General features: G+C 39.3%; 1 protein-coding gene across 1 annotated transcript; it reads left to right on the top strand.

Annotated features, from left to right (window-relative positions):
- The first annotated feature begins 25,184 nt into the window (after nucleotides 1-25,184).
- Nucleotides 25,185-50,934, top strand: ERI1 (exoribonuclease 1). The gene is made up of 7 exons (XM_032869971.1): nucleotides 25,185-25,443; nucleotides 29,790-29,968; nucleotides 33,255-33,465; nucleotides 37,039-37,122; nucleotides 38,436-38,545; nucleotides 40,557-40,671; nucleotides 49,820-50,934. The coding sequence occupies exons 1-7, from the start codon at nucleotides 25,336-25,338 to the stop codon at nucleotides 50,060-50,062; spliced, it is 1,050 nt and encodes a 349-aa protein (XP_032725862.1). The 5' UTR covers nucleotides 25,185-25,335; the 3' UTR covers nucleotides 50,063-50,934.
- The last annotated feature ends 21,155 nt before the right edge of the window (nucleotides 50,935-72,089 follow it).

Below are 72,089 nucleotides of genomic sequence, written 5' to 3'. Positions count from 1 at the left end.
CCCCACCACTTTCATACACTCTAATCTTTGTGGCACATGTAGGTTTAGGGATTTTACAGATAGAGGATGAGCCATCTCAGTATTTTCTCCCACTCTAGTTTCACATCTACTGGTCAGAAAATAGAACAAATGTGACCCTTTGCTAGTAACAGTGCCACATAACAGCAAAAAACAGATTATCCCTTATTTCTCCTATCTACACACATTTATCTGTATAATTTAGATAAATGAAATATTAACATTCCAGATGCATCAGGTGAAACCCATTATTTGTCTCTTACTATTAAATCCCTGGATAGCTTGTATTTCTTTTCTTTTTTTTTTAAGATTGATTTATTTATTTATTTGACAGACAGAGATCACAAGTAGGCAGAGAGGCCAGGCAGAGAGAGAGGAGGAAGCAGGCTCCCTGCTGAGCCAAGAGCCCGATGCAGGGCTCCATCCCAGGACCCTGAGATCAAGGTAGAGGCTTAACCCACTCAGCCACCCAGGCGCCCCAGTTTGTATTTCTTGATGCCCATTGTTTGGCTTCTTCCCAGTCATTTCTACTTTTCTATTTGGCTGATACTGAAGAGCCTACTGAAATAGACTAACAAGAACCAAGTGAAATTTCAGTTATAGCACTCTCTACGGACCTATGGTTTTGCTCATACACCAAGCTTCAAAAGAGCAAAGCCCTCTCTGTGTATGGGGTCTGTCAATGGAGCCAATCAAAGTGCCAATGAGTGTCCTCATTCATTCACTTAAAGAACACACTGAGATGAAGTTCCTTTCCCAACATAATCTAATAATACAGCAATATTGAAACCTGAGTAATCAGGACACTACTTCTTCTTCTTCTTCTCCTTCTCCTTCTTTTTTTTTTTTTTTTTTTTTTTTAAGATTTTTAGGGGATGCCTAATGGGTAGGGATCAGGAGATGGAAAATCAGACTCAGTGCTGAGCAGGGAGCCCAACATGTGGTTCCATCGCAGGATCCTGGGATCATGACCTGAGCTGAAGCAGAAGCTTAACCAACCGAGCAACCCAAGCGCCCCTCAAGACATTTTGAAAAGAAAAGAAAAAAATCCTCCCAGAAGTTCAATGATCCAATGTAAAATCACTAGTATTTTATTCTATAAAAAGATTTTCCAATTGTAAATGATCACGGCAAAGGCAAGGGCAAGAGGGAGTGCTTTTTGTGACCGGGACTTTTATATGGAAATGATGAATATTTGGTTAACTTTTGAACCTCTATTATGGTTATTATTTCCCCTAACAGAATTTTAGGAACTTGTATTACTTCCTATTCTCATTTTCTAAAGAAGTTCAGAGGTGCTTGGTAGAACACTGAGGGAAGAGCTTGGCAGATGTCTGAGGGAAGACCTATGCTTTTTTTAAAAAACACCTTTATGAATGAATACTTGGGAAAATTAAAGGGGAACCCTCCCCCACCTCAGGAGTTTATTCTGCTAGAACTATATGAGAAATGCTGAGTGGAACTTTGGTTACCACGGAAGAGATCAGTCATTTCCTGGAGTAGCAGTGTCATCACCAAGAATCTAGTGAGAATAAGAGAATACAAATATTGGCTGATCTAAGAATTTTCAGTTGCAAGTTAGACAGATGACATCACCTTCCAAACTCTCGTTCTGCTCAGGAACCATACAATTTCTCGCACATTTGGTGTAGCTCTAGGGACCAGGGAACTGGGTAACGTTATGGAGAAAAGGAACCAAAAGTCTCTCTTCTGTTGAAGATTCCAGAAAGTAGATTTAAAATAAGTGTTCCATTTGACTTCATTTTCAAATGCACTTTGTTAAAACAAAAACAGAACACCTTCTCTAGAAATTATTTTCACCAAAAGGCTTATTTTGCTACCCACACCCCCCAAAATAATACACACACATGCATGTATATGAAGAGTAAATGCTAGTAGGATACATATAAAAAGGTTAAGAGTGGTTGCCTCTGAGCAGTGGGAATGGGACCAGGGACTGGTGTGAAAGTGGGGTTTTATTTCTCACTTTCTATATTTCATATTTGGAAAATGTTCATCTGAAGTAGGTATCATTTTTATAATGATTAAACTTAAAATACATCACTGTGTACCTGATCTGCTCAAGGAGAGTGTGCCAAAGAGGCATTAGACCAACGTGTGAGCAACATTAGAGCACCCAAGTGTGTTTGGACGCCGAGTCATTAATAATCATGTTCAGGGGAGCCTGGGTGGCTCGGTTGTTGAGTGTCTGCCTTCGACTCGGATCATGGTCCCAGGGTCCTGGGATGGAGCCACGCATAGGGCTCTTTGCTAGGCGGGAAGCCTGCTTCTCCCTTTCCTTCTGCTTGTGTTCCCTCTCTCACTATGTCTTTCTCTGTTAGGTGAATAAGTAAAATCTTAAAAAAAAATCATGTTCAGTTAATAAATATTGGTATCAAGATGACTTTTGATTTGTAATCTCTTAATTACAGTTCCATTAAAAAAGCCAGCAATTGTCAAAAATTGGAAGCAACCAAGATGTCCTTCAATAGATCAATGGATAAACAAACTGCAGAACATCCATTAAATAGAATATTATTCAGTGATAAATCTATTTATTTATTTATTTGGGGGAGAGAGAGAGAGATATTACGAGTGCAGAGGGAGAGGGAAAAGCAGATTCCCAGCTGCACAGGGAGCCTGACTCGGGGCTCAATCTGATCCCAGAACCCTGGGATCATGACCTGAGCCAAAAGCAGTTGCTTAACCAGCTGAGCCACCCAGGTGCTCCCCAATATTATTCAGTGATTTAAAAAAAAATCTATCAAGCCATGAAAAAGCATGGAGGAGATTTTGCATATTGCTAAATGAAAGAAACTGATCTGAAAAGACTATGTACTGTTTAATTCCAATTATATGACATTGCAGAAAAGGCAAAACTAGGGCCACAGTAAGAAGATCGATAGTTGCCAGGGGTTGGGGGAGAAGAGAAAGAGGGAGGGATGAACATGGGGAGCACAGGGGATGTTTAGGGCTGTGCAATTATTCTATGTGATACTATAATGATTGTTACATGATATGCGGTTGTCAAAACCCATAGAACAGTATAATACAAAGAGTGAACCCTAATGTAAACTCTGAGCTCCAGTTAATAACAATGTATCTATATTGATTGGTCAAGTGTAACAAATGTACTACCCTAATGCAAGATGTTAATAATCTGGAAACTGTTGGGAGGGAAGAGGGAGCACATGGGAATTCTTTGTACTTTCTGCTCATTTCTTTCTGCAAAACCAAAGCTACAACTTTTAAGAACTTAATTTTAATAACTTAATTCTGTCTTCCAATATGTAATAATAAAAGCCCAGTAATAACATGATTAAAAAGTAGCATTTCCAAACCAAGTCAGGGCTCTGATGCTCTGAGCCATGTTTTACAAGGGAAGACGCAGGTATGCTTTTCTTTCCGATCTACTTCGCACAGCCGTCTTGGGAGGAGTGCTCCCCCACGCTGTCCTGGCATGGGCATAGTGCATTCTCCTCTGCCTGCACGGCCTAGGCAATTGCTCGCTTTGTGCTCCTAACCAGAGGGAGCCAGAATCCTTCTGGGTCTCACCAGGGTTCATGCAACACGGGTAGCTTCTACCCAGTTGGTGACCTCTGTGGCCACGCAATGGCACCCCACAGCGCCGGGTGCACCTGCCGCCCAGCCCTGCTCATCGCCTATGAGCCAGGAGATGGCCAAGATGCTGAGTTAGCCACTGGGCAATCAGTGCCTCTCTATGAAGGGCGGTCTTGACCAACGAGATTTGAGAGCAGGGGCCACAAACGCTCCCCGAGCATGGCGGGCTGGACCACTGGGAAGGAAGCCCTGCGCGGTGTTGGTTTGTTCTCCTCCACCTCTGGCCCAGCTCGCAGTACAACAGACGCACTTCCACACCACTCTGGACTTTCGATCTGTCATCAGTAAAGCCTGGCTGGTGGTGCTTACAGCCTAAAAATAAACACCCACTTCCCTTGGGGGCAATGGGATTTATTCTATTTAAATTGCACAGATTGTTTTCATTCCTCCGTGTTTGAAGTCTTGAAGGCTGAAATCTGCTTCTCAGCGTTTTGTGTGTATTTGTTTTAGTGATGGAGTCACCCCTGCAACACGGGCTGCTCCTATAGCAACCGCAGCAAAACAAGATCAGGCTTCCACTGGAGTCAGGGAAGGAAACCTCCCGAGAAAGCCAGGCGTCGCAGTCGGGCATGGGTGTGGATCATTCTTCCAGGGCCTCCTCCATTAGGGAGGGCCTGGTGAGCCGGCGTTGAAGAAAAGCCAGTACGACAAAGATGTTTGCATGATGAAGTCCTGCACTACAAATTTAAAAGTATGTCCTTCTTTTGGGGTTAGAACTGTTGGAATACAATGTTAATGCTCTTTCAAACAGTTACATAAAGGGAAAGTATTATACCTTAGCTCACATTCATACAATTGCATGCATCGTTCTTGATATTTTATATATAAAGATACAGACACATTATGCATGTCCAATACATACTATATATTGCATTTGTGGTTATATTTAATACAGAGCATATGATTTAATTATATTTATTTTGAAACTTGATACTTCCCAGTAGATATTGTTTGGAAAACAACTTGCACATTTTACACCTTGAAGTTTATCTTAAGGTCTTATATTAAATACAGAGTTGAGGTTCAAGATTCCTCTAGATCCAGCCCCTAAAAAGCAAGGCTTCATTGCTTTCGAAAGGAAGAGTTCTCAACCCTCTTAGACCCCATACTCACTTTTTATAACAAACATTTTGTAACACCTCCTTAAGTACTTTAAATTGCATTCATAGTTAATATCATTTACCTATCACATAATTTTTTTAAAATGAAGACAATACTCTAAAATATAAAGTAGAGGGCGCCTGGGTGGCTCAGTTGTTTAAGCGACTGCCTTTGGCTCAGGTCATGATACTGGAGTCCCAGAATCAAGTCCTGCATTGGGCTCCCTGCTCAGCGGGGAGTCTGGTTCTCCCTCTGGCCTTCTCACCTCTCATGCTCTTTCTCTCTCAAGTAAATAAATAAAATTCTTAAAAAAAAAAAAATATATATATATATATATATATATGGGAGAAATAAGAGGAAAGTAATAATAATATAATGCAAAGGAACAAAAGGAGAAGACAATGAAGTAGACATAAAGTCCCACATGAAGGTCACAGCTACAAATGAAGGCTAATGCAGATGTTTTCTATTGTCAAGGAAAAGATCCCAAATCTGTGACAGGATTTTCTGAAATGGCAAGTAACTCTTAGTAAAGTAAACAAAGTGAAATGATCTTCTCTCTTTTACATGGTAGTTGCATTCATGGAATTCAGTGTTATTAAAACCACACAAAAGATATGGAGTGTTTCTGTGTAAAATGGAGTTGGGTTCTGGGCTCAGATAATCAAATACAGGGTGTTGGGTTGTTGGATTTCCTTATACAAATACCTGATGGGATATTCAAAAGTTGACAGAATTGTCCCAGGCCAGCAATGCTACCCAAATATTGTGGTAAGTAATCCTCCCTCCCATGTGGATTTCCAAAGCATCCCCTGGGATAACTTCAAAACATTCTACCTTTTAAGCCACTGTTCTGAAAGGCAGACCTCTCACTCCAACAGGAACATAATGTGACTCCAACAGAACATTAATGTATTTTATTCATGGACTTGAGATGGGAGTCAAAGAATGGAAGGCAAAGTTGCCGAAAATCAGACTGCCTTAAAATCACGTGTGGTAACCTAATCACCCTGCTGGTGGGGATTGAAATGACTAGTTTATTCATAAACAAAAAAAGCTAGGTCTCTCCAAAAGTTTTTCTAAGCATTTTATAAATGCAGCTGGCCCCAAGGCCAGGTGATGCCTTTGAAGCTCAACCATGGGGAATAACGCTGTAGCAAATATGGGACCAGTGATGAGCTGAATGAAACGGGGGGAAGGAGATGCACTATTCTCAGCTTCTCCATCTCCAAACAGTTACCTTCTGCAGAAACCATGTCAAGATGCCTTGAGCACAGCATCCCTTCTGCAGGGCTAAGGGCCTTTTGCTTATCTGGAAATAACATAAATCACAGGCTGGTCCTATATGCCATATACCAAATAGCAAGTGGAGATGTGCAGGATAGGAAGACTGGATTGAGAGGAAGGAGGCAAGTCAAACTTTCTCAATTCTGGCTGCACACTGGGATCCCCTGGGAAGAGATTTGGGTGTTCATCCTTGTGGACCTCTTTTTCAGTAAATGCTAGCAACAAATGTTATTGGTTTTATGTCCTTATTTTGCATACTGTTTATTCCCAATGAGATTATTATTATTACCATTTCAACAGCTTTCTCTTTCTGAATTCATGGCTTAGGATACTTATAACACATTTTGTTATAAAATCAAGAACCAGGGCACCTGGCTGGCTCAGCAGGGGGGGGGGGTGGAGCATGTGACTCTTGATCTTGGGGTTGTAAGTTTCAGCTCCATGTTGGGTGTAGAGATTACTTATTAAAATCTAAATTTAAAAAAATTTAAAAAACCTGAAAACCAGTGACTCTACTCTGCTACTCCATCCACTTAACCTCCCACTCATTGAAGCTAAAAGCTGACCGTGTAGTCCCATCCCCTTCTCTGTCTAGTTCACATTCTTTTTTTTTTTTTTTTTTAAGATTTTATTTATTTGGGAGAGAGAGAACGAGAGAGCATGCACAGAGAGGGAGTGAGAGAAACAGACTCCTTGCTGAGCAGGGAGTCTGATGAGGGGCTCCATCCCATGTCCCCTAGATCATTACCCGAGTGGAAGGCAGATGCTCAGCCAACTAACTGAGCCACCCATACACCCCCTCTCTAGCTCACATTCTTCTAACCATAAGTTCAAATTTACCATCACATTTTCAATGCAATGGTGGTCTCCTTTCCTTTTTCCATCTGAATCCATGCGGTTAGCTTAACTTGTTCTACAGTGAATATCTACCCACAGCATTCTCACTTCAGTGGCTGAAAGTAGGACCACAGCATCAATTCTACAAAATCATGAGGTAATTCTAATGTGCAGTCAGAGTGGAGAATACAAACCTGGCAAATGGAAAGAAAAGAGTGAACATTGTCCCTCTTGCCAGTGTGGAGTTTTTACCAAGTAATTTAATATATATGGATGCGTCTACAAAGGAGGTTTGGGCCATGTAGTATGCTTCCTGAAATATTATCTAATTGTAGGACCTTGGGTTGGTTAATTTCTCTAAGACTCAAGGTCTTAGCAAGGAGGTTATAGCACTGCCTGATGCAGGTATGAGGGTTAAATGAGATAAGATGTGTAAATAATACAGCACCATGTGGATAGGGAGTGCTCAATAAATATTTCATCATCATCATCCTAATATCTAATGGAATAAAATTTATTAGATTGAAGATTCATATACAACAGATTTACCTCCGTGAAGAAGTGGACATTTCAAGATGTAAGCAAAAACAAAAACAAAAAATCTTTAAATCATTTCCTTTGAACATAGATGGAGGGGGATTTAATAGATTTTCAGTGTCCACAAATGAATCTGTTCCCAGTCTTCTTTGGCATTCTCAGCCTTGAATCTCTCATTTCTGTCCATTTATGCTCTGTAAATGCCAATCCCAGATGTGCACAGCCAGCGCTTTTTTTGCCCTAAGGGCTCCACAAAGTAGACTAGGACCTTCATGTATAATGCATAGCTTACTGGATTGGTGTAAGGAGATAAGATGATCTGTGGTATTGAGATCGAAAGAACTGGGTGGGAGAGCCAGGCTCCTAATCATTTCTGTCCTTTCTTACACCAGAAAAAGAGAGAGAGAGAGAGAGAGAGAGAGAGAGAGAAGGAGATAACTAGATGGATGACAGACAAACAGGTAGAGGGATTGGTGGATCCGTAGAGAGGCAAGGGAGAAGGAGGGAGGGACAGGGAAAGTGATGGGGAGAGGCTTTTACTCAAAGCCTCTCAAGTGAGAACTGGGCTAAATGATGTGAAGGATTCATTCGGTCTGGGCCAGAGACAAGTTCCAGGGGCTGCCTTTGACTGTGGGATGAGCAGCCTCTTGGATCCCCTTTCCTCTAAGCCCAGTCCAAGTTGCAGTCTCCTGAGCAACCTGATGTACTGAGGCAAATCTAAGGGGTAAAAAAGAGGAACGTCTTCCTTCCTGAGAGCTACATCAGAGTGCCTCTAATCCCCCCTCACTTGCATCAGCAAGCATCTTATCTGCAAGCAACAGAATGGCACCTCACTCATTTAGGAAGGAAGCCCATTACTGGAAGGCTATTTGGGAAAGCCAGTACAATGATGACACCACCGCTACTGCCGCCCATTGCACAGTACTGAGGCAGGCGCGAGACTGTGCACTACCACAGGCATTACTGCTACCGCTTTTGGGGACTTGATGCTGCTCCCTCAGCTGCCACCAACCACTGATAGATGGTTTCACCACCACCCTGCTTCTTGAAGTGCCCCTGGATGGAAAGCTGGGTGGTGTAGTCGGTTAGGTGTCTGACTCCTGGTTTCAGCTTAGATCATGATCTCACGGTCATGATCTTGGGGTGGTGAGACTAAGCCCCATGTCAGGCTCTGTGCTTAGCTCAGAGTCTGCTTGAGAATCTCTCTCCATCTCCATTTGCCCCTCTGGCTACTGCTCTCTCTCTCAAATAAATAAATAAATCTTAAAAAAAAAAAAAAAGGAGGTTAAGCTTTAGTTAAATCCCAGCTCTACCCTTTATTGCTGTACAGCCTTAGGCAAGTTACTTAACTTCTCTGTGTCTTATTTCCACATCTGTAAAATGAGAACAACAGATTTACCTCACTGGGCTGCTGGGAGAACTCAATGTAATAATTCATGGGTGACCAAGATGTTGGATAATTAAGATTCAGGTGATGTAATCAGAAAGAACCTTTATTTTGTTTCTCATTGTCTACTTAAAATTTAGTCAGTGGGAGGTCTCTCTTCAATGAAAAATCCAACAGTTCCCTAATGTTTCTGACTACCCTTGGATAATAAAAAGTTATACATCCCCATTAAATTACAAAACCCAATCTTGTTTTGATGCTTAGGAAGTCATGTTCTATATAATAATATGGAACATGTTATGTTCCGGTTTCCTCCAAGTTCCCCCTAGCTGGGGTCCTCTACCAAGAAACCAGATACTGGGCACAGGTCTCCTCTACTTTTTTTTTTTTTTTTTAAAGATTTTATTTATTTATTTGACAGGGAGAGACATCACAAGTAGGCAGAGAGAGGGGAGAAGCAGGTCCCTGCTGAGCAGAGCAAGGGGAGGTGGGGGGTGAGGGGGCTCGATATCAAGTCTCTGAGATCATGACCTGAGCTGAAGGCGGAGGCTTAACCCACTGAGCCCCAGGCGCCCTTGAATCCTGTTTTGAAAGCCCTTTAGGGTGGTCTGCCTTACAACTTACTTTGATATTTAATATCTATGGTCTTCATGCCTTACTCAAAACTGGGAAAGGAAAAAAACCCATTTTTATATCCTTTATGGGTACATAATGAGCATTTGTAACCATGCTTAGTAAATATTAGCTATTACTACTATTCTGGATGGAAAACAAGAGATGTGGGTAGTTTCAAATAAATGAGTAGAACCAGGACAAAAGAATTAATCATATCTTCTTTTTCTAACAAATAGCCTTGGATAATCAATTTGATATTGTGGAGTATCTTTTCCAGTTTATTTTCAGAGCAGAAGAAATTTTCCTCTATCTGGAATGAATTAACTACAGTTTAACTTAAGCAGAACAATGGACTCGTGACCTCTTAATTCTAGTCAGTGATGCTTTGAAATTGAACCACACTAAGCAAAGGTGTGTGTGGTGGAAACTGTGGCCAGTATGGGCTAAGCAAGTGTATAGGGCTATGGTATATCATGCAATGAAGATGATGGAAAGATTGGGATCCAGCTCCTTTGGCAATACAGGGATTATCACTTTGGCAAATGTAGGAAGGAAATTGGATGGTGCTGACCATACTCTTGGAATCATTCCCTCATGGTTGACTTTTCTAGAGAAAAAGCTTACTGCTTTTTAAAATAGAAATATTCTCATAGATTGGGAAAGACATGAGGTTTTTTTTGTTTTTGTTTTTGTTTTTGGGTTTTTTTTTTTGGTTATATAACTGCAGTTTCTTTTTTTATATTTTCTTTCCCAAAGAATAATAAAAAGCTTACTGGATTTGGAATAGGAGATATAGTTCTAATTGGACCAGTCAGCTGCCAGCTATGAGAGCCTGAGATAAATGTTCTTCAAATCTCTTGGCACTTATTTTCCTCCTCCATCAAGTGGGACCACAGACTTGCCCTAACTCACAGAGCTGGTCTGTTGGGTTTTTTTTTAAGATTTTATTTATTTATTTGACAGACAGAGATCACAAGTAGGTGGGGGTGGGGGGGGGTGGGAGGCGGGGCGGGCAGGCTCCCAGCCGAGCAGAGAGCCCGATGCATGCAGGGTTCAGGGCTCGATCCCAGAACCCTGGTATCATGACCTGAGCCAAAGGCAGAGGTTTTAACCCACTGAGCCACCCAGGCGCCCCTTTCCCAGAGCTGTTTTGAAGGATCTGATTGGCAATATGTATAAAATTACCAACAGTACTATTTCATCGTTACTGAAAGTATTGCTAAGTACATCAAAGGAACAAGTTTTCCTGTTGTGTTTGGATTGAGATTTGCTAAAGATAAATTTTATACTGAAATGGGTGAAATAGAAAGCAAAACCTCAGAGAGCCTGGAGTTTTCGAACTAACAGAAGCACCTACATAAGAATATAATCAGTCAGTTGACATGTGCCTGGTGAGTTCATTTACCGTAGTAAGCAAATTCCAATTTCTTCAATCAATATAATCTACAGAACAAAAAAAATTAATTCAATGTTTTTTATAATAGTGTGGTCATCGCTTATTTTGTGACTGAAAATCACATTTCCAGGAGATTGAATGAGAGCTAGGTTTTTAAAAGTTAAGTATCCCATGGATTATCTTGAGAAAGTTTGTTTCTTCTCAATAAATACAAGTGATAGATCCTGCATTAAGATATAAACTTAAATAGGACAGCTGAGTGAGGAGATAGTAGGGTTCATGGAAATTGAGAGAGCATGGCGGGGATACAGGAATAAGCACACAACTATATAGAGAATAATGGGAACTGGGTTTTTACTGTGGGAGTAAGAGATAACATATATGAGAGGGAGAGGTGAACTCTGAGGTGCTGGGTTAAAACCGGTGGTGTTGATGTGAACTCATAGTTTATATAAATAAAATGGGTAAACACAGAAATAGTTATATAGATTATGTGTATATCGTCTAGCTCTGTTCATGACAGGGCTCATACACTGGAATCCCAGTAGAAATGAGTACATGGTTTCCAAATATTATTCTTCATTGAAATGAACCAGGACTCTAATTTAGAGAAATTGCTGATTCCAGGGCCAGGGCAGGTAAATATACAGAGTACTTGAAACATTTTGCTGCACAGAAAGTTGGGAAACATGCCAAAAAGGACATAGAACTGGCTTAAAGGGAATCCTTTGGGCAAATGTGGGTCAATTTTGGCATTAAAAAGTTGATAGGATAGATTACAACCCCTTGAATAAAATAGGAAGCCACGAGTTCCCACTGACCTCAATAAACAAATACATCGGTTTGGTACAGTCATGGGAAATAGTAACACAGTATGGGTGTTCCTCAAGAAATGAAAAATAGGATTACCAAATAACCAAGCAATCGCACTCCTGGTTATATATCCAAAAGAAAAGAAATCACTATTTTAAGACAAGATCTGAGTGTGTTCTTGTTGGGGTACACATTTATGCCTGTAGAAGTGCTGGAGCAGCTCATCTGAAGCTCGCACTCACTGGCTCAAACATAGACTGAAGGGGAGCGGGGGAGGGGGTGTCCCAGGTGGATCAGTTGGTTAAATATCTACCTTCAGCTCAGGTCATGACCTGGGAGTCCCGGATTGAGCCGCAAGTTGGACTCCCTACTCAGCAAGGACTCTGCTTCTCCTTCTGCCCCTCTCCCTGCTTGTGCACTCATGTGCTCGTGCGCTCTCATAATAAAATCTTTTAAAAGGGGGGGGGCATGAAGAAAGTGAGAGAAAAGGAGTGAAACTGGGAAATCTAGGTGAAGTGGAAGATGCTTCTTTTGCTTGAGCTTATTTGTTTTGATCTCTATCTTTTATGTAATAGACTCTCATCAGATGTCTGGTAATCCTTTGTGGTCTAGTCAAAAGTAAGAGTGAGGGGGTGCCCGGGTGGCTCAGTGGGTTAAAGCCTCTGCCTTTGGCTTGGGTCATGATCCCAGGGTCCTGGAATCGAGCCCCATGTGGGGCTCTCTGCTCAGCGGGGAGCCTGCTTCCCTTCCTCTCTCTCTGCCTGCCTCTCTGCCTACTTGTGATCTCTGTCAAATAAATAAATAAAATCTTAAAAAAAAAAAAAGTAAGAGTGAGTATGTGAGTTTCACTGTAAGGAGTTGTTGGTGGGAAGGCCACTGGGGAAATCCTGATGTCAGTATTTTAAAATATTGTCTTTTTCAATGGCCAGATTCCTCCAGGAAAGAGTCTACTAATCTCCCACCTACAGGGTAAAGGTCTAACTGCTGCCTTCTGGGGACCAAGTTGGGGGAAAGGTCTCTTAATCCCCATCAATGAAAATAAGCATCCAGACTTCTGCCACCATGAAGGAGGGTCTAGAGCTCTAATTTCTTCTCAAACAACTCTAACCTTGGTCTTCCTGATATTAGGTCTTCTCTCCTTTTACCTGCAGTCCTAGACTTGCCGTCGTAACTTAAAGGGTCTAGGAATTGTGCCCTTCGCGGATTTTGCTGTGTAAATATAGTTGGTTTCTCAACTTTCTCATTGACTGCTTGGGATTTTGTTCAGTCACTTACCAGTGATCCATCAGTTTTTCAGCTTCCAAAAATTGTTGCTATTGTTTCCTCTCCTACTTGCTTAATCCTTGTCGGTTTAGGTCTTAAAACAAAACACTTCCTATTTTTAATGTTTGCTCAAGAGGGAAGAAAATTAAATTCACATGTTCAAGTCACCGCTGTAACCTGGAAATTCAATGTGCCTACTCGTTTTCCAAGGTTCAGTTCTTCTGTGAAACATTCTCACTTATTTGCCTTTAGCAGAGTTAATCCTGTCCTTCATTGCACTCAAATATTTTGTGTGGTACAAAACAAATGGATCCTAATCCATTTGTTTACGTATGCCTCTTTCCCCAGAGAAAGTATAAATTGTAAGAGGTTAGGACCCCGTTTTATCAACTGCACCTATCACAACAGTAAGTGCTCCAAAAATGTTTGCAATATTCAGGAATGTATAATTAGATTCCAGAAAGGGTAGTAATGAAATTTTTAAAAAACTTAAACACTTATTCAGATACATGTTCTACCAAACACATTTCAATTCCTCTTTTTTTGATGTCTTCCCAAACTAAAACTGAAAACTCTTAACATCGCCACAGCATACAAGCCGGATAGAGTAAATTTTGGTTTGACCGCCCTCTGGTGGCATTTCAAGAAACTAACTTCTTTCACAGCCTGTGAGTCATCAAGAAAGTAGGATGTTTGGTGCTATTGTTATTAACAACTCAATGGGATGCATGACTCTATTTTCTCAACTGAGCATACATGAATTTTGCAATCAGAGAAAAGCTATAATTTTCAAAATAATATGATGAGTTTCTGATACAATATAAGGATATTAGGAAGTTAACAAAAGTATAAATATGTGTTTTTAGAATATAATGTTTCTGTTGTTTACTATATTTTTATTATTTCTCAATCTGACTCAGTTGAATTATGATAACCCTCAAATGAATTATTTATAATTCAAGTGGTAAGCATGTGAAGTACTTCGTAACAGAAAATCTATTTTATTTTACGTACAAAACACCCAAACTGATTATCTTCTGCTCAATTTCAAAATAAATCTGAAATCTTTACTATGCATGCTTAGGCATGTTTATTTAAACAAAGACATTTGGGGCACCTGGGTGGCTCAGTGAGTTGAGTGTCCAAATCTTGATTTCAGGTTAGGTTGTAGGCTCAGAGTCTCGAGATCGAGCCCCATGCTGGGCTCTACACTCAGCACACAGTCTGTTGGAGATGCCCTCTCCTTCTCCCTCTGCCCCTCCCATGCTCCCTCTCTCTCTCTTTCAAATAAACAAATCAATTCTTAAAAAAAAATAAAGACATATAAAATGTACAAAATAAACTTTCTTGTATGATCTGTTTAACAAAAGTGGCAAAATTTGTACATACCTCCCCTGTCACTGAGTTGTCGTGCAGGTCAGTGCTTGTCAGCAAGTATACACATCCCCATTCTGTGGGTAGAACAGAAGACCCTATTTGCTTTGTACTCAAGATGAGACAGGACATGATTTATACCAGGTCACACAAATGCTTCTAAGTAATTACATGATACTATGCAAGAAGAAAAAGGAACAAGGAATTAATCTATAAATTATATATATAAAAATGTGCATACATATATAAAGTATATGTATGTATAAAATTATATGTTGTTTATGTAATATATAAAGTAATTATAATTTGGGATACCTGGCTGGCTCAGTTGGTAGAGCATGCAACTCTTGATCTAAGGTTTGTGAGTTCAAGCCCCATGTTGGGAGTAGAGATTACTTAAAAATAAAATCTTAAAAAAATAATTATTTGTCTAACAAGTTATATAACTATATGCAATAATATATATTATATCTAAATAACATAGGTAAAATATAATTTATTTATATATACTATATATATGCATACATACATATTTAAACTGAATAAAATTATTTAAACTTTAAATTTTTTCTATAGCAAAGGAGTTCTGTCAAGCAAATATAAGGAAAGTGGGTATTATCAGATGGGAGTCACAGAAGATAAAGATAATAGAGGCAACCCCCACCCCTCCCAGTCCTCCTAAGAGCAGAAACAGCACTTGCACAAGTTTAATCAATCTGGGCCCAGTTTTTCAGTTCCTGCACAGTCAAAATTGGTCATTTTTATGGCCCAGTGACTCTATGTTTTCCATTCTTCTTATTTTTCCAAATAAGCATTTTTATTCCAGTTATCCTGGTCTTGCTACTACTGTTTTATACTGGAAATGGTCAGAGCAGATAACTTATCTTTTGGTTTTTAACTGGTTGACCCAAGTAGAGCCCCATCTGAGACTGCACACCCCCCAGTTGCCGTAAGCATTGAGCTGGATGCACTAGCTGAATAGGATCTGGGGGTTGTCTCCACTGGAAAAAAGATGAGCGTGCTTTATACGCAAAGAAGGGTGTCCATGGATATCTGTGTTCACCAGGATTGTGGCAGAGACTATCAACTGACCAAATATTTGACCTCCTCTTTTTCAACAACCAAGACAATATTTTTGCCAGCCTCTTCTGTGACTAGTGTGTGGTTATGTGACTAAGTTTCAACAGATGGCATCTAAGCATAAACAATATGCATGACTTTCCGTGTGACTTTAAAAGGAAACGCACACTCTCCCTCTCAATTTCTCCTTTTCCACTGGCTAGAAGGCCCACAGAATACGAAGAACATGGGGATGAGGTCAACATACTCTGAATGATGGAGTAACAAGATAGAAGGACCCTGGGCCCTTGACATCTTTGCATTATAGAGCCAAGCTTGAACTTCTTCGTCGTCGTCGTCTTCTTCTTCTTCTTTTTAAGATTTTAGTTATTTATTTGAGAGAGAGAAAACATGAGTGTGTGGAGGGGAGGGGCAGTGGGACAGTGAGAAACAGACTCCCCGTAAGCAGGGAGCCTGACATGGGGCTCAATCCCAAGACCCCAGGATCACGACCTGGGGCCAGAGGCAGGCGCTCAACTGACTGAGCCACCCAGGCACCCCTTTGAACTACTAAGAGAAATAAAATTTTATGTCATTTTAGCTACTGCTATTTAACTGCTATTTTTCCTTACACAGTCAAATCTTAATTCTAACAAACATGCCAAGGAAGGAAGCAGAGCTCATAAAGGGCAGAATCTAACAAAGTCTGGAAACTCGTGGGAAACATTCTGGAGAAGTGAAATTTAATCTCTAACCTAACGAATGAGAGAAATTAGCTGGAGAATCCCTGAGATGAGAATCAGCACAGAGGTACTGAAAGAAGTATGGGGAGGACAGAGAAGATATTTCATGCTAAGCCTACAGAGATAACCAGGTCACTCTGTGTTTTGTAGCCATCTTAAGGGAGGTGAAGAAGATGAAAAGTCAAAAGTAAATCCTTTGTTTCTGGTCAGAAAAACTGTGCGGATTGTAGAACCATTTATTGAGAAAAGAAATGACAGAGAAGTGGCAGGTTTTGGCTGGAAGATGATGAATTCACTTTTCAAAATGTTGAGTTTGATGTGTTTGTGAGTAGGTAATTAGTCACGTGGATCTGGAGCTCAGAATTAAGGACTTGTGTAGAAATGTAAGTTTGGGAATCACTGGCAAGTGGACAGTAAATAAAGCTAGAAGAATGCTAAGAACACTTAGGGTGAGAATCCATACTGAGAAAGGAATATAAGAGAAAAGAAAAGGGCCTAAGATCCAGCCCTGACAGAATTCCTGCTTTATTTTTTTAAGATTTTATTTATTTATTTGAGAGACAGAGAGTGAAAGAGAGAGAGTGAATAGGGGGAGAGGCAGAAGGAGAGAGAGAAGCAGACTTCCCACTGAGCAGGGAGCTCTATGTGGGGCTTGATCCCTCTGGGATCAAAACCTGAGCTGAAGGCACTTAACCCACTGAACCACCCAGGTGCCCCAGAATTCCTGCTTTAAATAACTGAATACAAGAGAGGGGACTGACCAGGGAGATTGAGAAGGAATGGATGAAGCAAAAGGAAGGAACCAGGCAAGTGTGTTGTCATAGAGAGAAAGCAAGAAACTGTTTCAGTAAATAGATAATGGAGAATTTTCAATGCTGTTGAAAGCTCATGCAGGATGATCTCCAAAAAAAAGCCTATTGGGTTTAATTTAACCACAGGGAGACAACCTGTAACCTCAAAGGAAAAGTAAAAGCCCTAGACTATAAAAGGGTGGAATCCAAACTCTGGAAGACTATATAGTGAGTGGACAGTGTAGAAAAAGAGACATTTCTTTCAAGAGGTGTAGCTCCAAAGGGGGAGAGGGGGTTAAAGAGAGAGAGAGAGAGAGAGAAGGAGGGCAGCAGCTGTAGGACTTCTGAGTTTGAGGGAAGTGTTTGGTTTGGCTTGGTTTGGTTTCTAAGTTGGAAAATTTTGAGTTGAGTCCATTTAAATACAGAAGGGGAAGTTCCACTTGCAAGGAAAAGATGGAAAACACAGAAGAGAGAATGGATTATACAAAATTTAAACTTTCTGAGAATGTAGGAGAGGAAGGGAATTCAGACAACATGTAGTGGTATTCACTTAGAAATTGAGGAAGGGAAGAATGGATGGATGGATTTTTCAGGGCTGGGACTAGGGTGAAGCAAATGAGACACTTAGTCACAAAATTTAAGGAAGCACCAAAAACTCAATAATTAGGATAGACATTATTTCAGTGTAATAAATAAAAATTAATGCAAAAAATCTATGATGAACAAAATATTAAAATGTTAAAGACAAGATCAGTTATGGGTAAGTAAAGATTTCAAGGAGGAAATCTAAAGTTTTCTTCAGAAGGTTTCTACTGTCTTTGTGAAGCAGGAGGTGAGTGTAAGCAGGAAGTAGATTGGAGGTTGGAGGTGAGAGCAGAGGTTTACAGTAGGAGTTGTGAAGACAAAAGGCAAGATGACGTGAGAAACATGCTAGGGTTGCCAGGGAGTACTAGCACTCAGATGATGGGGTGATCCTTAATTTACCGTAGCACTGATCTACCTGTTGTGTGACCTCTAATGTATCTCTCAGAACTCAGAGCAAGTATGCAGAAGGTAGACAGATTTATTACCATGGGGTTTTTTTAGGGAAATGAATTTAAGATGTTGCAAAGAGATTTAATTATGATAATGGACCACAGAACCTTAGGTGATGAGGGAGAAAGTCAAAACATGAGAAGTAAGCTAAACCAGACATGAAATTACAGCTCCAAAATAGAATGTAAATGCCATTTGTTGTGGGCTGAATTGTGTATCCCCCAAATTCATATACTGAAGTCTTAACTGCTGTCTTCCAAAATGTAACTGTTTTAGAAGGCAGGGGTCTTTAAAGAAGTAATTAAGTTAAAAGAAATTCATTAGGGTGGGCCCCAATCCAGTATATTTGGTGTGCTTACCAGAAGAGGAAATGTGGACATAGACATTTACAGAGGAAAGACCATGTGAAAATATATGGAGAAGATGGCATCTACAAGCCAAGGAGAGAGGCCTCAGAAGAAACCAAGTGTGGCACACACCTTGATCTTGGACTTCTAGTCTTCGGAATTACAAGAAAATAAAGTGCTGGGGCGCCTGGGAGAAAGCCTCTGCCTTCAGCTCAGGTCATGATCCCGGAGTCCTGGGATAGAGCCCTGCATCGGGCTCTCTGCTCGGTGGGGAGCCTGCTTCCCCCCCACCCCCTGCCTGCCTCTCTGCCTACTTGTGATCTCTGTCTGTCAAATAAATAAATAAAATCTTTAAAAAAGAAAAAAAGAAAAGAAAGTGCTGTTGTTTAAGCCATCCAGTCTGGGATACTTTGCCATGGTATCCCTAGGAAACTAATACACTGTATATCTTAATATTATAGAAATAATGAAGTAGTTTCATAACTCATTAGCTTCCTTCCTTTCCCATGAACCCCAGAAAAATTCTAGAATAAAGAAAAATGCATGGATCTGAGAAATGAACAATCACAACTACAACAAAAGGAGAAATTCCTTGGGAGTCTGAAGGTAGTTTTGAAATGGTGTGGGAAGCACATGTGTTTATTTGGTGTGTGGGTGGGTCATATTGGGGTAGCAGGCAACTGGGAGCAGCCATGGAAGGCTTAGACGACACCAGCAGCAACATCCTAAGCCTGCCCATGTCTTACATCAGGCTAGAAGCATTAGGGCACCTGGCAGGGAAATAGACTTGATGAAAATAAGACACGCAGTCCAGCTCACTTGAGACATTGACTTCTTCACCCTTTTCTTGCACCCCAAGTCCCAGAGTTGATGGATTATGAACTGGGGAGTTGGTCTCTCAAAGATATTTCTTCCCAACAGATTAAAGGTAAAACTTTCAAAGAGTAGTTGCCTGGTGGAGTGGCAATAAGTGGAAATGATTAGCACTAATTTTGTGGTGATTGGAGCTCAGTGACTTTCTTCTTAAATTCACCTGGAGGGTCACACATGCCTCTTCCCCAATTTCACACTACCAGAAGTTCCCATGGGCACATGAGCTCACAAGCCCAAATAACTTGAAAAAGTTATTTTGGAGGAGCAAAGAGACCATAAAATGAAGATAAACTGAATCACACATACCAACTGAATTATAATTATTAGAACAGATGAACCAAAAATTTAAAATATGCATGATGAGTATACTTAAGGAGGTAAAGGAAGATATTAGCAATACGAATAAGATATTATTCGAAAGTGGAAATATAAGTTATGAAAAAAGAGAAATTCTGAAGAGGGAGATGGTGCAGCTCTGGTCTTGACAAGGTGGGGGTGCTGCCACAAAGACACTGGGAGGCATGACAGATAGCTTGGTATACAGGCTCCTGACTAAAATTCTCAATGTCTTCTAAAAATCTACAAGCCACTAATATTGTTCTCTTTGATTCTTCTATTGTTTTATTCAAGCTGCTGGCTAACCATATACCCCAAAACATGTGTACGAATCACTCTTTCCAGAATGTCTCTGGTCTTTTCCCTCTCTCTAGTATTTTAAGTTCAGTTTTTTGTTTCTTAGCAATAATCTAATGACTGCCTTCCTCATATAACTAAATTCCTGAAGCAAATTAACTGAAGCCCCCCCCCCCGCCGCATTAATCTTTGACTCAACAGAATAATAGGAGGGAGAAAACAAAAATGGGAAAAATGGCAGGGTAGATGCAGCTGGAAAACAAGTTAGAGATTTATAAAATCAGATTGAGGAGCTTTCCGAGAATGCAGAGCAAAAATATAGATATCGAAAATGTAAAAGTAAAGATAAGAGATATGAAGGCATGGAAGGCAGAAGCAGAATGCCAATATCCGGATATATTATGAGTCCCAGATAAGAGGAAGGAAATGGATAAGAAGATACATTTAAAGAAATAATGGAGGCTAGTTCTTCTAAATTAAAGAAAAATGAAAGGCCTCTGGTTGAAAGAAATCACAGAAAACGAAACACACACAAAAAAAAGAAAAGAAAAGAAAAGAAAATCCTTACCTAGATTCACTGTATGGATTTTTTTTTTTTTTTAAGTGCTCCAGTGAGTGGTGGGTGGCAGAGGGGCAGAGGAAGCTGGAGAGAGAAACTTTAAGCAGGCTGTACACCCAGCACGGAGCCATATGGAGGGGGGGGGCTGGATCTCAGGAACTGAGCCAAAATCAAGAGTCGGAAGCTTAACTGACTGAGCCACCCAAGTGCCCTCATTGTGGAGAAATTTAAGAACATCAATTACAAAAATAAAATATGTGAAGTTTCCAGAGAGAAAGAACAGATCATTTAAAAAAGAGCAAGAATCATGTTGATATTCAAGGCAACATTAGATGTAAGAAGAAAATAAAGTATTATATTTAAAATAATGAAGGAAAAGACCTTGGAACCTGCAGAAAACATTATACTAAATAGAGATTTATTTATATGCAATTCCCATGAGATCGTTACCATTAACAAATTATCAAGCCTCTGGCCAATGTCATAAGAAAAAGATAAAAGTGGTTCAAGTGTAGGACAAGCAAAGCTAAAATATTTTTTGCAGAAATAGTTATCCAAGTTATAAAAAATCCAATAGAATTCTAAAAAACTATTAAAATTCATAAAGTTTAGGAATTATAAAAAATTAGTAGTTTTTTTCACCACAAACAACCAACCAAAAGTAAAAAAAAGTTATACCATTCATAATAGCAACAAAAATCATAATGTATCTAGGAATTAATTTAGCCAAAATGTAAAGACTTTTATGGACAAAATAAAAAAATTGTAAAGACTTATAAAATTACTTGAATAGTTATCCTTTTGAATAGGATGACTTAATACATCAGTTCTCCTCAAATTAATCTAGTGAATTCAATTTTAATAAATATTTTTTGCTGAATTTTTGAGGAGCAATAAACTTGTCCTAAGATGTATGTAAAACATAAAAAATCCATAAATAGCTAAGTCAATCTTGAAAAAAAAAGAGTAATTTCTTTTAGAAGATATCAAGACATAACAGACCTAAGCCAAAAAACAGCATGGGAAAGGTATAAGAAAGGTACAAGAAGGTACAGGGAAAGGTGTAAGAACAGATACCACTGATAGAACAGAGAAGGGTGCTCAGATACAAACCTAAACATAGAACAAAAAAATATAACTTTTGGCACCAGGCAGCAATGGGTAAATGACTTAGACACAATTAATTCTGCAAAGTTCACGTATTTAGTTCAGTCTAGAACAATTTACAAACTCCACTATCTAACAATACCTATACAGAGATCTGTCTGTCACTGACAGTGGGTAATCCAGGAGCAGGTACATTTTTTTTTTTGCTGGGCTTAATAAGAGAATAGCCAACTCTAAAACCTCTCTTTTAGCTTGCCATACTGCAAACATTCGGGGAGGCTTTCTTCCCTAGCTATCCAACTACAGCACATATCTTCTTAGGCAGAAGGCACTAAAATCACTGACATTTCTACCTCAATGTTATATGAAAGTAATAGCAAAGTCAACATTTAAAAACATCTGTGTCTCCTACATAAAGATATCACATAATCAAAGAAAAGTATGGGACACTGTGATATTTCTTGAACATTCCAGGCACATACTCAGCTCAGGGCCTTTTTCTTGTTACTTGCTCTGCCTGAAATTCTCTTAGCCAATATCCTCACAGTTCACTCCTTCATTCCTCACCTCCTTCAGGTCTTTGCTTAAAAAGCACATCATCAGAAAACCTCCCATAACCACTCTATTTAAAATTGCAAACACCAAAAATAAAAATAAAATAAAATTGCAACCACCTCCTGTCCTCCACCCCAAGGACAACCCCATATTCTCCTTACCTGCTTAATTTTTCTCCACAGAGTAAACATTGTACTCATTTCTTTTATTGTCTAATTCCACTTCTTGAATGTAAACTCCACTAGTGTATATATATTTTTTATTTTGTTCAATGCTCATTCCTGGCACATAAAAGGTGCTCAATAAATATTTGTTGAATAACTGAATGGTTATTGTATCTTACTCCCAAACATACAGACAACTGTACTAAGGTATAAGCACCTCATTTGCAATGTAGATAAATTATAACTCCTTGGTGAAACTTCTTAACAGCTGACATATATATACCAAAAAGTTCAAGTGGAACAGTTTTAACTAGTGCTTATTAATGTTAATGTAATGTGGATCCTGACACTGTTTACTGGGTTTTCTTCTCCTTTGAGAGAAAAGCATTTTCTAGGTGACAGAGAGATTAGTAAATTTCATCAATTTCTGCAGTTGTGTGACAGGAGTCAGTCATAATCTAAAGAGAAAATGAACAAATCTGGCAAAAGAGTACTGGTTCAGTTGTATCTTAGAAATCTTTATAATTTCTGAGTCTATAACTTTAGCTTGTAAACACAAAGGTAGATCTGTAGTTATGAGGAAAAACATGCAGTCCATGAAGGAGGAAGCTGGTGATAGCAGAAATAAAACATTTGTAGTAGACTTCCAATAGTGTCCCTTTTTCTGTTAGGGAATTTTGTCTTCACCAAGGCCAAGTGACTTGAATTGATGCTGTACTTTAACTATTTCTATAATAATGCTGAATAACAAACCACACCAGTGGCTTACAAAAAGCATTTATTTTTCTTCCTCACAGGTCTGCAAGTCGGCTGGGATGACTCTTATTTCAGGATGTGGCTTTCCTGGGCTTGTTGGAAAAAGTCTGTTTCACCCTACTGAGTGTAGCATTCCAAGCTGACAGTTGGTTTTGTTTTTGCAATTTAAAGTTACCATTTCATTACTTTTGGTTTGTAGTTTCTAATGAGAAGTCTATAAAAATTCTTATTGTGCTCTATGCCTTTTTTTCTCTAGCTACTTTTAAGATTTTTCTTTTTATTATTGTTTTTACCAGTATGATTATGATGTGGTCTGGTGTACTCTTTATACTTATCTGGGGGTTGGGAGAGAGTCCCAAACAGACCAGGTTAGACCACTCACCACTATACAAAATCCAAAGGCAGAGAAACTAGCAGTGGTAAAAGAAGAAGGAAATTTATTTCAGTGAGGCCAACAGGGAGTCTTCCCAGAGTCTGGATGCCAGTGGACTAGTATCTCAAAAATGTCTTCCAAGTGCTGAAAATACTTCTAGGTTTATAAGGAAAATGTGGGACAAAGGTGGGCAGTGAAGGTCAAGTCAACCACTTTCTTGGGGTCAATCATGGGTGGGGTCTTGCTGGCTCCAGGCAGTCCTGCTTGAGGGGCTACTTTCAGTTCCCACGAGAGAATACTTTGCCCTCAGGGTTTTCTGCCCGAGTTAAGAGGTAAGCTGGCAAGAACTTACTTAGAAAGTTTGAAGACAAAAGGGAGGCAGTTGAAGTCCTCTTCCAAAAATTATTATTTTTTTAATATTGTCCCATAGGTCACAGAGGCTCTGTTAACTTTTTTCCATTTATTTTCTCTGTGTGTCATTTGGATTGCTTCTCCTGCTAGGTCTTCATTACTTCTTCTTCTTCTTCTTCTTTTTTTTTTTTCTTCACAGTGGTAAATGTGCTACCCACCTTCTCTGGAGATTTTTTTTTTTTTAAATTCCAGACATTATAATTTTCATCTCCAGAAATTCTATTTGCTTTAAAAAAAAATAAACAACAGCAACAACTTTCTTCTCCTATCATTTCCCCCTTTAAATTTTTGAGCATATTTGGTGCATTAATAATAGATGGTTAAAGTCTTTGCCAATGCCACCATTTGTGTCATTTCTGGATACGTTTCTATTGCCTGTCTGATATATTTTGATTTATTTTCCTCCTTACTTGGCATGTCTATAAATTTTTAACTGGTGGATGCCTGATATTTTCAACATAATGTTGTTGAGTCCTGAGTTTTATTGTAGTCTCTTAGAATTAGCCTCTGCTCTGGTAGGCAGTCAGGTGAGTTACTGAGCAGTTTGATCCTTTTGCAGCTTGAAGGGTCAACAACAGCTTTTACTCCAGACCCCAGAGTCTAAGGCTAGTTTACCTCACAACTAAGGCATGACACTTCTGGGGTCTCTTCACAAGTATTCAACAGTTTCTTCACTCTGGCTGCGGGGCACTCAAACGAGTCCTAGTGCTAGGTGAGCTTTGAGAATTGTTTGGCTTACTGCTCCTCCTAACTGCTATTTCTGGGCCTCTGGAGTGTCACATGACCTACCCACGGATTTTTATTCAGCTGAAGATTCAAGGGTATTCCTCGCTAGATTCTGAAGCTCTTTCTCCATGAACTCTGCCTCATACACTCCAACCAGCTTGGCCTCCCCCAATTCCCTAAACTCCGGTCCTTGTCTTTTCAACTCAGTTAAGGCCTCTGTCCGTCTTCCTAGGGAAACCCAAGGTTTTTTCGGAGTTCCCCTTCCTGGCACCTAACTGGAAATTGCTTTCGGGCAGAAAGCCATATAAGGTTCATCTTGTTTGCTTTTCTCTCAGGTCCAACAGTCCAGAACTTCCGATAGCCCAATGTCTGAGAAGAGCTGTTTTAATATATTTTGCTCAAATATAGGTATTTTTTTTTTACTAAGTCCAGTTCCATCTTCTTTTGCCAGGTGCGGACGTCTTAAACTCCTCACGGAAAATGTAAAATTGTTGTAGAGAGGGTTTTTGCCACGGTTAAAGTTCACCTCTCTCCACGGTACGCCTCGTTTTTCTCCTTAGGAAATACGGCGATGAGCTCGTGTACTCCGGCGGTATCTTCCAGTGACCAGTCTAGACTCTTAAGAGATGGCAAAAGACACTCGCGGGCTCGCCGCGCCGCGCCGCGACACCAACACCCATACCGTCCCGCGCGCGCCTCCCTCACTTTCTTCCTCCCTCCCGCGTCGGCCGACGCGCGAGCGTTCCCCGCGCGCCTGCTCACTGCGCCTGCGCGGCGTGTGGACGCCACACGCTCCCGGAAGTGGGAGGTGTCCGCTCGAGTTTGTGTGGCCGCCGCCGCGGGAACGCGAGCCCGGTAATTTTTCAACGGAGAAAGGCGAGGCTTTCGGGCTTTGCCGAGTGAGAGTGAGCGAGTGTCGGGCTCCAGTCCCTCTCTTTTTACGTGACAGCCGGCATGGAGTATGAGCGGAGCAAACAGCCTAGCAGCGAGGCCGTGGCTCCCGCGCGGCTGGAGTCGCCCCGGTCGGAGTGTGGGGAGGAGCCGCAGCATCCGAATCCCGAGGTGAGTCCGCCCGCGCCCGGCAGTCGGGGTCCGGCCCTTCCATATGCCCGCGTCCCTGTCCTCGAGGGTGTCCCGCAGAAACCTCAGCCTGCAAGCCCTTCCACCCCAGCCCCGGCAGCTTTCCCTGTCCCCACCTCCGGTACCATGGTTGTCACTGAGCCCCCTCTCGCCCGAATTACCCTCAGGATGTGAGAAAATAGTCAAGAAGAGGAGTGTGTAAACTGTGGTTTTATAAGTTCTGCTGGGAATTCTGCTCTGATATTCTGTGCGCGCTGTTGCTGTGGTCATTCTCTCCAGCCCTTATAGGTAATTGATGGTTATGTTTTAAAAAGCGCACCCTGTGCTCTAGTTATGTCATTTCTTAAGACCTGAAGCCCATTGCCTCCCAGACTTCACAGAAGGTGGTTGTACCTGTTAGTTGGAGATTTTGCCCATTTGCTACTATTTCATGTCGACCCATCGTATCACTTATTTTCCGTAATAATTTTAACAACTCATTGGTAGATCTTAGAGCAAAAACTTCTTTATTCGTCCTGTTGGACAATGATATAAATTATTGTTGACCAGCGCTGCAGATTGTAAAAAATACTAAAATTGGTTATTTCATTTCAGGAATGTATTTTGAGCACTTCCTAGAATGGGTACTTGCAGGAGGCGTCCTTGTTCTTGCTCTTGGATCTGGTTAAGGTCTTCATATAGTTGCTAGAATGATCTTAATAACATAAATCTGACTGGGTTTCTTCCCTTCCTAAGTTTTCAGTTTGCTGTCCTGCAAGACCTGGCTCCTGCCCCCAGTGCTAAATTCATCTCACACAGTTCTTCCCTTTTGCTCTCAGAGCTCCTGGCTTCCTTGTTTTTGTTTTTTTTTTTCTTATTTTTATGGTGGATGGTCTTTTTCATTAAGGATCTTCGTATTTTCCCTTTGCCCTGCATGCTCTTCTTTGGGATCTTTGCATAGTTACTGCATTCTCTTTAAGATACTACTTTCAAAGAGGCCTTCCAGGCCCCTTCTCTCTAAGGAAACACTTTTCCACCCACCTCCCTCTTCAGTCTGAGATCTTCATCATGTAAGTTGGTTTAGAAATATTGACTATACTTCATTATATTTGAAAGTCTTAAAACTTTGAGATATAGCGACTTAAAACTTAGGTCTATGTTCCAAATTGGTTTTAGTGACTCATATTTGTTAAAAACATATTGTTGGATACCATTAATAAATGGTGATACAGCTTTTTTTTTTCAATCTCAGAGTATTTTGTTGGAACTCAGCTAAGTACATTTTCATTATCCCTAATATCCGTTGTTTTTGTAAAATAATAGGGGTTGCATTTTTATGTTTTTAAGCAAGTAGGTTCCAATTTCATCAGAACTCTTCTTTTGGAAGAATTTTAATCAAGCTAAATTACACTTCTAAGGTCTTTTTTGTGTGTGTAGTTGCAGAAGTTTTTTTTGTTTGTTTTGTAGGTAGTGCAGTTTTGGGCAATAAAATAATGAAAACATTCCCAAAATAACTATTTTTAAAATGTTCTTGCCACAGAGAAAAGTTTCTTTTTATCTTGTTATTAAAACATATTTTATTTCATGTTGAAATAACAAGTTGTGTTTGTTAAAAAGAATCTTCTGAATTTCAAGCTATTAATCCCTTTCTCATCACAGAAAATGACAGCAATTTTGGAATACCTGTCTTGTAAATGAAAATATGTCACTTAAAGTCGAAAAACGTTTTTAAGTACTTAAGGCAAGATAGTAAGCCTCTTTTTGGTATAAAAGATTTTTATAATCATTTCCCATAATGTAAATATCTTCTTATTTGGGATAATATAAATCATACAGCCATTTACTTGAATACAGGAAAATTTCAGAATGCCACAACACCAAAAGTGAATTGCAGAATGCAGAATGCCACAACACCAGAAGCATTGCATTTCCTCCCCATACTACGAAATCTGTCCACCCTTTCCTCATTGTATGTCCAGGACTTTATGTGAAGTGTTTCAGGTGGACATAGACATTGGGGAGTATCAACCTATGTCTTATATAGTATCAATCTATGTATTATTTAGTATATCAATCCATGCATTATTTAGTATCAATTATTTAGTAAACTAATTATGCATTTTAATAGATTAATAATACAGATGAGATTTTTAATATTTTCTTTCTGCTCCTTAGTGGATTGACTTGAGCACCTTTGGAAACCATTAGTGTAGACCTTAAATTTGGGAGAAGGCACTGATCATTGAGAACTGGACCCTGATGCCCTGAGCTTCACTGAAAGAGCTAGAGTTGGATCTGGGAGAGGAAGCAGATCTTCTGTTACAGAAATCACAATTTATAGCAAATTTACAAGAGGCCTTAGTGTTATTTGTAGGTAATTTTTGTAGCTACAATCTTAGGTAAGAATTAAGCAGGTGAATTAGAGAGAGAAGACTTAACCAAAGAGTAAATTTGCTTAAATGGACTGAGCCTTCTGTTTTGGTAGACAAACTGTTAACTCGCTGTTGACCTAAATTTTAACCTGACTGAAGATGAAGTTTAAAATTCAATGTAAATTTAAAGACATGAGATAAATTATCTTGATTAAATTCTAGTGATAAAATAGCTAGGTATTATAAATTTAACATATTATCAAAAGCTAGTTATTTCCTCAGCTTTAGTCAAAGATCAGTGTGATAAAGTTTTTTAAAGAATTTGTCAACAAGGAACTTCAATATAGTTACTCTTATTTATGGACAATTCAGATATTGGGATTGCTGATATCTTTCTCTGACGAGATAGGAGTAATTCTTGAGTACTCTAGCATAAAACCAAACATTGCATTTCTAGTAAATGTGTGTCATACTAAATTGAGAGCTTTGAGTGGGAAATAGTTCCTGACCATTAGGATTAGTGCTAAGTCAGGGTCTTTGGCCTTTCCATGGCTATCCCTTCTTAATCTGTCATTAAAGTTCATGTGGGGACAATGTGGTAAATTATAACTAAGTTAACAAATTTTAATATAGATTAATGGTAAGTTCCAAAGTCTTTTTGAAATTCTGAAACATACCTAATATTTGTGACGTTGCATTTGGAAAACAATTAACTTATAAATGGAACTCTGTTACTTAACATATTAATAACTTGGGACTACCTGTGGAGTGATTATAGTTATGTTTTTTCATACAAAGATTTTGATTTAAGGAAAGAGGGAGGATTTATGATACAGTAACTGTAGTTCTTCTGAATAATTGGTACAATGTGAGTTTTAGAAATTGTGTGTTTTGGAACCGAATACATTTCCTCCTTTGCTTTGGGTCCTAGGAAGTTTTGAGCTAGATTTCTATCTAGCCCATTTTGTTTTTATATTGGGCAATTTCTGTTAAGTTAGTGAAATGAAGTCAGGTTAAAAACTTCTGTGGGGGCACCTGTGTGGCTCAGTCTCTTCAGTGTCAGACTCTTGATTTTGGTTCAGGTCGTGATCTTAAGGTTGTGGAATCAAACCCTGCATCAAGCTCTGTGCTCAGCGGAGGACTTTGTTTGATATTCTCTCTCTCCCTCTGCCCCTACCCTTCTCACACATGCTCATTCATGCTCTCTCTCTCAAATAAATAAAATCTTTTTAAAAAAATTCTCAAGAAGTCACTGACTTACACATGCATAATGCTGTAAAAGGTCATTTAAAAATTTGTTTGTAAATTGTAGATTGTCATTTGTGAAAAGGTCTGTTCTATAGTCTATGATACGGTAATAAAATTTCCATTAATTGCACAGTGGGTATGGTGTTGGGAGCTGATATACATAATCTCATTTAATCCTTATAATAACCTTGTTTATTTTAAAACAGTTTTTAAAGATTTTATTTCTTTATTAGAGAGAGAGCTTATGGGGGGTGGGCAGAGGAAGAGGGACAAGCAGACTTCCTGCTGAGCAGGACACAGGGGAGCTGAAGTCAGATGCTTAGCCTACTGAGCTACCCAGGTACCCCTATAATAACCTTGTTTAAATACTGTTTACCATTACCAAATGCCAAGTGCCACTTGGAATAGTTATTATTATTATTATTCTTTATTTTATAGATAAGGAAACTGAAGATCAGAGGCTAATAAGTAACTATCCAAGGTCTTGCTGCTAGTAAATGGTCAGCTAGGGCTCTGTTTTGAAGTGCTCCCAATACCAGTGCTATTTTTACTTAGCTTCATTTCCTTTAAGAAATCTCATGACTCAGAACAGCAGGGTAAATTGTATTGGAAACACGTTTTTCTTCTTTCTTTGTACTTTTCATTGCATATGTAGCATGAATAGGCCTCAGGAGTTTGAATCTTTAAGTTGTTTTTATTAATTATGTGCTGTACCTTTTTTTTTGGTAGAAAAAGCAACGATGTAGATTCGATGGCCAAGAAACAAAAGAGTCTATGTTCATTACCTCCAGTGCAAGTGATTTCAGTGACCCAGTTTACAAAGAGATTGCTATTACAAATGGATGCATTAATAGAATGAGTAAGGAAGAACTCAGAGCTAAACTTTCAGAATTCAAGCTTGAAACCAGGTAATTAAAAATAACTTTTTAAAAATTTAAAAGTAGTACATGTTCATTGTAGAAAATCTTGAGAACACTGGAAAACTAACAGTCATCTATAATCCTACCATAAAGAGATAGTCATTATTAACAATTCAGATAACAGCTGTAATTTACATTCTTAAAGTATATTTATGTGCAACTTTGATTACTTCTGACAGTCTTTTAGGTGATAGACTAAGATTGCTGAGTTGAAGTCTGAATATTTTGACAATCTACCAATAATGTGTAGGAGTAGCTATCTTATTACTACATATATTTTAAATCTTTTTAGTTACTCATTTGATTGATGGTTAATTACATCTCATTAATGCGATTGGAGATATATGTGTGTGTGTGTGTGTATTATTTTGTGTTATTTTTATAAAGAGGGTTTCTTTTAAACCAGGTAATTTTAAAAAGTCACTTACCAGGAAATATTTTTTTGTGTTTTAGTTTCTGAAAGTATGCAGAATGATAGTATATCTATGTTTAACTGTATATTAAAAGAGAAAATAATGCAGCTTAGCCAATTTTGTGTGTGTGTGTTCGGTGAGATGAATACATACTCAGTTTTTTTTTTAAAGATTTATTTATTTATTTGACAGAGAGAGAGAGATATCACAAATAGGCAGAAAGGCAGAGAGAGAGGGGGAAGCAGGCTCCCTGCTGAGCAGAGGGCCCAGTGGGCTCCATCCCAGGACCCTGAGACCATGACCTGAGCCGAGGCAGAGGCTTAACCCACTGAGCCACCCAGACGCCCCCATACTCAATTTTTAGTAATTTTTTGCATATCAAATCACTTTATTTCAACTTGGGGCATGAGGTAAGAATGAGCTTTGGAATCCAGAAAAGCATGCTTATTTTTGATGGACAATTCAGTTGCCAGGCATTAATAAAAAAAAAATTGACTGCATGCAATAAATGTTATTTTTTATTGCATGCAATAAAAGTTATTGTTTCTGGGTCCTCCTGTATCCTTTTTCTCTTTTAGGCAAGATTCCTCTTCTTTGCTTTGAAATAGAGCTTCACTACTTTTCAAAAGAGCACACATGTACTTTTTTCCCTTTTAGATTGTCTACATGATAACTTGCGAAGAAAGATTTTACTTCATTTCCCCCTGACTCTATGATGAAGATATAATTGTGAAGATTTTCTGAGCAAAATTTTTGTCGTTTCCAGAAGTGAAGATCACTTGCTTACTTGTGACCTTGCATGGCAGTTAGAGATCTAATTATATGTTTGTACATTTATTCAACTAGCACTTACTGATTTCTAAGCACTGCACTGGGCATTAAAGTTATAAAAAGTAAAATGGATATGTACATTCCCCACTTTGGAAAGCAGACAGTCTTTTGGGAATACACACAGACAATCACAATACAGTGTGACCAGTGCTGTGTTGGAGGTCTGGCCAAGCACAGCATGCAAATAAAGAAGAGAGTGTGTCTTAGGAATTCAGGAGTGATGATGGAATTGATAGGCCGTACAGAAAAGGAATGGAGGGTAATTGAGGCAGAAGGAACTCAAAACTAATTTCTGTAGGTATGTTTTCTGCAAAATAATCCTGCTTTTTCATCAGCTATTATATGACCAAAGTTACAAAACAAGAAAGCGTATCACATATTAGACAGTGGCTCATGCAGTGTTTTGTCTGCAGTGTTCGATGTACCATGGGGAGTGGGAGCATCTGAAGATGATACAGAAATGATAGGTCGTGGGCAAGTTGTGAAGGAACTGTATGCTGAAGTCTGTTTAATGTATAAGTACAAGGGAGCCACTCAGGGTATTATAGCAGGAAATTGGCATTAGTGGATAGTTTTCAAGTGGGGTAACGAATGAAAAGGAGGGTGGTGGCGTTAGAAGCATTTGACAGAGTCCAGGGAGCTCATGGGAGCCACACCAGAGACAATTCAGGAGAAGCAGATTCGGAATTTTTTTCTGAGTTAGAATTGGCAAAAGTGGTGATTATTTGGATGTGGATGGCAAAGGAGGTATTAAAGGCGACAAGTCTCTCCCTGGAGCACCTGGTTATTGTTCCTGTTGCCACTAGGTTTGCGGGCACCCCTTAAAGTACAGCTTCTCCAAGAAAGAAAGAGAAATTAAGACGAAGGAATCCAGAGCTGCCCCATGACACAAAGGTCACTCACGGCACCTTAATATGAAGGAGCTTAAGGGATTTCCCTCCTAGATTTTGGTAATTTAGAAAATCTCAAGCAAATAAACATATTAAAACATTTTGCCTTAAAGCAATTGGTTGTCAGTATTCTTATGAATAGGATCCCTTTTCATTGGTAGTTTAGAAAGGAAAATAAAAGATTAAAATTTTTTTTAATAGTCACTAATCAGTGATGTGACCAAAATTCCCGAGTTGTTGCTGCGCACTAATTACCATTTAGATCCTCTTATTTTTACTGCCATTTTGTATATATGAACTGTTAATATAAAGACTCAAACAAGTAACACTGAAAGAAGTCAGCACTGGTTATGGCTTTTAATTTTCAGAAGCACATACAGTTTGAAGAACATGACCACCGTTACCAACCATTCTTATCTATTTAGAGCAACCCTTTCTCCACCCACCAGTTGTGAAACATATATTTTGAAAATACCTATAATCTCCTGAAATAAATTCTACTCGTGGTAAATGAAGAAACCTACTTCCAGTTAAGAACCTACAGAGTATGGCAAAGTTCTTCTAGAAGTGTTTTATACTAGGATATCTTCTAAATGAGTTTTCCTAGTTAAGTAGCTAATGGACATTCAACTTTACATACTAGGCTCATAGAGCTTTCATATTCATATGGATATCTTAGTTGTTTAACCTATAAAAGCCAAAAGAAAGGTATGAGACAACATAAATGTTCCATATACCTGAATGTTCTTACTCTGAAATTTGTGTTTTGGCCCACAGAATAGTTCAACATTAATTTCAGTTTTTGTAATGTGTGTATCATCTTGGTGTATAAGGCAATGCGGCTTTGCAGGTGGTGTACGCTAACCAGGCTTATGGTGTGAAATACTAGAATAGGAGAAAGCTCTTATGTACTACAAAAATGAAAAGTTACTTGGGAAGGAAAATACTGATGCTGTATTGCATTTGATTTTAATTCTTTGCTAATTTAGCCTTAAGTCTTGCTTTCTTTACATTTATTTTAGCTAATGTTTGCTAAATTATGCTGCGATTGCCAGTGTTCCACACAGTGCCAACAGGTAAGACTTCAGATTCATGATTGTAAAATTCACCTGAGAGTTCATTTTCTTCTTCTTTCCTTAGAGGAGTAAAGGATGTGCTAAAGAAAAGGCTGAAAAACTATTACAAGAAGCAGAAGCTCATGTTGAAAGAGGGTAGTTGTGCCGACAGCTACTATGACTACATTTGTATCATTGATTTCGAAGCCACTTGTGAAGAGGGCAACCCACCTGAATTTATACATGAAATAATTGAATTTCCTGTGGTTTTACTGAATACCCATACCTTAGAAATAGTAAGTGAATTGTTGTATTTCAGTTTTATTCTTAGCAGCAACTCTCCTGGGATTCTCAGTAGAACAGGCATCTCATTTGCTATTTTAAAGCTAGAATGAGAATTCTAAAGTGGGCTGTTTGCTCTTGTGTACTTTGTATCAGCTTGATTGATAGAAAAGCTGTAATGAAATAATTTCAGAGGCTACTTCTCTCCTTTTCCAATAGCTAAAATTATAGTGGTTTTTTTTTTTTTTTTTTTTTCCATTTGCTTGGAACACATACTTGGCTGGCCGTCAGAATCTCCTAGGGAGGGGGGGAAAATGCCTGGCCCTCATCCCGGAGGTTCTGATTTAGTTGTTCTGTGGTGGAACCCCTGATATCAGCATGTTTTTAAAGCTTCTTAGTTGACATGCAGTCTGGGTTGAGAACCGGTGCTATAGATGACTGTATATGCTGTGATCTCTAAAAATGGCAAATTATGGAAATCACCTTTCAACTTAGAACTGGCCATCTTTCTAGTGAGAAGTCTAGGGTGCGATGACACTCCTAAACCTTGGCCTCAAGACCTATAATGTATGTGCTTTACGTACTTGCTGTCAATGCAGTATTAGTTCAGGAAGTCAGCAGGAATTCCCCAGATACTACTCTTTGCTGTGTAAAATCCGAGCAAGGTTGTATCAGCATCTCATCCATCCAGAAGTTACTTATGTGCTGTTCCCCAGTTGGTACCAACACGTTGGGAGCAAGTATAAAAAGGCTTATGTATTAAAATGCATAGATCTTTTTCGTAGTGTTGTTCAGAGCCTCTTAGTTATAATCAGATTATTAATGTAATTTCCTTGTCCAAAGAAGATTAAAGTCAATAAATTAAAAGGAAAAATGACAGCTGTGAAGGTAATAATCTTGTATAACTCACCAGATTCCACTTTCTCTTTCTTACTCAAGGACATTACTCTTGCAATTCTTTTCTCTCATTTAGATAGTAATGATTTATTGCTTTCTACTGTATTGTTCCCATCACGTATAGACCTGTTACTTTTCACACTATGGAAAGCTTTCACTCTATGCCACTTCCCTGCCAGCTACCCTATTCATTTGTTCTAAGGTACCTACTGCTGTTTCCTCTCATTCTCTCTTAAATCCACACTGTCTTCAATCCCATCACTCCATTAAAATCACTCATTAGTGTCATTTTGGATCTCTACCTAAGTCTTGGTGTAAGAGACCACTCTGTCCTTGAAACATTTTTTGCAAGTGACTATCAGTACACTTCATTCTCTTGATTTGTCTCCAGTGTTACTCAGTTCAAAACCTAGGAATCATCCTTGACTCCTGTTTCTCTCCCATCAGACATCCAGACCAACAGCAACTCCCGTTTGCTCTGCCTTCAGAATACATACAGAACCCGGCCACTTAACTGCAGTGCTATGACTGTAGTCTGAGTCCCCTAATTTCTTGTCTGGATTTACTGCATTCACCCTCAAACTGGTCTCTGTTTCCTTCCATGTCTCCTACAGCCAATTCTCAACATAGTGGCTAGAGTGATCCTAAAAAAGTCAAATCATTTCCCCTCTCTGCTTAAACCTTTAGTGGCTTTCCATTTAACTCAGTAAAAGCCATTTTCTTTAACATGAGCTATCTTCTCATTACCTCTGATCATGCCATATTGACCTGCTTGCTATTTCTCAGAAATGCCAGGCATTTTTACCCCCTCACCTTCCAGGGCTTTAGTTCTAATTCCTTTCCTCCAGAGGTTTTGCTGCTAGTTCCTCCCTCCCTCTCTTCCTTCCAGGTCTTTCTTAGTTCTCACCTTCTGCATAAAGGTGATGACCTATTTAATAGTGTAGCTGAACCCCCCCCATTTTTCTAATCCCACTTACTTGCTCTACTTTATGTTTAATAACCCTTATCACCTGTTAATTTACTATGTAATTTATTTAAGTTATTGCTAAATATTTGGTCAACAAGTGCATAGTTCTTCTCTATAGCGTCATTCTGATAAAAGTGTTAAATACTGACTAAAGTTTTATTAATAGTGTGTTTAATATTACCTGCCTGTATTGGTAAGGGAAGTTTGCAGCATATTTTTGAAAGGTTTTCATTGAAAATTATAAAAATATTGATACTTAAAAAGATAAAGCTTTCATTTATCTATGAAATTCAATTAAGTAAAATTTTTCCTTCTGCAGTGTGTTTGGTAAATAAAGAGCATCTGACTTTTTGAAGTTCAAACATTCTTTGTTCTTTAATTTTGCTCTTTTATAGTAATCTTTATAACTCATTGGATTCATACACTTGTGTGAAGTAAGAATTTATTATTAGGAAATAAAATATTTACTTCTCTTAATTTTTTAATTTTCTGTCACAAAAAATATTCTTTGTCTTTTTCTCTGCATCTACCTGGTATTAATGATTGCTGCCTTTAGGCATTGAAATTGTCATTAAGTTTTAACAAGTGACTTAGCATGTTCCAGTTTAGGGAGGCAGTATTAGGTTAGAGGAAAATTCGCACTTTGAGATCTGAGCTTGGTGATAACAGTACTGGCCTACGAGTTCATAGAGTCGTCGTGATTATAAGATGGGAAGGCAAGCATGAAGGCTTCTCGAAGATGTTAAAATTGCTACAAAAATATAATATTATCACTCTTTAAACTACTCCATCTCATGTTTAATTTTGACTATTCAGTATTCAGTTTATTAGAATCAATATAAAAATAAGGAGTAGTCAAGAGAAAATGAGAGAGTAGTACTCTAGAGCTAATTTTTTATAACCAAAGTTTGGCATTTCCTCAAAGAATTTATTATTATTTAAAAAGCTGTAACTTGAAGTTGAGGTTGCATTATTAAGCTTTACGATTTCAAATATTATGAGCAAAATTATCAACATTTTGCTCCTCAAGAAAATATTTAACCTTTGGTTTGAACACTTGCTTTTAGATACTTGCCTTATCTTAAAATTTTTTTGAGATTTATTTATTTTAGATAGAGAGTGCACCCATGTGCACACACAAGTGGGGGAGGGGCAGAAGGAGAGGATCTCCAGCAGGCTCCATGCTCAGTGTAGAGCCTGATATGGGGCTCAATCCCACGACCCATGAGATCATGACCTGAGCTGAAATGATGAGTCAGTTGCTTAACAACTGAGCCACCCAGGCACCCCATCTTAAATTTCTTTTATTTTTTGAAGATTTATTTATTTGAGAGAGAGAGAGAGAGAGTGTGCGCATGTGAGTGGGGAGAGGGGCAGAGGGAGAAAGTCTCAAGCAAACTCTTCACTGAGAAGGGAGCCCCACTTGGGGCTGGATCTCATGACCCGTGAAATCACGACTAGACGCAAAACCAAGAGTTGGATGCTTAACTGACTGAGCCAGCCAGGTGCCACTCTTAAAATTTTTTAAACTATAAAATAATTAAAATTAAAGTGCTTTGGGAGTAGAGAATTATCCTTAAATTGTTAAAATTCCAGAAAGGGCTATACCATGAGCACCTATGAAATTATAGTCTTCCGTAGCTTAATGTTTCATGTATTTTGTGTCCTGTTTCTGAAGTCATAGAAAATACTTTAACTTGTTCTCCTTGTTCTTCCCTTGTAGGAAGATACATTCCAGCAGTATGTGAGACCAGAGATAAACACACAACTTTCTGATTTCTGCATCAACCTAACTGGAATTACTCAGGTTCTAATTCTATGTTCCTTTTTCTAGAGTTTGAAAGAAGTTCTGAAATTGGTTTTATTTCATAGTTTAAAAAATCATTATTATTGTAAACAAATTAATATGGTACTTTCCTTACTTGGTAAAGATTTTTCAGATTATACTATTAAAAAAGTAGAAAAGCAAATTTTATACCTGGTAAAATCTTTCTCAGCCTTTCCTCTTAAGGACTTGTAGTGATAAAACTAAAGGCTGCATTTATTTAAATCATTAGTAAAGCAAGTGTTACCTTGATGGACTTGGAGAGGAAGTTTGGAAATGTATCTCTTTATAACCTGACTGGATACATAGCTTAATGTTTTTTTAAGTCTCTGACTTTTTATTGTATTCTAATTGCTCTTTGTTCATTAATTTGGTTCCTTTATTCATTTACTCATTCACTCAACAAGTATTTCAGTGCCTACTACAGTAGTTGCCAGGGTACTGGGGATACAGAGGTGGTCAAGTCAATCTCCTTGGCTCACTCAACAATTTATAATCAGGAGGACAGACACACTAAACCAGTGGTGACAATATGGTTAGGAAGACTGACAAGTCAGTGTTTTATCTGGGTATTATGGGTATCTTATGGCAAAGGAAATAGAGAGCTGGCTAGTGTCAGACTTCTCAAGTTAGTGAACTTGGGCTGAATCATGATAGGTCAATGGGCAAGAAAGCATAATGAGGCATTTCAGGTTTACATTACCGATGGCTCAGCTGTGTACGGGCTGGTAAGAAAGTGGTTGAAAATAAAATGGTAGGCAGAGGGAGGCCACACCATGAAGAGTCTATGTGTCTTATCCTGAAAACCCTGGGGGATGTTTGGAGGATTTTAAGTATGGAAGTGATGTGATGGATCAATTTAGGAAGATCAGTCTGGCAGCGGTGTGTCATCTGCTGTGGAAAGATCTGAGCTTTGAGATAGGGAGACCATGTTAGTGGGCCATGGCTTTTAGCTGGGAGATTTCCCTTTTTTTCACTCTGGAGAAATAGTAAGCCACTGGATTGAGATCTTAAAAAAAAAGAGAGAGAGAGAAACACCGGGGATGATCTCAGATCTTAATTTTGGGAAGATTATATACGTAAGTTGAAAGCGTCCCTAATGCCTGGCTGGGTACAATTTTTTATTATTTTAAAAATGAAATGTTAGGTGGACCTCAGCTAAGGAAATCATATAGAGTTTAAAATATCATAGATAAGACTTTCTCTTCATTTTCCTTTCGACGTTTCTGTTTGGGTATTTGCAGGACTACATGTAGCTACTCTTCTTTTTATAAATTTTACTTTTATATCCTCAGGATCAGGTAGACAGAGCTGATACCTTCCCTCAGGTACTAAAAAAAGTAATTGACTGGATGAAATTGAAGGAATTAGGAACAAAATATAAATATTGCATATTGACAGATGGGTGAGTATTTAGGAAAATTATCTTTTTTACCTACTTTTTTTAAAGATGAAAGATGTTCATATCCACTTAACTTTTAGAATAACCACAAGAAAATATTTTCTGATAATTCTGGGGTTTCCCACAAGAGACCGTATTTTTCCTTTCACATTCTTATTTCCACTTCAACCTTGTGTTGTTTTCTTTTTTCTACTTAAGCTTTGCATCCTAAGGGTCAAAAAAAGAGGAGGGAAAGAATGATAATAGTTTAATCCAGAACTAGATTCCTAGGGAAAAATAAATATTACTATGTAAAACTAAAATGACTTTACTAAAGTCAGTTTTTATCGTGACACTTCCTTGCTCAAAGAAGTCCAAACTCTTCAGTCTGGCTTTCAGCATTCTCTCAGCTAACCCACCCACCTGAGTAGCCTGATCCACCTGCCATTCTTGTCCACTCTGTGCATACTGGCCATGAATCACGTGGTGTATCCTTTCTCTATGCACGTACTTATGCTCTCCTCTCTATTGGAAGGCTCTCTTCCTTTCCTACAACTGTATTATTATTCAAAGCCCTTCTTTTGTTTTACTCCACATACTACAACTCACACTGATCATCTTTTTTTTTTTTTTTTTGATGTCTTATAGTCTGTATATCTGAGCCATTTGTGCTGCCATCTAAGTATTCTGATATCTAAACTTTATGTAAGACTTGTTTTCAGGGAGATTAAAAATCCTTTCAGAGTAAGAGCTTCTGCTAGTTGATTGTCTTCCCTAACACTTCCTATAGTCTGGACTCAGAACGTGTGCTCAGAAGCATTCATTCGATGGAAAGCTTAGAGGAAAGATCGAGAGGATTGAAACGAGGATTACAGGCACTGTGCCAGGGCAACTCCTATACCATGATGCTTTTAAGATTGGAGAAGGAAGTCCCGATCAACTTGTCTTTCAAACTGTGGACAGATTTATACACTAAAACTGAGATGTCACTTAGATCTCTTACATCACTTGCAGTTTAGTGACCCTTACATAGGAAAAAAGCATTGGGTGTAGTCCCATTATAATTTTGTTTAAAAATAGAAATCTGGGAAAACTGTTGGAAGACCTCTTTGGAAATCTGTTGATTTTAAATGTGAATGAGCAATGTTCCTGGTCAGGTGTATAGGTGTTTCTGTCATAACACAGTATGTGTGATTCTATAAATTATGTATGTGTGATTCCTCACATTCTGGGACATAGCTCATACCTCCAGAAATAATTTGGACAGCTCAGAGTTAAGGGAAGTTACCTCAGAGGATATTATAAACGCACAGAAGCAGTAGGATCCTGGGAACAAGCACTCATTTTTAAATTTTTTAAAAAATATAGCTGAAAGTACTCTCGGCACCGTAGCAGCTGAATTGAGAACTTTTTTCTTTCCTGCCGAAGGTTATAATTTGTACGGCTGTTGTGTCACCTCCCTTCCCTAGGAAAAAACCATGTATGAACCAACACGATTTCCATATTATACAATCAGTATTTTCCTACTTAACTACGTAAGTTGATTAGTGTCATAGAAACATAACGCTGTAACAGAGCAAATTGTATTCTCACCATTTAATACAGGCTACTTTCATCTTTCAAATATTTTGTTCATTTGTTTTTTGTTTTATTTTGTTTCAAAGCATACCCTCAAAAAACTTCCTAATACAATAAATCTAGCATTAAAAGTAAGCTTAACAGTGTTATTTTAGGATTGTGAAAAAATAATCAGCAAGATAGAGGTCTGCCCGAGTAATCAGAACCTTGCAAGTGATCATGATTAGCCTAGTAAGATTCGTTTATGAAGAAAGTCTGATATACCTGACTTCTATTTTCCTTTGTTGTTTATTTTTGAATTAGTATTTTGGAAGTAGGTTAATTTTGTAAGCTCGTTGATGTGTGTGAATATCAAAAAGGTGACATGTAAATAAAAAACAATTAGAATGACTTAAAACAGTAGACCAGTAGAGCATTTACTTTATCATTTTTCTACCCCTGTTTTTGATTTTACAAGTTCGTGGGATATGAGTAAGTTCCTGAACATTCAGTGCCGGCTAAGCAGGCTCAAATATCCTCCTTTTGCTAAAAAGTGGATCAATATTCGAAAGTCATATGGAAACTTTTACAAGGTAAAATTTCTCTGTATTATTGATTATAATGCTCTTAATGATAAATGTATTACATTTTGCTTTTATGGTAAGTTGTGATTTACTAGGTGCTCTTCACAGGAAAAGGCCATATACTTTAGTTCTAAGTTTTTATAATCCAAACACGAGGATGATTATATGAATTTAGGAAGTTGAGCTATTTTTCTTTCAATCCATTATCATTATTTGAATAGGTTAACTGTAAGTACATGAGCTTTAGGAGAGGCTTGAAATTGCGGGGGTATTCAGTATGTGAAATATTTGTGGAACAGATGCTCCCCACTGAGCTTTAATTTTATCAAAGTTAATACATATGTGTAGTGTAAATTTTTAAAGTAGTACTACAAGGCTTATGAAAAATGGCATTCATCCACTGTGGCCTTCACCAGTACTGGTCCTTATTCTCCTTACTCTCCTGAGGCAAACACTTTCAAATTTTTGTAGCTATTTCTTCCAGTATTTACCTTCATACTTCTAAATGATATGTTTATCCTATTTCTTGAATTTTCAGTTTGAGTTCTATATGGAGTCCTGCAATGGAAGATGATATTTAGCTCTGTATGAAAGCCATCATACCTGCATGTCCTTCCCCTCTACGTGTCTTCTTAATTAGTTACATTATCTTTATGAGCAAATCATTATTCAGTGCTTATGTTCTTGTGGCGATAGAGAGCGTTCACCCCTTCTCCCGAGATTTTTACAAGCGCCTTCAGTTGTTTTCTTATCCTGTTACTTTCCATTCAAACAGTAAATCATTCTCCGTATTCAAAACACTCAGTGGTCTGTTTTCTTTCTTTGTCCTTTTCTTTCTTTTTCTTTTCTTTTTTCCTTCCTTCCTTTCTTCCTTCCTTTTCCTTCTTCCTTGGAGGCTACCTTCCTATAGCTTTTAATTCTGTTCTAATCTGAACTATTTGTTCTTCAGGCTTCTTCTAAAGTCATCCTAAGAGATTCTTTCCTTGCTTCTCTGTCATGTTTTAGACTTTGTGTCAGCTTCTTTTACAACCTCATCTTGGCGAAGCAAATCCTAAAGTAATTTCATGAGAAAAGGTACTGTCCCTTAAAAACATTTTTTGTAATTTTCCTATTTTTAAAAGCTGAGAAATATACATACAGAAAAGTGGAGTTTGATTGCTTTAAAGTGAAATCCCTTGTAACGTCCACTCTCTTAATTTCTTTCCTTTCTCCCAGAGCCCTCCACCACCCCCCACTCCCCGCATATAGTTCACACTTTCATGGAAATCATTTTCTTGTTTTTCCTTAAAGCTTTAATATTTATGTGTCTATCTTACACTATATAGTTTACTTCTGCATCTTTTTGAACATGGTATAATTAACATTGTACTGGCTATATTGTTCATTTTGCTTTTTTTCTTAAGATCGTGTTTGAGATTCGTTGATGTTGTGTATGTAGCTGCGGTTAGTTTATTTTATTGCTGTGGAGAATTTCATTGTGTGAATATGTAATAGTTTGTTTATCTGTCCTACTTTGGCCATTTTGGGGACTTTTAGATACAGTGTTGCTATAAACATTCCTGCACATGTCTTCTGGCACCTTTGTGCACTCATTGCTCCAGGGTATAAACCTACTAGTAGAATTGCTTGTTCATAGGATATGTGCATCATTGCCGTTAGGTAATGCAAAAATAGTTTTCTGATTTGTACTCTCCCCAGAAGAGTAGATGAACTTAAAATTGCTCCACATCTTTGCCAGCATCTGGTATTGCCAGACATTTTAAATGTTTATGTATTTGGTGAATGTGGGATGCCATCTCATTAAGGTTCTAATTTGCATTTGCCTAATTACTCATGACTTGGAGCCTGAGCTTGTTTTCTTATGGTTCTTAGTCATGCGAATTTATTTTGTGAAATCCCTGTTTAAGTCTTCCCATTTTAAAAAATTGGGTGGTCTGTCCTTTTGTAATTATAGATTACAATTTGTGATTGTTTATAGATATTTATCTTGGATAATAGTCTTGATTATATTTGGTAATTTTTTTTCCTTTTTTTGTGAATTTATCTTTTCACTTATTTTGTGATCTTTTTTAAAAAAAATCTGTTATGGATAATTACAAATATATGCAAAACTTGACAAGTGTAATAAGCCCTCATGACCCAGTTTTAACAGGCCAGTTTTAATAGGTATAAGCTCATGGCCAGCCTTGTTTCATCTGCATCTCTACCCACTTTTCCCTTTCCTTACTCTTTTGAAGCCAATCTCAAATGTTACTTCCTTTTTTTTTTTTTTTTTTTAAGATTTTATTTATGTGACAGACAGAGATCATAAGTGGGCAGAGAGGCAGGCGGAGAGAGAGGGAAAAGCAGGCTCCCCACCTAGCAGAGAGTCTGCCTGACTCAGGGCTTGATCCCGGGACCCTGAGATCATGACCTGAGCCGAAGGCAGAGGCCCAACCCACTGAGCCACCCAGGCACCCCTCAAATGTTATTTCATTTGATCTGTAAACATTTCATTATGTAGCTCCAAAAAACAAGGAACCGTTTTAAAAAACATAACTATCACACCATTATCACACTTAGAAAATAATCAGCCATAATTCCTTAATATCATCAAGTGGTTATAGCTTTCTTTTTAAGTTTAATTTAATTAGTTAATTTTAAAAATTGAAGTGTAGTTGACATTTATTAGTTTCAGGCGTACAACATAGTGATCGGACAGTTCTGTACATTACGCCATACTCACCATAGTGTGTCACCGTTTGCTAGCATATGTTGTTACAGTTATTATTGACTGTATCCCTGTGCTGTACTTTTCATCCCCATGCCTTTTTTTTATAACTGGGGTTTATACCTCTTAATTCCCTTCACCTCTTTTTTTTTCCTTTTACCTTTTGTGATTTGAATCCGGATCTGAATAAGGTCCACACATTTAAAGTTGGTTGACATGTCTCTTTTAAGTTTTTTAATCTCTAAATTCGTTTTCCACCTCCTTTTTTTCTCTGGCTATTTATTTATTTATTTATTTATTTATTTAAGAAATGGAGCCATTTTGGGATGCCTGGGTGGCTCAGTTGGTTAGGTGTCTGCCTTTGGTTCAGGTTCTGATCCCAAGGTCCTGTGATCAAATCCCACAAAGTTGGGGAGGAGGGGTCATTGCTCAGCAGGGAGCATGCTTCTTCCTCTGCCTGCCACTCCGCCTGCTTGTGTGCTCTCTCTCTCTCTCTGTGTGACAAATAAATAAAATCTTTTAAAAAAAGAAAAAGAAATGGAGCCATTTTTCCATTTTCCCAGTCTGGATTTTGCAATTGTGTCCTGTGATATTAATTCAAATGCCTCTACTCTGTTTCTTTCTTTCTTTTTTTTAAGATTTTATTTATTTATTGGACAGAGACACAGCAAGAGTGGGAACACAAGCAGGGGAGTGGGAGAGGCAGAGGTAGGCTTCCCGCCAAGCAGGAAGCCCGATGTGGGGCTCGGTCCCAGGACCCTGAGATCATGACCTGAGCCAAAGGAAGATGCTTTAAGACTGAGCCATGCAGGCGCCCCATATCCTCTGTGTTTCATGTAAATTGTAGGGGCTCAGTCATCTTTAGGTTTGCTTTTTTTTTTTTTTTGCTATACCTCCCAGGCAACAATGCATTCTTACATTAGGGTGTCTTTCTCAAACCTTTAACTCTATTTATTTTAAGGATAATTACTAATAATTAATAAAACCATAAAATAATTTTTAAGTCTGCATAAAAACATCCACAGCTCACAATACATCACAATACATGGAGTGTTCAGAAAGTTGTAGGTATATAGTAAGGCAGTAACATTGTCAAGTGCTCTTTTGTATATAGTATTTTTTTTGTGGATCTGTTTATGTTGACTAATTTATTAGGCTGCCCTTTTCTTTTTTCTTTTTTAAAGATTATATTTATTTATTTGCCCGAGAGAGAGCGAGCAAGAGTGCACAAGCAGAGGGAGCGGCAGGCAGAGGGAGAAGCAGGGTCTCTTTGCTCAGAAAGGATAGGATGCTCTTTCTATATGGTTTTCCCCTATTCATAATAGTTATCAACTTTAATGCCAGTTAGTGGAAGTTGAGGAAATGTAACCTTTTTCTTTTTAAAATGTTGCCTTCTTTTCTTTTGTTTTGTTTTCCTTATTTAAGTAGGCCTAAAAGTCTTAACACAAATTTTTTCTGTATAGGATGCTACTGGTGTATAGTCTTCGGTATGTACAAAGTGTTCTTTCTCCCATAGAAATGACTTTTTACCCACTCTTTCTTGGGAGTGGAGATAGATCATTAAATTTGAAATTATCTCTTTCCTTTTCATATGTTTAAGAAACTTACAGGGCAAGCATAATACTTTTCTCTTTAATAGCTGGCTTAAACTTACAGTGGGTTTGATTTTTCTGTGAGTAAGCTGAAACAATATGAATAAAAATACAGGCTACAGATGCAATTTTATACCAGATTTTAGGAAATAAACTTACTTATCTATGGCATGATCATACTCAAATGTAGGTTCAGCATTTACAAAATCATACAAACATGTTTATTTCTTTATTAGTTCTGTATATGCATTAAAATGTCATTTTTGAAGTATAAGTAAAGAATGAAATATGCTTTGGGAAGGTGAAAGCTATGTTTGTTTTTGTTCTTTTGTTTTTGTCTTTTTATTTTCCTGTACAAATACTCAGTTCTGGGTTGGATTTGAGGTAAGTTCTCATGGATTTCGTTTTCCACTGAAAATAGACAACTTCTGCCTGTGCTCTTCATCTTGTTAAATAAGAGGCTTACTTACACATACAAAAGGTTGAAAGCTGTGACAAAATGTTCATTGCTTTTCTGTGAGTGACTAGACCCTCTTCTTGTGCAAAAATTGCAGCTCTTCTAAAAGCGGATCAGTAACTCTCACCTCTACGGTATGATCAGACCGTGCATTACAGAGCTCTTTTCAGAGTCAGGTTCTGTGGCCGAGCAGAAGATTTTTAGAAAGGTTTTTTTTGTTGTTTTTTTTTTGTTTTTTTTTTTACCTAGCTGTACTCTGTGTTCAATGGGAAGAAAAATACTAATTTTCTACAGTTTTTCCAGATGGCTTTCAGTAGGTCTTGAGACTCGCAAATAACTTTCTCACTGCCAAGACCAAGCAAAAGTGTGAACATTTCAGATTTTTTTTTTGCAATGTGATTTTTCCAAAGACTTAATTTTCTTCAAAATCTAAGAATCTTGTCACTGGAAGTTAAATGTTTTCTACAGGGTCTTACAGAGATTTCTTCAATTGGTTTATGTAATGAAAATGTCTAGGCTAGTTTTTGTAGCCCTTCTTCAAACCACTCAGCAAATTTTGGCCTACTCTTTTCCTACCATTCACTTTTCAAGTCAGGCATCTTGCCGGGAACTTTCCTTGCCAGGCCAGAGGAAGTGTGAAGTTTATGTGTTCTTTATCCAGGTTTTCACACAGCTATTAAATTTTAGACATGATTGAGTGAATTGGTCTTTGTTTAACAGAGTTAATCACTTTGCTGGCACTGTCCAGGGCTTTTCATGTTAACTCTGATTCATTTTGTGGTAAAATATGCATAACAAATTTACCATTTAGCCATTAAGTACACAGTTCAGTGTCAAAGAACATTCATACTGTCATGGAACCATCACTGCCATTCGTTTCCAGGGCTTTTTCATCTTCCAAACCTGAAACTATACCTTTTAAAAAGTGACTCTCTGTTCCCCCTCCCTTTGGCCCCTGGTAACCACCATTCTGCTTTCTGTCTCTGAATTGTACCATTCTAGGTATCTCACGTAACTGGAATCATACAGTATATTGTCCTTTTGTTCCTGGCATATTTCACTTAGCATAATGTCTTCAAGATTCAGACATGTGGTAGCATGTGTCAGAATTTCCTTCCTTTGTAAAGCTATATAATAATTCCATTGTTTGAGAAGCTCCTTCCTTTTGAAGGTAGAGTAATATTTCATTAGATTTATATCCCATTTTGTCTCTCCCTTCATCTTCTGTAGACAGGTGGGTTCTTCCACCTTTCGGCTGTTGTAAATAATGCTCCAGTGAATGTGGATGTGCAAATAACTGAGTCCCTGCTTTCAGTTCTTTGGGTACATACCCAGAAGTGGAATTGGATCATATGGTAGTTCTGTGTTTAATTTTTTGAGGAACTTCCATGTCACAGCTGCATCACCATTTTACATTCTCACCAGCAATGCACAAGGGTTCCAGTTTCTCTGCATCCTTGCCAACACTTAGTTTCCATTTTCTTGCCTTTTTTTTTTTTTTTTTAAATAATGGCCATCTAATGGGTTTGGAGTGGTATCTCACTGTGGTATAAATTTGTACTTCCAGAATGATTAGTAATGTTGAGCAGCTTTTTGTGAACTTACTGGCTAGTTGTACATATCTGGAGATATGTCTGTTCAAGTCCTTAGACCAGTTTGAAGTCAAATAGTTTTTTTTTTTTTTTTAACTATTATCGTTGAGTTTTAGGAATTCTTTTTTTTTTTTTAAGATTTCATTTGAGAGAGCAAGCATGACTGGCAGTGTAGAGGGAGAGGGAGAAAAGACTGCCCGCCAAGCACTGAACCTAAGGCCAGGACTCAATCCCAGGACCCTTGGGGTCATGACCTGAGCTGAAGGCGGATGTTTAACCAACTGAGCTATTCAGGCGCCCAGGAATTCTTTATATATTCTGGATATTAATCCTTTTTCAGATCTGTGATTTCCAAATATTTTCTTCCATTCTGTTAGCTGCTTTTCTCTGTTGATAGTGTGCCCTTTGAGATACAAAAGTTTTAAATTTTCATGAATTCCAGTTTATCTGGTTTTTCTTTTGTTGCCTCTGCTTTTGGTGTTACATCCGAGAAACCATTGCCAAATCCAGTGTCGTGAAACTTCTCCTGTAGGTTTTCTTCTAAGACTTTTAGAGTTTGGACTTAGGTTTAGGTTTTGATCCGTTTTGAGTTAATGTTTTATTAGTGATTGCTTTGAATTTATAGATTATGTTAGATTGATAGCTGAACAATATTAAATCTTTCAATTTATGAACACAGATGTCTTCCCATTTATTCATACTGTCTTTAATTTCTTTCAGCAACATTTTTTAGTTTTTGATGTACAAGTCTTTCACATCTTTGGTTAAAATTTTTTTTTTTTTTTTTTTTGCTACTGAAATGGAATTGTTTTCTTAATTTCCTTTTTGGATTCTACATTGTTAGTTTATAGAAATGCACCTGATTTTTCTGTGTTGATTTTGTATCCTGTGACTTTGCTGTCTTTGCTTATTAGTTCCGACAATTTTTTGGTGGAATCTTCAGGACTTTCTGCATTTAAGATCATGACAGCTGCCAACAAAGATCACTTTACTTCTTCCTTTCCAATTCAGATCTCTTTTATTTCTTTTTCATGCCTACTTGTTCTGGTTAGAATTTCTGATGTTATTTTGAATGGAAGTGGTAAAAGTGAGCATCCCTATCTTGTTCCTGATCCTAGAGGAAAAGCTTTCAGCCTTCTTACCATTGAATATGATGTTCACTCTAAATTTTTTTATATATGGACTTTATTATTTTGAGGTAGTTTTTTTCTATTCCTGGTTTGTTGAGTATCTTATCATGAAAGAATGTTTAATCTTGTCAAATGGCTTTCTGCATCAACTGAGGTGATCATGTATTTCTTCATTCTGTTAATGTGGTTTGTTACATTGATTATTCTTTGTATTTTGAACCATCCTTACTTTCCAAGAATAGATCTCACTTGGTCGTGGTGTATAATTCATTTAATATGCTGCTGAATTTGGTTTGCTACTATTGTTGAGGATTTTTACGTCAATATTTATAAGGGATAATGGTCTCAAGTTTTCTTATAGTGTCTTTGGCCTCGATATCAAGATAATGCCAAGCTTATCAAATGATTTAGGAAATGTTTCTTCCTCTTCAGTTTTTTGCAAGAGTTTGAGAAGGATTAGTGTTAAGACTTATTTCAATGTTTTTGTAGAATTCACCATCGAAGCCATCAAGTCCTGGGCTTCTCTTTGTTGGGAGGATTTTGATTACCAGTTCAGTCCTCTTTACTTACTGTAGGTCTGTTCAGGTTTTGTTTTCTTCAGGATTCAGTCTTGGTAGGTTGTGTGTGTCTAGGAATAGTCCAAGTCACCTAAGTTGTCCAACATGTTGGAAAAGCACATTTTTCTAGGTGATACTTAATGAAAGGACCAGAATGTATTATGGTATTACAGTTTAGGATAATTATTAATTTTTATCATGGTGCTTTTATATCATTTGCTTTGTGATTCTCCCAGTAACCCAGTGAATAAGGAGTATAACTGTTAGTCTTATTTTACAGATGAAGAAGCCAAGACCCTAAGGTGTATAGGTGACATAGCTATACAAACTACAGAATGTAAAACTTAACATGTACAATAGATAGAATAGTGGTTCTCAAAAGTGGAGGGGCATATTGGAATTTGGGGAGTGAGATTTTTATATTTACCAAATTGGAGCAGGTGTTTAAATAGGTTGAAGAATACCACACGATCATTTCTTTCATGCTGGATCTTCATTGTCTTTAGTCATAGAAAGGCTGGATGAGTTTGTTTGTTTGTTTGTTTGTTTTTTGGTGTATCTGTCTAAGGAGTCTGTCAATACATTATACACCATATATGTATATGGTGTACAATACATTATACACTGTAATACATTATAGCAAAATACCATGGAAAAGAATGTTTGGATTAAAATGGTAGAGCTTTGGGGTGCTTGGGTGGCTCAGTTGGCTGAGTGTCTGACTCTTGATCTTGGTTCAGATCTTGATCTCAGGGTTGTGAGTTCAAGCACCGTGTTAGGCTCCACACTGTACGGGGAACCTACTTTAAAAAAAAATGGTAGAGCTTCAACTTAGATATCCAGAACAATACATTTCCTTTCATAAATGTGATTTGTCAAATTACAGAACTGTAAACTCTTCAGATGTCTTGAGGATTCTACCTATTTATATGTATTTTCATTTATAACTTGAGAATTTTTTTAAAGTTCTGAAGGTTTAAATTATTTATTTGCTTCATTTGACTAAGAGTACTTGCCCTTTGCCTAACTTTAGCTGTTACCATTAATTTTTATTTTCTTATTTTTCACAATGGCTTACAGAAAACTAAAGAATTATTTACTAAGTTGTTTATTTTCCAGGTTCCTAGAAGCCAAACCAAATTGACAATAATGCTTGAAAAGCTAGGAATGGATTATGATGGGCGCCCTCACAGTGGTCTTGACGACTCTAAGAACATTGCCCGAATAGCAGTTCGAATGCTTCAAGATGGTTGTGAACTCCGAATTAATGAGAAAATGCATGCAGGACAGCTAATGAGTGTGTCTTCTTCGTTACCAATAGAGGGCACTCCAGCTCCACAAATGCCGCATTCTAGAAAATAACAGCATTTTTGCCCTTTGCCCACAGATCATTCACTCTAACTGGAGTTGCTACAAAGAGGTAGCAGGTGAATACTTATTGAATTAGTCCTGTGGTGCAATATTTAAGCACCTTAAACATTTTACAGTCTTACTACAGTTATATATAAATGTGTGTGAACAGATTCTGTGGGCAGGGCATATTGAATTTTTTGTCACCAGCACTTTTTTGATATGAGCAGTATTTGTTACACAGTAACAGTTCCTGCTTAGAATTGACTTTTTAAATTTAAGGTGTCTAAGACTTGTTCCTTTTGGTTTTAAAATGCAAAGGCTTACTGGCGCTCTCCTTGAATGTAATATCTTACTGATGTTAAGATATATAATGTATTTCTACATTAACATCATTAGATCAAGTCATTTCTTACAGTGCAGGAAAGATTGGAAAGTCTTATCTAGGCTTTGGGTTTTAAGACTATCACAGTCCTTTTGATTTTTGAATTCTGTATGTGAAGTTCAGCTGTGCATGGTGAATTTCATAAAGTACTTGATACACATATCTGCCTACATTTCTTTTCAATTTGTAGTTGGAAGACTTGTGGTAGGTTATAGGGTCTTGTTAAGAAGTCAGTTACTGATGAGGTTAATGGAAAGTCAGAAAAAAATACCATTTAAAGGAATATAAGGGCTGTAGCTCAGACTTTATCATATATAAACATATCACTGGGGTTCTTTGGACTTCATTTTTTGATTCCCCTCCCTCTTGTGACATACATCTACCCTAATTCTTAAATCTAAGAGACCGTGCTTTGATATAGACTAAGAATAGAGTCACCACTTAATTTTGCATTTGTATTTAACATTATGAGTAAGGTTAATAAAGTTAAATAATGCTTTTTAACATCTTATGTTTTTATTACAGGTTGATTTTACATAGTGAGTGACCACTAAATCTTGATAGTTAATTCTTAACTAATCCTAAAAACATAAGTGGGTTTATGGAGTTGAAAAAGCAAAACTCTTACCTAGATGCTAAAAACATTTTCTGAATTGAATTTCCCCCTATAGCTTTCATGAACAATTTGCTTCTTCTCTTTTCCTTTCTATTAGTAGTTGTGATGCTACTTTATTTTAACGATTTACATATTAACTAAATGACTTTTATAGAGGCTTCCAACCCTGGTGCATAGGAAAAAAGGAGGCATTTTTCTTGGTCTGAGAATTCTCTCCCCAGTGCTGTAAGAAGAATGAATTTTGCCTTTGAGCGGTAGTTGTAGAATAAGAATAAAGACTAACAAGTGGATAACAGAAGGCACAAGGGATGTGATGCCCTTAGACAAACTGATAGGGATTATAGTAAAACAAGGAAATCTAGATGTTTTATATTTAAGCAGTAAACTTTGGGGGTGAAATGGATATATGCTGAGATTTTTGTGAATCCTAAATAGCACCATAAAATATACTGTAAAGTATTGCCGTAAGTTTCAAAGAATTTCCTTCAAATCCTTACTGAGTTGCTGGGCTAGGGCAGAGCTGTAGAGAACAGCAAATCACTGTTGAGATGTGGATGCCAGGAAGTCCACTGGCACTCTTTTTAGGCGATTTTTTTCCACGTAGCCACCTTAACCTTAGAATTCAAATTCATGCCACAGCAAAACCATTAATTATCTGTTGCCAGCTTCTGTTGTTGCTACTTAACAGCTGAAATTGCAGTGGAGAAATCTGAAAATGGCAAGGAAATATTGCTTCTCGTGTTGTTTGTTTTTAAATCAGACTTCCAATTTCTGCGCCAATTTGTCCTTTTTATGAAATAACCCAAGTACCAACACCCAAGTACCCAGGTCCTATTGTATTTCTTTTTAAGATCTTTAGTCTTACAAGCTGTCAACGTCCTTTTGGCTCTGTCAGGTATTTTATTTGGTGATGTTTTACTGTTCTCATTTTTTAAAAAACTACCGAGGAATAATTGACAAATGTAAATGTACGTATTTAAATTATTTAAAGTGTAAATGTGATGATTTGAAGTACATTGTGGAATGATTATCAAGATCACATCAATTCATATAGTCAACTTTTTTTTTTTTGGTGGTGAGAATGCTTAAGGTCTACTCTAGGCAACTTTCAACTTTCAATAATATCCTGTTATTAGCCAGAGTCAACACAGCTGTACACTACATCTTCAGAACTTACTCTTCTTATTACTGAAAATTTGTACTCTTTGCAACTACCATTCTGTTACGTTTCTATATTACCCTTTTTTTTTTTTTTTTGAAGATTCTGCGTCTAAGTGATACTGAGTAGTATGTTTTTGTCCATCAACCTTCGTTCACTTAGCTGTCCAGGTTCATTCACACTGTTGCAAATGGTAGTATTTCCTTTTTCTTCATGACTGAGTAATAATCCATTGTATATGTACTATTTGTTTCAAGACATTTTTTGAGTTCTCTTGATTTCTTCTGTGATCCATTGGTTCCTCAGAAGTGTTTTGGTTTCCACATATTTGTGAACTTTTCCAGCTTTCCTCCTGTCATTGATTTGTAGTTTTATACCATTGTGGCCAGAAAAATAATTGATATGATTTCAGTCTTCTTTAATTTTTTGAGACTTATTTCATGGGCTTATATATGATCTCTCCTGGAAGTGTTCCATGTGTGCTTGAGAAGAACATGTATTGTGATGCTGTTGGTTGAAATATACTGTATATGTCTGTTAGGTTCGTTTGGTCTAAAATATCACTCAAATCTGTTATTTCCTTGTTGATTTTCTGTCTGGATGATCTGTCCATTGTTAAATGTGGAGTACTGAAATCCTCTACCATTATTGCATTGCTGTCTATTTGTGCCTTCAGATCTGTTAATAATCGTTTTAATATATTTAGGTGCTCAATACTGGGTACATAAATGATTGTTATATCTTATTGATGAATTGGCCTTCATTATATAATAACCTTTTTTGCCTCTTGTTTACAGCTTTTGAGGTAAAGTATATTTTGTCCAGTGTAAGTATAGCTATTCTGTTGTTTTGTTTTCCATTTGCATAGAATATCTTTTTCTATCCCTTTACTTTTAGCTTATGAGTGCCCTGAAAGCTTAAGTAAGTCTCTTAATGGCAGCATATAGTTGGGTCTGGTTTTTATATCCGTTTAGCCACTCTTTTAATTGGAAAATTTAAACCATTTATATTTAGTGTAATTATTGATAGATATGGACTTAGTATCTCCATTTTGTTAATTGCTTTCTGATTGTTTTGTAGTTCCTTTTTTCCTTTCTTCCTTTCTGTCTTTGTGCGTTGATGGTTTTTTTATAGTGGTGTGCTTTCTTTTTATCATTTGTATATCTATTATAGGCTTTTGCCTTGTGATTACCATGAGGCTTTCATAATATACCTCACAGTTACAACAACAGTCTTGTATAAGCAAGCTGACAACAACTGAATTCAAAAGTTAAACATTTCTTATCATTTCTTCTAAGGCAGATCTAGTGGTGACACATGCCCTCAGTTTGTGTTAGTCTAGGAAAGTCTGTATCTCTCCTTCATTTCTAAAGTATTACTGGTTGACAGGTGACAGTTTTTTCTTTGAGTACTTAGAATATATCATCCAACATTCTCCTGGCGTATAAGGTTTTTGCTAAAAAATATGCTTTTTTCTTTTGCTGCTTTCAAAATTCTCTTTTTATTTGATTTTTGAGATTTTTTTTATAATAGTGTGTCTCAGTAAAAGTTTCTTTGGGTTGTATCTGTTTGGGGATCTTTGAGTTTCATGTACTTGGGTGCATGGGTGACCATATCTCCTCAGATTTGGGAGACTTTCAGCATCATTTCTTTAAATCAGTATTCTATCTCTTTCTCTTTCTCTTTCCTTCTGGGACTCCCATAAAGCAAATATTGTTTCAGTTGATATCCCATAGTTCAAATAAGCTTTCTTTACTCTTTTTTTTTTTTTTAAACATGTTTCTATGAATGATAGTTTTTTTAAGATTGTATTTATTTGAGAGAGAGTGAGAGTTGGTGGTGGATCAGAGGGAGAAGTAGAATCCCAAGCAGAGTCCCCACTGAGCGTGGAGCCCAACGCAAGGCTTGATCCTAGGATCCTGGCATCACGACCTGAGCCAAAATGAAGAGTTGGCTGCTTAACTGCCTGAGCCACTCAGGTGCCCCTATAAATGCTATTTTTTAAAAGTGGGGAGCACCATTTAAACCTGGTGAGGAAGGCTTGCTGAATTGTGAAGCTAAAGTGGCTGAACCAAAGACATTCTACTGTTTGGTAAGAATCAAATCCAGGTCCCCTTTTCCAAGTTTTAGGGCCTATAAGAACATAAAAGTTCCAGTCCTTCAGTCCTGTGGGCCCAGAGCAGGGACATCCAGGGGTTGCTGGGTGTGGGTTGCAAAGAGAAGGGCAAACTACACACTCTTGAGATTGAGGGTGGAAAAGAGGCTCCCGCTTCTCCAAAGTCCTTGGTGCCCAGCTCTAGCAAAGGAGGTGGGGGCGGGACAGTGAGACCCAAATTGGAGAATCCCCAGTGCAGCGGCTTCTGCGCCTTGTCTCTACCTAGCATGGTGCGTGCACCAGTCTGCACACCAAAGCGTTCTGCACTCCCACCACGTTCTGCTCTGTAGCCCAGACCAGCAGGCCCTTGTCCTGAGCTCAGGGGCCTCGAAGGGAGGACATCTGGCCCAAGGTGGTCTGAGGAGGGCAGACCCACTCTGCTCTGGGGTACCCACCTGGGTGCAGGGTCGCTGAGACGGCTGGTCACTGGTGGGCAGTGCCGTCTCCACTGCAGGAGGAGGTGTAGGTTGCCTAAACCATGAACTCCAAACATCTTTTCTCTCCCCAGCAGCGGTGGTCCTTGCTGACCTTCCCCCCTGTGGGTGAGCCTGCCATCCAGCCCATAGGTTCTTTCACCCTCTGCTGGGCTGAGTCTGTGCTGTCCTCTCTCTCTCCACTCTTTTTCTGCTAATGTTTTTATTCTCTGGATAATATCAAGAGACCTGTCTTCCAGTTTTCATTTTTTTCCTTCTGTCTTAGCCTGCTGTCGAAGTTCTCTATTGCATTTTTAATTTTATTCATTGTGTAGTAGTCCCCCTTTTGTCCAGAGGGTGCATTCTAAGAGCTCCAGTGAATGCCTGAAACCACAGATAGTACGGAACCCTATATATGCTGTTTTTTCTTCTGCATACTTACCTATGAGGAAGTTTAATTTCTAAGTTAGGCACAGTAAGAGATAAGCAACAGTCACTCATAATGAAGTAGAAGGAGTATAACAGAGTACTCTAATAAGTTGTGTGAATGTGGTCTCTCTCAAAATACTGTACACTTATTTCTTCTTATGATGATGTGAGGAGATACAATGCCTAAATGATAAGAAGCGAGATGAATGACGTAAGCGCTGTGACATAGTCATAGACACTGTTGGCTTTCTGACAGTAGGTCAGAAGGAGGATCATCTGATTTGGGTGATCCCGAATCATTGAGCCATGACAGTGTCAGTGGTTGGATGTCAGGAGCAGACAATATCCATGGTTGGGGATCCTCCATAGTTGAAGTTTTTTTGTTGAAATCTTTTGGAAGAGCATAATAATCAGAAATGGTTGTCTTTGTAACTCATCAGAGTATTGCTCAGAGGTAGTAATCCTTTGGTGATCATATGGGTGACTTGAATGCTGCATTCCATCTGAGGATTGTATTCCATAATTTTATCCTTTAATGTTTGTGCAGTTCGATATACGTCAGCAAATTTTGGGAATGTCTACATTGCTGGTTCTGCTTCAGTTTCTTTTTCATCTTCCTCTTCTATACATGATTCCAGAAGTTCTTCTAATTCCTCATTTGTTAACCCCCCTTGATGGCCTTCAACATGTTTTTCCACTTCAAGAGTGTTGGCAGTTCCTCTCTCTGTGTGAATGATTCTTCTAACTTCTTCATCAACCCCTGGGAAGCCTTTAAAATTGTCCACGACTTCACTTGCTATGTTCTAGGAGGCATATACAGTTTCTGGTTTTAATTCATCCACTGCAGCTTTGATGACTGTTACTGCATCAGTAGTAGTGCATGATTTCCAGCCCTGCATCATGTTCAGATTAGGGTCTGCACCAACTGATGATTGAATGTAATCAAATATGAGGCAGGTGTGTGCAGCTTTCACAAAGCAAATGACACCCTGGCCATGGGGCCTGAACCTGTGAGATATTTGGAGGTTACAATTTAACTTCAACATTTTCATTTTCATAGCAAACAGATTCAGGATGGCCAGGTACTGGCACTGTTATTAATAGGACTTTAAATTCCAGCCTTTCCTTTTTCAAGTATTTTTTTTCGTTCAGGATGAAGCACTAGTGGAACCATTCCAGAAAAAAGATGGCTGTTACCCATGCTTTCTGATTATGTTGCCAGAACATGGGCAGATAATTTTTGTTTTTGTTTTTGAGAGTGCATGTGGTCTTTGCTCTGTACCCTCGGCCTGGGTGTGTTATATGCCTTGTATACGTGTAGTAGGTGGGTACAGAGTTAACCTGCCCTCCTATGTTTTATGCCCTGGTATCCCTCTTGCACTTTTAAGAAGGTACGTTCTTTTGGGCATCTTCTTCCAGAAGAGCCTGATTTCACTGCAGTTGAAGACTTTCTTTGGGTGGCATCCTTTCTCTTTTTTTGCGGGGGGTGGGGGGGAGAGGGTAAAAGAGAGAGAGAATCTTAAGCAGGTTCCACGTCCAGTGTGGAACCTGATGTGGGCCCAATCTCATGATCCTGAGATCATGACCTGAGCCAGAATCAAGAGGTGGATGCTTTACTGACTGAGCCACCCATGAGCCCCAACTATCCTTTCTCTTTAATCAACTACTTCACCTCTGCCAAAAATGTAGCAGCTCCCTCTTCAATTGTAGTCTCAGCCTTCCTAGTAATTTTTATGTTTTTTAGTCCAAACCTATTCTTGAATCTGTAATAACCATCTGTTACTTGCAGTAAGAGGCTTGGTGTCACTTGTTTTAAGAGATCCCCCATCATTGGAGGGGCCAGGCTCCCGCTCGCTGTTCTTTCTACAGAGGTCCTGGGGGGGCAGTGGTGGTGAGGGCTGCTGGGATCCTCAGAGGCAGAGGCTGCTGGGGTCCTCCAGGTCTCCTGAAGCCTTCTACAGGCTCAGTGCTTTCTGGCGCAACACGCCGCCGTCAGCCAAAACCTGCTTTCTGCTTGTGTCCTCCAGCCATGAACTTGATGCCTTTTCCATCTTAACTGAGGACTTGTCACACACCGTGGCTGCGACATCTGCAGTTTCAGGTGCAACGGCAAAACTAACACAAATTTCTTGTTCCTCCTTCACTATTGTACGGATGGAAGATTCACTGTTACCGTAGACCTTAGCAACTTCAGCATATTCTTTTTTCTCAAGTTGAAAACTTTCCCCCTTTCACTCAGGGAAAGCACTTTACGGCTTTCCTTTGGCTTCTCTGAATTGCCACTGTCACTAGTTTTGCCCTTTGGGACCTTAATAAGGAAAAGAAGCACTACTCAGTGACTAATGGGTAGGTAGGGTGTACCATGTGGCTACGCTGGACAGAGGGATGATTCACACCCCAGACAGGACAGAGCAGGACAGCTCACGATTTCATCACACTGTTCAGAACAGGGCACAATTTAAAACTTGGCAGTTTTTTATTTCTGGAATTTTCCATTTCATATTTTTGGACTGTAGTTAACCGCAGATAATTGAAACTGTGGGAGCAAAACCGTGGATAATGGGGGACTACTGTATTCTTCAGCTCCAGGATTCGTTTGGTCCTTCTTTATGATTCCCATCTCTTTGTCAAACTGTTGTTCATATGTTGCTTTCCTGAGTACATTGAGTTACCTACTTACGTTCTCTTGAGTCTTGCTGAGCTTCCTTAAAATGATTATTTTGAATTCTTTTTCAGGTAACTCACAGATCTATATTTTGGGGGGCTCAGTAACAGGAAAGTTTTCGTGTTCCTTTGGTAGTGTCATGTTTCCATGCTTTTTCATGTTTCCGATGGCTTTCCATTGAGGTCTGTGCATTTTAAGGGAGTGGTAACCTCTTCCAGCCTTTTTTTGGGGGGGGGCAGTTTTGGTGGGAAAAGACTTTCACCTGAAGGTCCTATGAGCACCTGGTTGGCTGGGATGCAGTGTCTCTGGTTCCTGGGGAAACACAGTGGCTTACCCTCCATGCAGCCCTGTTAGCTGAGGTTAGCGTTGGTGTGGACTTGAGGAGGTCTTCTGTGGCCAAGACTGCAGAAGGTCCCGTGGGTGGCGAGGGCTGTTGGGATCCTCATAGGCAAAGGCTACTGGGGTCCTTCAGTTCTCCTTTTTTGCCTGTGGGAGAAGTTTCTAGCTGAGGGGCTACCCCCTGGCACTTGGCCTGGCCTACTGGCCCTCAGAGCAGTAGTGAGGTGGGGTCCCGGGGTCACGTGTGTGTGTGGAACTACCACGGTGCCTGGGTCTGTGGGCACAGGTGTCTGATGTGCAGATACGGGCTGGCTGCTCCATGATACCAGACTGTGAATCTCTGTGGCTCCTCTCAGTGACTCAAGTGGGGTGGTCGTGGGGAGATAGAGCAGCACAGGCCCGGGGACAACAGGGTGCAGGGGTGGTTTTGGCCCACGGGGTAGCGTGCAGTCGCAGTGCAATCTGGGGATGGGCTCTGAGTCCTCCCTCTGGTCCCAGGGAGCAGTCTCAGAATAGCAGCAGCACAGTCCTGTGGAGGCCCACTAAAGCCACATGTCGGGACCTGGGGGGAAGGTTGCAGATGAGTGGGAGCTCGGTGGCGACAATGATGTTAGAGCCATGAATTGGAACCTGCGGGGACAGGTCTCAGTAGTGGCAACCTGCTCCCGGGGATGGCAGTGAAAAGAGTGCCATGGGACTTTAAGGGCAGGGCTCAGAGCAGCAACAGGTGTCCCAGTAATGGTGGGACAAAGTTGTGACCCAAAGTTGCACAGAGCAGTAGCTGCTCTGGTCCTATATGTGGCGGGTCACTGTGGCATCCCGATCTCTGAGAATGGGGCGTAGCCACAACTGGGGCATCTGGGGACAGGTCTCACCGCAGCCACCACACCAGCCCCGAGGAGGAGATGCAGCCGCTGGAATCCGCATTGGTCAAGACTGTGGGGTCCTCGGTAGCCAAGGCTGCAAATGTCCACAGCAGTGAGGCTCGCTGGGGTTCCCCTCTCCTTCCTGTGGGGTGAAGTCTCCGGGAATCCCTCCCAGCACCCTGCCGACCCCGCCACTCTGGAAAGGGAGAGGAGCTGCAGCTGAATGTGTCCTGTGCCTCTCCAGGCGGCTTCCCTTGCTGTTTCAGCTCTGCGGGGGTTTTGCTGCTTTTTTGCCGTCCAGAGTTTTCCCTGTTTCAGGGAAACAGAGCTTTCCTATTTTTGTCGTTTTGTAGTTGTTTATCATTTTTGTTGTTTTTTGTGGAGAGGTGAGCCTGGGGCTGCTCCTGGCCCTCCCGGCTTGCAGACACCACCCCTTCCTAACCCGTTTGTAATTGCTCTCTGGTCAGTCTCCGCCCTCCTCTCCAGTGTGATACTCCTCCGATCAAACGGACTTTGTGTTTGGATTTTGCTGAGACTAATCCTGCCTCTTCTGAAGAGATGATCTTAAACACCAGGAGTACTGCTTTCCACTGTTTGACTTCTGTTGTGTTCTGTTGTCTTTGAGGTATTCAGTTTTGCTAATTCGTGCAAGGAAAATGCTGAAGAGCTGAAAGCCATTTAGTATTCCCCCAAATCAGCAGTATTAGTAGTATCTTATTCTTGTCATTTTATTGTTAATAACATTGTTTTAATATCTACTGTCATGATATTAATATTTATTAATAATTATTATTTACAAACAACCCTGTGTTTTTTCCCTAATCATTAGCTATGTTAATTTCTTCACTTTCTGATTTCCACTTGTTAGGACATACTGCCATACTGGTTTCTGCTGTATTATTCCAGATCCACAGTCTTTGGAACTGAGATATATGCCAGAACAACTGTATTTTGTGTTTTATTTGTTTCGTGTTCTTTTGGATAAAATACTTCAAAACATATGCTCGAAAAAGTGTTTTTCTGAAGTGTCATTTTTGCCTAACGATAGTCCTGTTTAATCTGCCTCCTGGGGACAAGTTGTACCTGGACTGAAATGAAAAACCGTAGGAGACACTAATGCATTACCTGTTAAGAGGCAGATGTATCAGTGAAGGCTAGGTTAAGCTGTCATTTTTTATAAAGATAGGACCAGTTGACTTGCCTTTTTTAGCACATCATCATGACTGTTACCCCCAAAGTGGTCATGCAAAACAGTAACTGGGGGCAGAGGGACAGGGTGGGGGTTGAAATTATTGAGAGGAAGCAGTAAAGACAACTGCCGTTTGGTGCGGGCCGCAAGAGCGCCACTGAAGAAACTGCTTGCTGGGAGCGCTGATAGGATGTGTTGTGGTTTGAAGGCGGACTTTCGGTTTGTAAGCTACTGTGGAGAAGTACAAACTCCTTGAGAGCAGGGACTGGGACGTCTCCATTTTTGATTCCAAACCAGTGGGATCCCACAACTGTTCCCGCACATAGTTGAGTCCAGTGTTAGTGAATGGCAGCATTTTTTTTTTTCCTTTTCTTCTATTATACTTAGAAGTCCCCTTTTTCTTCTGTATCTCAAAGCTCCTCGCCCCCACAAAGCTTCCAAAGCCCATAAACTTCTGAGCCTAGAGCAGGGGTTGGCAACTACCATCTATGGGCCAAATTCAGCCTGCTGCCTGTTTCTGTATGGCCGATGAACTGAGTACGGTTTTTACATTTTTAAATAGTTGGGGAAAAAAGTCAATATTACTTTGTAATGTGAAAATAATAGGAAATTTCGGTTTCTGTAAAGCCTCACTGGAACACAGCTACCATGCTCATTTGTGTCCATATTCTCTCGGGTGGTTTTTGTGTTGCACTAACAGAATTGTTAAGTAGCTGGAATAAAGGCCATCTGGCCAGGAAGGCTGAAAATATTACTGCCCGGCCCTTTGAAGAAAAAGTTTGCCAACTCTGCCACCCTGTTCTATAGAAATGTGACATTCCATCAGTCCATAAGAAATCAGCTGTGGTAACATGACAACCCAGAGCTGGATGGTCAGGCACAGTGAGAATTGTCCCTACCAGTGACCACCGTGAAAGCACTTTAATCCATTGTTGATAAGAATCCTGTAGGGTAGTCGTGATCATCTCCATTTTACAGATGGAAAAGTTGAGGTTTAGAGAGCTTACATTGTTGGCCAAGACTAAGTAGCAGGAATTTCACATTTAGGCATTCCAACTACCCCTCTCTCTTCTATGCCACCTCCCCTTAGAGACCTCAGCTCATTTGAGATTCTAAGAACAGAAAGGTTATCCTAGATAGTATGAGTGTCCCCTTGCTGCAGCTTAAACTAGACGTTTTCAATATTTCCTGATAAATATTACATGTCAGGAAATAATATGATGTTCCTTTTGAATGGCATGTATGAAATACTGTTAACTTAAAAGGTAACAAGCTTCCAAGGCTTGTTGGGGATGGGAGTCTGGGGGAAATTAAAGGTTTTATTTTAAAAATTTTTCAATGTGTTCTAAAGGTAAGGGCTGCAGTGAGGCTGGCGAGGGGCTGAGAGGTAGAGGTAATTGTTTTTATGGATCCTATATGAGTACTTGAGTAAAAGGCTGATAATTCTGAGACTTAAGTTGAATCTGCTTCTGAACTTCTAAGTGAGTGTTATCAGGGAAAATTTATCTGGATTTCTTTAGGTGAATATGGAAGAATCATTGTGGAGTCACATAGTATGATCAACAACAAATTTAGAATGAGTCCTTTTTTCTCCTATTGAACAAGAAAATAAAATAGGAGGAAAGATATGCTTCTCTCTGTAGCCAGTGATGGCAGAAGAATTGGGGATTGGACCCTCTCCTCCGTGTCTCCATTTCTGCTTGCTGACCCTGCTCCTTCGAACATAAACCTTTCCTTTAGGATTTATTGTTGTCAGCAGGTCCATGATTCTCCCAGTCATGTAGGCTTGAAGCCTTGGAATTTCTTGTTTCCCCTCCCTACTTAGCATTATGTCCTTTGAATATTTTCCTGTCACTGTATCCTTACCCCATTCTGCTTTCATCCTGGCTACCCAGACTATTGCTAAAATTTAACAGACCCTTCTGTCTTGCTTTCTCTTCCTCTGTACTACTGTCATTAAAAAAGCTTCCTAAAATGTTGCAGATTGATCTCAGAAACCTTCCCGTGTCTCCTAGGGTAAAATGCAGGTCTCCACTGGCATTTAGGCCCCTCCGCAGTGTGGTTTCCAGCTATCTTCCAACTTTTTTTAGCAGCCGTCTGCTCTGGACTAATCACTATTCTACTCACCATCATACCTGCAACACACTTACACCAGCCTGCTTCAGTCCCCAGCAAATGAGCCCATCAATCTTGTGCTCTCGCTTCTGGTTTTTTTTAAGACCTACCTTGATTCCAGCCTTCTCCTTCCCCCAACTACCCAGACCTTTGGCAATAAGTTCCTCTATTCGTTCACTCATTGCACAGATTCATATTTATCTCCATATTTTTTTCCGTTCCTCCAACAAGATTATAAATTATTCAAGTGCAGGTTCTTACATATTGTAGCCCCAGAACCTAACACATAAGGGATGCTGTTAAAAATAATGAATGGTGGTAAACTGCATTCCATAAGATCAGTAACTTTTTCTGAAATTGCAAATGGTGGAGAGTTTAAGTGTTGACTGTTCTCTGAGAAAGGAGTTGCTGTGTAGACGCAGAGTCAGAAACATGAGCTGTTCCCTTCCCTATTACTATGCACCAGAAATACATGTTCAGAGACCGACTCAGTAGCAGTAATGCTTAAGCCCTGTCTATACTTGGCTTTCCCTCTAGGTGCCAGGAAAAGCAAACAAATGTTAAGCTGTCCTTCCTAGTTCAGACCATGCACTGCTGATTAAAAAAACATGCTCCAACTATCTTTGGCTTTGAAAAGGTCATTGCTTACTTTTCCTTTGTCTGGAGCAGTGATTTTTCAAACTTTTATGCACAAGTACTCCCTAATACTTTTTTAAAAGGAAACTATTAACAGTGTATATTTAAATCTGTTCCTAAGTTTAAATGTTGGCAAAGGGATATAATTTCCAGTATAGTATAAATATTGACATTTTAAAACAAATGTTCATTACTCTTTCAGAAATGCCCAATGGAGTGGAGACCTAGAAATTCAGTACCATCAACCACTACAGTAAATACACAAAGGAAAATACACAAATATTTAAAATTTTAAATCTTTCTTTTTTTCTTGAACATGTGTCTTCACTGCAGTTTCCTCACAAGATTTTATCATAATGCAACACAGCAAAACCCTACCGTAATACCTAGATGGGACCCCAAAAAATGGAATTGTAAAAGTGTGAGATCCTATTATTGCAATAATAATGGGTGTGGGGGAAGTGCATGTTTTAATCTGTACTGTCACACAGGACAAAAGTAAAAGTAATGAGACTTGTACAAACTGCCTCATCACTAAGCGAAGTCCTAACTGATCACAAGGCGATCACTTTCTAACCACCAGCACCAGCACATGCCTTCCGCAGAGCAGCTTAGAATGTTTGGGGATAGGAGGCTGGTTTGAGGAACAGGGGTCAATTCCATTAGATCAGATTTTCATATTCCTGCAGTTGGTTGGTTGCCTTAGAATTTTATTGTGTATTCTTATGCTTGAAAGTCCTATCAATCACACTGTCACATATCTTTGCAACAAAAATAGGTATATATGCTTAAATTTTTATTTTCTTATGATCTTAAAGCTGTGCTAAGTTTCTTTTGTATTGAGTTTAGTTTATGTAATTGATCAAAATATAAATACATTTAAAATTTGATACTTATTTAATGTAAAGTTTACGGAAGTCCTCTTTTAATGAGATGATTTTTCTGATTAGTTTGTTTATCCTTGGATAAATGGCATTGCTAGAATGAAGGAGGGTTCACCATTAATTATATTTCCGTCTTCCATTTCTATGTCAATGCTGAGAACAGCCCCTAAATAGGTGTTCTGGAAATAAATTTCTGGAAGTAGCTTTATTAAAACAATGTCACTCAGTTTTTAAAATTCCATGCCAAAAATCACATTGTGGTTTTATTTACTTATTTATTTTAAAGATTTTGTTTATTTATTTGACAGAGATCACAAGTTGGCAGAGAGGCAGGCAGAGAGAGAGGGGGGGAAGCAGGCTCCCTGCTGAGCAGAGCGCCCGATGCGGGGCTCGATCCCAGGACCCTGGGATCATGACCTGAGCCGAAGGCAGAGGCTTTAACCCACTGAGCCACCCAGACGCCCCACACTGTGGTTGAATCATCCTTCAGAACTAACAGCATGATTAGTTTATTGTTCATTTTTTGTTGAAAACAGAAAATTGTTAGCTGCCTAACATTTAAAAGAGTTTGTTATTCTCAAATTTGGGGATATAAACCCAGAAGGCTTTACCAAGACTATCAAATGACTGTTAACTGTAATTTTTACTCTTTAATTTAGAAATATTTAATTCAATATGTTTAACCTAGTTGGGAAATCCAGCCTGTTACTTTCAAAACACCTTTCAGATATATTTTTTTGATAGAATTAGTGCTTGAAATATATTTTCATTTCATATTTCATTATGTTTCATTAAATGTATAGTTCATGAAGACCTTGGGACTGCAGATTTAATCAGTTTATGGTGACTGTCCACTACATATAAATTCAAGTCAAAGATCTACCATTTCATCATTAAATCAAACAACCAAATCAGACTTCCTTTCTGTCTGGAAAAGTCTGACTTGAAAACTCAAATGTTGTGTTAATGAATTTTGAAGACTGTTACAAAAATTATCAAGAACATCACTGAACACTTATTGTAAGAGATTACTAAAAGTGGTCAAGGCTTAAAATCATATAGATTTAACATAATTTTTTAAGAAATAAGATAAATATACTATTTCTCATTATTTAACTTGTAGAATAGTTATCTGTAAGCTAAAATTAAAAGTTATACAAAGCAAATAAGGAGATAAGATATTCTTTCAATAAACTGTGTTAATTGAACGAAGGTAGGTGTTTGGCTTTTGGTAAAATTACGAATCAAAATATAACATTAAATTTATTAGATAGGATCTGACTTCTCCTGTAAAATGTTAATAGTCTGCTAAAAACTAACAGTGTGGCAGCTAGAACCTATTTTGTGTTACGGGTGGTAGGAAATAATAATCATCTCATGAGATTAAATAAATTGAGGTTTGACTATATTTGGAGTAAATATTTCATGATATGATCAGGAGAAGTTTTCTTTGCAGTCTTTTATTCAGTGCATCGTGAAAATTCTAGTCATCCTGAAAAATATTTCAAGTTACAATTAAAATGGTCAGCATCACCAAACTATTCTTATTTTGACTTCTCAAAGGTACTTTACTTTCCAGTCAGTGATTGTTCTAAAGAAGAGTATTTTAAATAGCAAGAAAGGTTACTTGTGTGAAAATCTGTAGCATTCAGTGTTTCTTATGGGTACTTCCTGCTTTGCTGGTGGAGCTTCCTAGAAGAATCTGTTGCTTCCTTGGCAAGAATCTGAAGATAGAAAGTGGCCAATTTGTTAAATAAAAATCCTCCTTACTTTCACTGTACCCCGCTTTTCATCACATATCCAAATTTTGAACACATTCTAATTACCCGAATGCCCTGTCTCTAAATCTCCAACTGGGATATAGAATAGGAAAAATCAGGAGGCCCCAAGGACCCTCACTGTGTATGCCTTAGACGTTAATGCGTCGGGCGGTACAGCTTGGTGTAGGTGGGGAAGGTGAGCCGTGTGCCTCTAAATGGAAGAAATAGAGTGGATATAGGATTTTGCTGTTTTTCAGACTGCTCAATTTGAGAGGAGAGAATGTGGAAGAAGATTCCTTTAAATTACCCTTGCTCAAGGACCCCTTGAGAAGTTTTAGGGTACCCCTCTTCAGGTTAAACATAGCCCGTGTGAAGGCCTCTGGTCCAGAGTGTTGAAAAGTTCTACCCTTCTATCTATGTGTTTATAAAATGTTTCCATCAGTGATACTGTGGGGTTTTTTTGAGTCCACATTTGATAAAAGTTCTTATTTAAGACTTCTTAGTGAGCCCTGAGAAAACTGGGTTAATCTTTTGTTAGAGGGTGTAAAACAAACCAGCCTGCTTCTTGCCTCATTAATGTCATAAAGCTTATCCATCAACCAGCCAACACCAAGCCTTTTGAGTTCCCTTTATCAGATAATGTCAAGAACACCTGGGTTAGCGTTCTTCCCACCTCAGTCTAGTGCTTATTCAGTCCTGAGCTGTGTTGAAACTGCGCACACACTAGGTAGAATGTTATGAAACAGTTTTCAGTGCAGACAGCTGAAACCCGATCACTTTCTCTGTTGAGTGTTTGAGCGATTACACTGTGCTTCTGCTCGCTTGCTTAAAATGTATAAGGGGCCCCTCAGGGAACAATTGACCATGACTTTTGTTCATTCTGTGTGTAGAGCGAGAAAAATGTGGGAACTACAAACAGTCACTTAATGATGATTCAAGAAATTCAGGAAAGACAGGTAAAATGTAATAAATTAAACATTAAGTCTAACATTTGTGCTAAATCCTGCATTCCTTGTACAGGCAACTTCCTTGTGTCCTGTCAGGGTTTGGAGAGACATCATGGGAGGGGAGCTTTTTGAAAATTAGGTGTAGTAAAGTTCCAACTTGTAATTTAAAACATTCACGTAAGCGATTTTTTGCTCAAATTATAAGATCAGCGCAATAAGAATCTTAAACACTGTCTCAGATACTATAGTTCTTTCTTCTTGAGAAAGGTTATTAATACATTCAAACACTGCCATCTACTACAACATTTTTTATGGCCTTGCTGAGTAAAGTCATTCATTGCAAGGCTCTATTTGACTGTCAGGTTTGGGGAGAAAATTTACTACTCTTGCTCCAGGTAGAAGGGAAGAGAATAAGAGAAGCGTTAGGAATTTCTCAAGGCTAAGAGGAATCTCTATGCAAAGAAGAGGAAAAACTTGGGGACCGTACAACCAGAGTGCCTCGGCCAGTGTCTATTTCCCTAAGCTTGTGTCCTTGGTCCTCACCTTGCTTTACTGCCTCCTGGAGATGCACAAGATTTTATCACCTCCCCACAAAAAGTTCCTAAAATCTATTGCCCTACCCCTCCTTTGAGTTCCAGAAGTTCTTTACCAGCTTGCTGGGTATTTCATGAGTGTCACCAGCGTTTTAAATCTAATACGTTAAGACATAAAACGTGGTTATCCCCCATCTCTAGCCTCCAGCCTGTGCTCCTGTCACCTGCTCATCACTCAAATTCCAAATCGGTGGCAAAGCTGCCAGTTCCCTGTTCTTCATGCTTCTGGGGATGCTCCCCTTGTCGCACTGCAGTGTGCTCTGGCTTTCTGCTCTGGGAGGAAGCCTAGATCTGATTACCCTTTGCATCTGGAATAAAAAGTTTGCTAACGAAGCTGGAGTAAAATGTTATGCTTTTAGGAGGTGGCACCAGAGCCTACTTGAAGCAGCCCTGCCCTCTATTGCTCCCAAGTATACAGGGTCATGTATCTGCCTCATGCATCTGTCATCTCTACAAGGCTCTGGACTAGTTTGCCGTAGCCCCTGGCGAGAAAAGGCTTGGTCACGGACTCCTTGCCACCTACGTTTCATCTCATTTGCTGGAATAGATGGGCTTTGTCTCTACTCTTTTTTTAAGTTTTTGTTTAAAGGCTACTTAGAGGCACCTGAGTGGCTCAGTCGGTGACGTGTTAAACTCTTGATTTTGGCTCAGGTCATGATCTCAAGGAGGTAGGGGCTGGTTGTGGAATGGAGCCCTGCCTTGGGCTCCACGCTCAGTGGGGAGTCTGCTTGAGATCCTCTCTCTCTCCCTCTCCCTTTCCCTCCATCCCTCCCCTAGTGTGTGCACACTCGCTCTAAAATAAAATATATATATATATATATTTTTAATTCCAGTTAGTTAACATGCAGTGTAGTATTTGTTTCAGGTGTGCTTTATGTCCAGTGCATCTCTTGCTTGAGCATGGAGGTGGTACATAATTCTGATTAAACTTTCTTTCTACTTCCTCAGGTATAATTAGTGCAATTGCTTTCTGATAGCCCCTAGAACTCTTGTGTCTTCTTCTCAATCCCTCCTTTAAGGCAAATGATGCTTGTGCTCTTGTGTGGGCTGTCTGCTGTGTGGATGGTATGTTTGGGGGACCTGTGTATGCAGTGCTCTCCCCTAACGGCCCCGTTTCAGGCTTGGCTTGTGTGACTCTCATGAGTCAGTTATGATGAATCTTCTGAGAGTTGTGGCTGGCCCCGTCACACTGTCCTCATCCAGCACTCACGCAGACCTCATGCAGACCCTGCCATGGAGGGGCCACACCTGAAAACTAAAGAGCTCCGTGGAAGGAGAGCTTCCTTGGAGTTCCATTGTTCTGTGGACAGCAGTGGAGAAATCTTCTCCTCAGCCGTGTTCAGCAGAAGAGGTGCAAGTAAGCAGAGTCTCACGTTTATTGGAAACTTTTAGAGAAATACTTCTAAAATTTTATTCTGTGCTTGATAATTGATAGGTTAGCCACTTTTTATTTAAGTTCAGATCAGTGATGTATCATCCATAATTGTGTATATTCAACCAACAAATACTTACTAAATATTTCATTCTAATTCAGAAAATAAGGCATAAACGTGGAAAGATAACTGACTATGTCAAATAAGTAACTAGCTAGCCAAGCGGCTGTGAAATAAGTTTCAAAGGACAGCCTGGTGTTTAAGAACAGAAGGGTTTGGGGTCAGATATGGGTTTTGATCTTGCTTCTGACACTGGTGGTGTGGCTGAGGCAGATTACTTCATCTTTCTACTCCCAGTTTTCCCATAAAGCTTTCTTTGTAGGCTTGTTGTAGGAGTTAAATGAGCGAATATCTGAATCATGCCTGGTGAATTGTGGCTGATTTAGCTCGAGTATCATAGAGTAAAACTCAAATAAAACATCTTTGGAATTCATGATGGTGCTTAAGAGTGTCTTAAGCATGGCCTACTGGATGCAAGGCCACAGGTTAAGGGCTTCTTAATTTTCTAAGGGATGAGTGATTCCAGAACCTGGAATGGCATTGAGATTGGAGGCTCTGACTGTTCAAATAAGGGACGTGTGAGGGACAAAAGGGAAGCCAGGGGCCAGATCAGCAGACACATGGCTTACATCCGTTCAGTAGAGGCTGGTTCACACCAACCCCCAGAGAAGTAGATTTAGTAGTAGATTTAGTTACCCTTGAAGTGGAGGTGATGGAGAAGTTACCCGGTTACAGTCCATGCTATGATCATGGTACATAGAAGATCTTAGAGAAGCAGAATCCAAGATGAAGAGACTACGAGCCAGAGAAGACTTCCTCTAAGTGGAAACACAAGTGAAGTCTTAAAGAACAAAGCAATAGACATTAAAAAAGAGAAGAGGTAACAGTTCATCAAGCGGCAGAAACAGCATGTTGTAAGAAACAAAAACATGGGAACCAAAAACCAACTTGATTCCCTAGGATGGTGTTTGTTCCCAATGGAGTTCTACTTTTTTCCCCCTAGCATTAAATCCTAGGTTTTAAACCTGGTCCGCACTCTCACACTGACCACAGTAGCTGCATCACAGGTTTGGCTATCGCTGACCCAGATTATCCCTGGTCAGAAGGGTTCTTGAAATTTTGTCTCAAAGTCCTGACCACAAAGCCTTTAAAAATGGTGATACCAGATCCAGCCCTGAGCTGTCTTCTCAGATTTCCACTAGACTGGTTTTGCAGCAAGCGCTGGTAGGGTAGGGAGTTCCCCATCCCACTCACGTATATTCGCACTGAAATGAATTGCTCTCTCTAGCCTCCAACAAACAGCAGCTATCTTAAAAGGCAGTCTTTCATTAGACCTTTGTAGAAAGATTAATAGATACCAGAGAGTTCCGTCCCAGTGGCTCTCAATCTAATTTATCATCAGAATTGCTTGAGGAATTTTTAATACAGAGTCCTAGGCGCTACACCTACAGGTTCTACAGTGAACAGGTTCACAGTGGAGCCTTAGTCTGTAGGAAAAAAAAAAAATTTCCCACCAGGAACCCTAGTCATCGGCCAGATCTGGGAACGTTGGTTGAGAAGACAGCCCCTGGTTATCTGTCCATTGAGCAGAGCTGATAGAATCTGACCAGTCACCCTTCCTGAGAATCGGAACTGCAAGCCACGAGTCACTTTAGGCACGTTTTGCATGGAAGTGATGAGCGCCGTGCTCGGGGACAGCAGCAGCACTTCTACTTGTACACAGAGGTGGTAAAAACCAGTCTGCAGAGAGACCGGAGCCACAAACACCCAGAGCTTTGGAGAGGAGACGGAGCAGAAGCGTGCTGGCAGCTTTCCATTCCCCCTGGCTCCCTGAAGCCTGGCACCCCCTGTCTTTGCTTCTATGAGGTGTTCCTTTATGCTGGAATAAATTCCCCTCTAGGGCTAAAGCCAACACAAGCTGGTTTCTGTTACTTGCAGCTGAAGAGCCCAACGACCACCAGTCCCACGAAAATCACTTCTCTGATAGAACAACCAAAGCACCTACTTCAAACACGCCATGGTATGAAATCTCAACTTTCTTCCCGAATGCGTCTGGAAATGGGCTCAGGGGAGGAAAAAACAAAACCCTCTCACTGTCGAGTAGCTTATTCAGTGATTACCTTGGTACAAGCCATACTCCTTTACGAGAAAAAGAAAAAGACACTGCATTGATTGGAAGAAATGAAAGGCAGCGGCGGAAGGCACACGAACAAACAGGGCCCAGATGGGCCTCCCTAAGGGAAAAGGAAATTTGCGGGCCCAGATGATCGCTGAGGCAGAGCCAACCTCAGTTACACAGCCCCCAGTCTGTACCTTCTGCCTCCCCCTCTCCGAATCAGCCTGTGGCTGGCAGAGGTCTCTGAACCGGGCCAGGGTTTTTGACCGGTTGGGTTCAAACAATCAACGCTGCCTAAGAAACAAATAGAGCGGGGCGTCTGGGTGGCTCAGTGGGTTAAGCCTCTGCCTTCGGCTCAGGTCATGATCTCAGGGTTCTGGGATGGAGCCCTGCATCGGGCTCTCTGCTCCACAGGGAGACTGCTTCCCCCTCTCTCTGCCTGCCTTTCTGCCTACTGGTGATCTCTCTGTCAAATAAATAATGCATAAAAATCTTAAAAAAAAAACAAATAGAGCATGGCTGTTCTCAAATGGGAAAACAGGCCCCTACTCTTTCCCAGAGAGAGCCGTCCTTGCCAAGCCCAGGCTCAATGAGAGTGTCCTGCGCCGGGCGCTTCACTGCTCCTCTCCTCTAGAGCAGGAATCACGTTCAGTCCTCCCGGCCCCCACCACACACCTAAAAACCAAATGGAGACGTTCACCCAGCCAGGGGACTGGGAATGTCGCTTACTCATCAGCCTGAGGCTGGGAAGGCTCCTTGAGCCAAGCCGCCCTGCGCTCCCAGGGCCTGCAGCCCGAGAGCAGCCCCAGAACTCAGCCGGTGGATGCCTGCCACTGAAAATGAGATCAGAAATGGGCCAACGCCGTTCTGAGGCAAAAAAAGCCACCCCAACGGAGAAAAATTGGGTTCAAAGTGTTGTTACACGCCATGCTGGTGGTCTTCAAGTTATGTCCCAGAATCAGCGGTTCACAACACGCTGGAAGAAGCGAGTGGGGTCTGAGTCTCCTCCCAGCCCTGGTCTCCAACAGAGCAGTTCTGCCTTTGTCTGTGTACTCGCTGGGCTTCCCGCCCTGTCTGCAGGCCGGCCTTGGAGCTAATAGTACTGAGAGCCCCTCCCGAGCATGTGGGTGCATGAGGGCACGTAGCCACACGCACAGCAGACACTGCTGGCTGTTTTGGATGCCGCAGCTCGATTCCGATTCCGTCCAACAAGTCCGAGGGGTAGATTCTGTTACTATCTCTGGAGCATAGTTGAGGAAACAAAAAGGGTCTTGTTCAAGGTCACAAAGCTACGCCATGGGAAAGCCAGGAATTGCATCTAGCTTCCTCAGACCTTGGA

Source organism: Lontra canadensis, unplaced genomic scaffold (assembly GCF_010015895.1).
Source record: "Lontra canadensis isolate GAN:19392208 unplaced genomic scaffold, GSC_riverotter_1.0 scaffold39, whole genome shotgun sequence".
Taxonomy (NCBI): Eukaryota; Metazoa; Chordata; class Mammalia; order Carnivora; family Mustelidae; genus Lontra; species Lontra canadensis.
The sequence above is the reverse complement of the archived record's forward strand: the minus strand, read 5'-3'. Positions and strand labels throughout refer to the sequence as shown.

Bases quoted from the DNA above. Each gene is read 5' to 3' on its own strand.
- ERI1 (XM_032869971.1), top strand. From the start codon at position 25,336: ATGGAGTATGAGCGGAGCAAACAGCCTAGCAGCGAGGCCGTGGCTCCC. The intron at 37,123-38,435 runs GTTCTAATTCTA...TTATATCCTCAG, and splicing joins ACCTAACTGGAATTACTCAG to GATCAGGTAGACAGAGCTGA. The intron at 40,672-49,819 runs GTAAAATTTCTC...TTTATTTTCCAG, and splicing joins CATATGGAAACTTTTACAAG to GTTCCTAGAAGCCAAACCAA.